The 60948-nt window shown below is 33.9% G+C and overlaps 3 protein-coding genes across 4 annotated transcripts in view; 2 read left to right on the forward strand and 1 right to left on the reverse strand.

Moving 5' to 3' along the window:
* Positions 1-6308, reverse strand: part of LOC132287197 (aminopeptidase P1) — a 29895-nt gene extending 23587 nt beyond the window's left edge. Inside the window, exons 1-2 of one of the 2 annotated variants that reach the window (XM_059789731.1) lie at positions 6035-6308; positions 5448-5511 (exon numbers count right to left, since the gene is read on the reverse strand). In XM_059789731.1, the coding sequence (XP_059645714.1) occupies positions 5448-5511; positions 6035-6127 (157 nt within the window). In that variant the 5' untranslated portion in view covers positions 6128-6308. The remainder of the gene's footprint in view (positions 1-5447; positions 5512-6034) is intronic. The other variant, XM_059789730.1, reaches the window with a different exon arrangement.
* Positions 6309-19693: 13385 nt separating this feature from the next.
* Positions 19694-21651, forward strand: LOC132284232 (homeobox-leucine zipper protein ATHB-40). Its single transcript, XM_059786313.1, has 3 exons — positions 19694-19921; positions 20036-20346; positions 21299-21651. The coding sequence occupies exons 1-3, from the start codon at positions 19828-19830 to the stop codon at positions 21521-21523; spliced, it is 630 nt and encodes a 209-aa protein (XP_059642296.1). The 5' UTR covers positions 19694-19827; the 3' UTR covers positions 21524-21651.
* A 12539-nt stretch (positions 21652-34190) lies between these two features.
* On the forward strand, positions 34191-56365 carry LOC132282084 (serine/threonine-protein kinase STY13). Its single transcript, XM_059783713.1, is given in 7 exon segments — positions 34191-34356; positions 34359-34407; positions 49155-49287; positions 51599-51796; positions 55066-55185; positions 55248-55403; positions 55782-56365. Coding segments are annotated over 7 exon segments (1149 nt in total). The 3' UTR covers positions 56109-56365.
* Positions 56366-60948: the final 4583 nt, after the last annotated feature.

Here is a 60948-nt window from a genome sequence, read left to right on the forward strand (position 1 = left end):
TCATGTTTCCTCATACCATAAACAACCAATCATGTCTCCTCAGACCATAAACAACCAACAATGTCTCCTCAGACCATTTCCCCCACATGGTTAAAACATGTAGATGGAAGAATCAACAATGACTCCTTAGACCATTCCCCTTCATACACATGTTTAAACAATGTAGATGAAAGAATCAACAATGTCTCCTTAGACCATAAAAAAGAAACAACTATGTCTCCTCAGACCATTTTTGAATGGGTGGTGCCGAACTCGCAATGCCCAGACCACCCTGGCTCTGATACCAAGTAAAAATATAATATAGAAGAAAATGAAGCGAATTGTGTAAAGGTTTGAATGAGATAAATCACTCATTCACAGCTTTACTATTTATAGATAAAAAGAGCACATTGTCACGCCCCACCTATGGAGGTTGTGCCACGCAGGCGACACGCAGACGCTGAGGAGGACGCTGCATGGCGACTACATGGCATGGGAGTTTCTAGAATCTTTCAGAATAGTCTAGAGTTGTGTGGAAGATTCTAGATATGTGTAGAAATGTGAAGAACATTATAGAAGTGTGTGGAAGGTTCTAGAATTCTCCAGAATTGTGTGGAGTAGTATGGAGAATTCTAGAATGTTGTAGATACTAGTAGATAAGTATGGAAGTGTGAAGAAGGTGGGAGAAGATTCTAGAAAATCGATCTCCACCGTTGGTTAGAATGCATCCTAGCCATCCATTAGGGATGGGGATGCCTATAAATAGAGGTAGGACTTCATTTTGTAGGCAACAAGTCCTAGAGTGAGTCTTGAGAGCCTTGTAGAGAGCTTGAGTGTTAGCCTTGTACAAAGCATTCTTTGAAGTAATAGAAGTGTTCTTTCCTTGCCAACTTAAGTGCCTTAGTGTGTGTGAGTGTGCAAGCCAAGTGAGGAGAGGGCGAGTGCAACTACAACACTAGTAAGCGCACGAGGGGAGTGTGTTGGCTAAGGTGCGCACGGGAATTAGGCTGACCAAGTACTTGCGGGAGTGGAAGCAACGTCTTGGTGCCGCACGGGAACAGCTAGAGTGGTGCTGAAACTCTAAGCCCGTGACAACATGCTCATATTACAAGAAAGGAAATTAAATCAAATCTAAATCAAATCACAACATATTCTATGGCATATTCTATAGCATAATCAAATATTTGCTAATATGGTAAGTCATTCCATAAATCGTGGCTATCATGCTAACACTCTCCTTCAAGTTGGTGCGTGGATATCTGAGATGCTCTACTTGGACAATGCATCTTTAAACACGGTTTTGCTAGCACCCTTCTTTAGAATCTACAAGTTGCAAAGTGCAAATCTAACTAGGGATGATTTTTTCTCAAATGAAGTGTCGATCAACAAATCAAAATTGTCTCCTCAGACCATAAACAACCAATCATGTCTACTTAAACTGTAAAGAACCAACAATGTCTCCTCAGACCGTAAACTACCAACAATGTCTCCTCAGACCGTAAACTACCAACAATGTCTCCTCAGACCATTTCCCTTCATATGTTTAAAGCATATAGATGGAAGAATCAACAATGTCTCCTCAGACCATTCCCCTTCATACATATGTTTAAATAATGTAGAAGAAAGAATCAACAATATCTCCTCAGACCATCAACAATGTCTCCTCGGACCATAAAAAAGAAATAACTATGTCTCCTCAGACTATTTCTGAATGGGTGGTGTGCCAAACTCGCAACGCCCTCATTGAGGTCGGACCACCCTGCCTACTCGAAACCTCCCGGATGGTCATTAAACCATTCCCGAATGGATGGTACCGAACTCACAATGCCCTCATTGCAGTCGGACCACCTTGGCTCTGATACCAAGTAGAAATATAATATAGAAGAAAATAAATAGAATTGTGTAAAGGCTTGAATGATATAAAAATCGCTCATTCACAGTTGTAGTATTTATAGATAAAAAGAGCACATGCTTATATTATAAGAAAGGAAATTAAATCAAATCACAACATATTCTATGCCACGATTCAGGGCTATCAAATCTCTGCTAATATGGTAAGTCATTCCATAAATCATGGCTATCATATCCGCTAACATGTTCAAATCATGTTAGCCTAGAGCAAAAATTGTTCACCCTTAATCTTACAACAACCCCGATGTGCCTAGACATCATTTCTACCCCAATTCCATTCCAATTAGCATGGTCTTCATCTTTTTGCTATTTCCATCTCTGTTGTAGTTAGGTTAGTCCTCATTTGTTCCTTCTCTCTCCTCCCCTCCATGTCACTTCAATTGATCTATTGACCTACTTTTAACAAAAAAAACGTAGTCCCTAATTCCACAAAAGTGAAAATGCTGCTCCCCACCATTACTGGTTTATCACAAATCAATGAATGAGTCAAAGAAATTAACTCTGTCCCACTAAACATTGGTGTTTGCATGATTGCCAGAGTGACTAGATGGGAGCAGAAGGAAACTAGAAACAAATTCATGTTTATCTAGCAGGAAGGTAAATGATAAATATTTTATAACCGTTACCATATTTTGATCCTCATTATTTGACTCTTATCATTCTTATGTTCTTGGATTTTATAATGAATGTCAAAGGGTAAAGGAAAAAGATTTCAGGGTATCAAGCTGCACAAGACAATTTTGTGTTTTCTGCATTTCTTAAAAGAAGAAAAGCTAATTCAACAACGAACACCAGTCACCAAGGTTCACTAAGAAACATAGATTTCAGTATAATTTCTGCAAGCAGAAGAATGTCAATTATGTATTATTGGCATATGCTCAGCAGTTGAATGTGTCCATCTTAAAACTTTTACAAATCACAGTCTAATGCTTTTGCCATATCATGTGAATTGATCTGAATTTGTTGCAATCCTTTTTAGTATTTACAGTATTGCTAATGGGTTAATAAATTATTTTAATCATTGGAATTTTACATAAAGTTGTTAGTGGTGCTTTAAGTATTTATCCATAAATGTGTTCAAGTATTAGTTTTTTCAGCGTTGGTGAGGAAGAAAGAGACACATTGATACTTGTTCTGTTTTCTCACAGAGAAATATGTGTGGCTTGTCCATCTTGTCAGTTGGTATAATTGGTTACTTAATCACATACATTTATAATATGCTAATTGAATCCTTTCTGTATGAGCACAATTATAATATATGTCGAGCCATCTAAACAAGGTTCATCAAATTAATGGCCATATTGGGTTTTCATACATTGTTGTGCATCATCTGTATCCTCTACCTCCTCTCCACTCCTAATCAAATCAATGCTAATTGAATCCTTTCTGTAGATACATTGTTGATTACAACCAAAGAGATATATGGACTGCTTTAGTCAAGTCCACTTATAAGTTGATAAATAAATATTTAAGCTTTGAAAGAAATTATTTTTTGTGAGTTTCCAAAAAGAAAGATATCTAAGATTGTACAAGCTAATTATGAAAAAAAAAAAAAAAGAAAAAAGAAAAAAAGAAAGATTGTACAAGCCATGGAGTGGATCATGTTGCGTAACTACATAAGTTAAATTCTCATAAGAAATATCTCTAACATTGTACAAGTTATAATTATACGTAATGTTGCATAACCACATAAGTTATATGGAGATGATTTTTTGTGGATACATGCAATTTAGTGATTGTTCATGTTATCATCTTTCAGAATCCAAATCAGTCCTTCATCCCATTTTCCCATCATGCTTACTAGACACGGCGTAAGAGGGTCCACCCATCTTCATATGACTCTCATCCAAACAAGATAAACTATGGAGTCTATTGAGATCATATGGTCAGGTCCTAGACTAAAACTATGCACATGGTTTGATGAGGATTGCATGCACATATTCGTACAAATTAGTCTCAACTCACAAATGAGTTGGCAATGCCACGGAGAACTAAAATTAAATAGATTAAAGATCAACCAGAAGGCATGAAAGTGTCACAAAACCATATCATGACAGAATAGTGTCACGAAGTGATTCCTAAGACGCTTGGAGGATGGAAGACACGCATGCTGGTTGGCAAAGAGTAGAGTTTGACTGGGAATGGTTCTAGGGAAGGGGCGTGCAGGAGCACAGGATGGTACCTCTTCAGAGTTCAGGCAGGTCGACTCGGTTGAGTGCGAAGAGCTTGTCGCTGGTCGTGGACTTGACTATGAAGAAGGGAGTTGGCCATCCCTGCACAAACTGGTCGGGAGCTGGAGCCGTTCCCCTGACGAGGCCAAGGCAAGCCGAAACCAGTCAGCATGTATCCTTGGGAGGGCAGGTCGTGGTGGCTGATCAGGGCGCTTGCGCGAGCTGAAGCAACGCCTTAGTGCCGCACGGGCCGTGCCGCTGCGCCAAATCTCTAGGCGTGACAAATGTTATCAAAGCAGGACTTGGGGTAAAGCACGGTGGGGTGCCCCCTTGTCAGTCCGGGAGGGGTCAGAGAATGAAGACGGTGCACTGAAGTTGCGTCGATGAGGAGGAATCAATGCAGTTGAGGGGAGAGCCTTCATCTCCCAGGAAGAGGCGTCCGTTGAAGTTGCGTGCTGGAGGGCCGGAGGGCCGCGCGCACCAAAGTTCGTGCTTAGTCCTTGGGTGATGCTAATCGTGGTGAAGGGCGAGCATCAAGTCGGCAGGAGGCCCTTACTTGCTCGGGATGTCGCGGAGGCGGCATGACAGAGAAGAGTCGCGTCCTTGAGGAGTGGACGTCCCCTTGGTCCGAGGACTATTATTGGGCGAGTGCAGTGCAGGGAGTTGCACAAGGAAGCGATGGTGGGAATGCGAGCATACCGCTTGGAGGCAGACTTTGGAAAGGAGTCGACGCAGTAGTGAAGCGCCGCACTGCGACAAGGGCGTCGCAAGATTTGGGTGGGGGAGAGTGTCACAAAGTGATTCCTAAGACGCTTGGAGGATGAAAGACACGCATGCTGGTTAGCAAAGAGCAGAGTTTGACTGGGAGTGGTTCCAGGGAAGGAGCGTGCAGGAGTACAGGATGGTACCTCTTCAGAGTTCAGGCAGGTCGACCCGGTTGAGTGCGAGGAGCTTGTCGCTGGTCGTGGACTTGACTATGAAGAAGGGAGTTGGCCATCCCTGCACAAACTGGTCGGGAGCTGGAGCCGTTCCCCTGACGAGGCCAAGGCAGACCGAAACCAGTCAGCATGTATTATTGGAAGGGCAGGTCGTGGTGGCTGATCAGGGCGCTTGAGCGAGCTGAAGCAACGCCTTGGTGCCGCACGAGCCGTGCCGCTGCGCCAAATCTCTAGGCCCGTGACACTAGGCTCTAAAGACAGCAAGGCATCACAATGTATGTTGGTATGTGTCTCATGCATGTAATGAGGACCCTTTCGGCCTTACAAAAGTTTTAATAAGGATTTTCCGGGTTTTTGGAAAGAAAAAAAAAATGATAAAAAACATGCTCTTTTTACACAAATGTCACCCGTAAATGGTACAAATAGTATCAAATGAGATTGAACTAACCCGCACTTCCGGTGAATTTACTAATGAATTCGCGCCTTTTATCCCTATCAGCTACATACTCACTCTGCAATGAAATCCAACAAAATATATATATAAGATCAGTTAAAATCCCAAGAAAGAAGCTTAAAGAAAAAAAAAAAAAAAAATAGTGATCAAATCAAAGTAATACACATATATAAAATGAAAAATCAAACTGGAAATACAATTAAAAGGGGACCAAAGCAGTGATTGATTGATTAAGTATCAGCATATCTAATGCAACAACAAAATTAATATAAGAGTGCATATTTATAGATATATATATACATATATATCCGTCGCAGATATATACTCAGTCTGCAACGAAATCCAACAATATATATATATATATATGATCAGTTAAAAATCGCAAGAAATAAACTTAAAGAATAAATAATCAAAAAAAAAATTGTGATCAAAGTAATACACGCACATACATATGTAACAGTAATTTATTAAAAGGGACCAAAGCAGTGAATCAGTGATTGATTAATTAAGTATCAGCATAACAAATGCAATAACAAAATTTATTAAGGATGCATATATATAGAGAGATGAGAAGATAGGACCTGATGAGCATCTGAGGTGGGAACGACTAAGGCATGGAGAGGTGGAGAGTGAGAAGACATTAAAGATCTCACAGCAGCGAGTGTGTCCGCCATGTCTGTGCTTGATTCAGTCGCTATCTATCTGTCAACAGTCTGGTTGTTTATGGTGAATTTGAAGGAGGTAGATAGATATATATATATAGAGAGAGAGAGAGAGAGAGAGAGAGAAGAGAGAGAGAGTCTGGTTTTATTGGAAAACAACTAAGATAGATAGAGAGAGAGAGAGTTAGCGTTGGAATTGGGCTAACATCTACTTATGTTCCGGAATTGACCTTAATCATCTCATCTGACATTAGGCTTCCCATTCGAACCGCACTTTTGACGGTTACATTTTTATCCTGAAAACCGTAAAACATCGTCAAGTTCGCATAGGAGGAAAAATTTAAATGTTTAGGTACTAAATTTAGGATCCAATGAGAAAAAATTTAGTTGACTCCAAATTTTATAATATCAATTAAATACATACTTTATTTGGGATAAATATTTTTCAATTAGCAATAACATCAGCGGAAATCAATTTATTTAAAATATAACATGTTAATATTTGAAACATAAATGCTCATAAACATTATATATATATATATTAATGGGTTAAGTGCAAAAAACCTCCTGATATATAAACTTTGTGTTGAACAAGTCCCTACTTTTTAAAAAAGTGCATGTAAGTCCATAAAATTCAAAAAAGGTACGTAACCGGTCCCTCTGACAACTTTATGCAAAAAGTAAAACTTAAAACCCCATTTTAACCTTTTGTTTCCCATTTTGCCCCTCACAATTTGTGCAGAAAAGACCCTCCGTAAGATCAAAAAGAAAGTGTCACTGTGGTGGGCAAATGGATTTCTTAGTTTCAATTTTTTACTTCATTTATCTGGTACGATTTGTTATGGCATGCATTTGTATCTTATGTTACATGCTGTACGTGTCTGGAAGTTTGATTTGTCCAACTCTCATGCCTTACTAAGTAAGAATGAGAGGAGAAGCATAACAACCTGGCAAATTGGAATGTCTGAGAATCACAAGGGAGATACAGAACCCATAATTGGACCAATGTTGTGCCATGTTGACATGGGTAAGATTGGGGTTCAAATTGAGAGTTGTGGGTTTCAGTCCAGTGAGAGTTCATAATAGTTTCAGCGATCAACTCCAATGAACTACATAAAAGACTGAGTGTTGTCCGTGGTGAAACAAATAGAGGCTACAAGTTTCACTTGTTAGTGGTAATTCAACTGAGAGTATCAACAATCTTCAGTTCCAATGTGTTCTTGTTTTGACGGGATCTAGTTTTGTGTGCCGTAATTGAGTAGGGAGCCATGAAAAACTGTTCCGGTGAGCTTTCAACAGACCCAACCGCGACGATTTGTAGTGGCGACAATCTTATGCGACGTCGACGATCATGGGCGCAATATGCGGCGACGGTGTTTGGACGGAATCTGTGCAGCGAAGGAGTATTGCAAGACTTTTCAAGCGTGCACTATCAAAGTTATTTCCCAAATAACAGGTCACCATGTAGTGCTCTCTTGGAAGGAAATTGATAAATCAATAAAAAGTGTGAAAAGCAATAAGAGGCAACTCAGGCGACCATGATGCCGGCGATTAAAAGCTGACATATTTTAAGCTTGATAAACCCAGAAACTTCAATGAGAAAAAACCGACAAGAACCAACGAGCTCCACCTTGTATCTTTCCGACAAGCTGCATGAACAAGTCTGACGAGTTTCATTCTGAATCAATAGTTCCAGCAAGCTTGATTCAAAAACTGAACAACTCCGGTGTGATTTATTTAAGGGCAACAAATGCTTCAGTACTTCTCATCACCTGCAACATATATTTGAGGGAAATTAAAAGAAGCTTAACCAGAATCTTAAAAGAAGCTTGACCAGAATAAAAAAAAACGACGAACCCAAACTGGAACAGCGGCTGAAGCTTACGAACGGCGAACCTGAACTGGAACAGCGGGCGATGGAAATCGCCATCGACCATCATCAGAGAGTCAAAATTAACGTTACTAAAGTCGTCATCGACCTTCAATATACCGAAATTGAAGGTGAACTTATCACCGCCGTTGGCAAGTGTCGTCGTCGCCGGCATTGCTTGAAGCTTCGGCATTCATGATAGACAAATTCAAAGCGCCTGATTCGTCCATCTGACCTCCTCCAGAACCGTCAACACAAACTTCTCCACCATCATGATTGAAACCCCATTGTCATCAACACCGAGATTAAGATCTAACATGACTATCGTTCACATGTGTGTATATATATATATATAGAGAGAGAGAGAGTTTCAATTTTGAGCTTCAAAGTAGTTTCTATTAAAATCGAACATCATTCATCGCATTAAACTAAGAACAAAATTCAAACAAACCGATTAGAGCAGACAATCAATCCAATTAGAAAATTCGAAAATCGAAAAAGGATTAGAAATTAGAGAATCAAGTGATCGTAGCTAATATTAGCGGTAATTATAGAGAGAGTTTTGATCAACAAGCTGATGATGGAGAGAGAATAAGATATTTTAAGAACTCTTTATAAAAACACACACATATGTATATGTGAAGTCAGCAGAAAAGGCTCCGGTGACCGGAGAAGATGAAGAGAGATGGTCGGGGAAGTTGTGGAGAGAGAAGTTTAAGGGCATGTTTGGTTTTAGATTTAATTATATTCAGGTTTAGGGTATTCCTATTTTATACAATTTGAAGTTTATATTATCCTTCTGTCAAACAAACCCCATTTTATACAATTTTGGACAAAAAGGTCATTTTACATGGCTTGTATTATAATCATTAATTTATTAAACTGAAGTGAGGGTATTATCGTCATTTTACACCACCAGGGACCCAATCGCACCAAATTGATAGTATAGGGGTTTTTTTTTACCACACAGGGACTGATATGCACTATATCGATAGTAAAAGGGAGTTTTTTGTACTTAACCCTATATTAATAGACATAAGAATATAATTTGAAATAGTAATAGTTTTCGTGCTATATATATAAGAATACAATTTAAAATAATACTTCATCCATCCAATAATAAGTGTCTTGTTGGCTCCATGTTATATATGTATCTATATGTGTGTGTGTGTATTGTTAATAACATTTTCTTAGCACCAGCTTCAATATATATATATATATATATATATATATATATATATATATATATATATATATAAATACATTTTATTTTTACTAACTTAGTCATAATACACATTCAATATACCTCTATACTTCTTTTTAAAGATATTATAAAAAAAAATTAAAAAAAATAAAAAATAAAAAACCTTAATAATTAGAATATGATATTATACTTGAAAAATATATATTTAAAATATTTAAAACTTGTTAAAAAGTACTTGAGAATTTTTTTTTAAAAAAATTACATTTTACACTATAAATACATTTCAAAATTTGACACATTCAAACGTTTTAATAAACATAGGTTTCAATTCGAGAGGGTTGCGAGGAGTTCGAGCACAACTCGATATATAAAGTGTTCAACTTTAATTGGACCTTCAACCTTAATTACTAAACACAAACACAAGCCATCCTTATATTTTTAAACACATGTGCAACTAGAGTTGAGATTTCGGATTAGAATGTTGGCTAATTCGGGTTTACCTATATGACCAATTTTCACGTTGAAAATTTAAGGCAATATTGAGTTAGTTTCAAATTTAATTATTCCTAAACATGAAGAGATGTAGAAACTTATTGCAAATTTTAATAAATTACAAATAGATTATTAGAAAATTAATTTCCTTAATTGTTAACACACAATAAATTAAAATGTAAACAGAGGAAGTTGAAAAGGAAAAAAATTATCACAACTTAAATATCCAACCCTTATTATTAATTATTATTATTATTTTTTCTAATTTTAAAAACGCTGTCTCAAAAAGCTAAGCATTCTACAAATTAGGTTATTGAATAATGCCCTTTTTATGATGGTGCATTCTCAAAATCTCAATGTATTATGCTGCACGGTCCATTTAAAGTGCGCCGGATCGTACTATACCAGCGCTTATGGTTATAGCTTACACGTTTATGGACCATATTGAGAATTGGGCCAATCTGGGCTAAGCTTGGTTCTATCGAGCATATTGAAAACTGGGCCGATCGGGGGCAAAGTGTTAGGGCTGGGCTTGGTTTCGTACAAGTGAGTGGTAATTTCAAATTATTTTAATTCATTAGTTTAACATTAGATTTTTATTCTACAAATTCAATTTAAGTACTATAATCCAATTTTGAAGTTATGCAGTGATTAATTTCAATTTTATTAGATACTCTAATACCTACGTTCTAAAAGAGTCTTTCATAGTTGTTGTAATGAAGTACGAGTATATCAATAACACCTAATCAAAGACCAAACGTAAAACAAAACTATAAGCCCTTTTTGACATGCGTTTTGTTTGTGCTGTTTTTTTTTTGAACTGTTACAGTGTCAATTTTGGCAACAAAAGTATATTTGGTGCTGTCTTATTTTATTTTACACAGTGCTAAAATACTTCGTCAACAATGACCCAAAACCAAAACATCAAAAAGATGTTTTTTCTCGTTTTGACAACTATTCATGATCCAAAACCATAACTGTGCATATTTCTGTTTCCGATATTTCCACAACAAAATATCGTTCCCAAACGTGCTTTCAATTTTTTTCCAAAACACTCTTACAACAAACAAAAACACTATTTCTATTTTAACTAAAAACAAAACGCCTAAAACAAAGCACATGCCAAAGGGCCTAATTGATCAGATAAGGAGGAATCATGAAAAAAATAAATAAATAAATAAAAAGAGGAAAAGACTTGTTGATTCTTAGGCCCATTATTTTTAGTTGGCAAGCATGTTCAGGCTTGGGCCGCTGGCCTTATTAAAATGAAACCATTGGTGAAATGTTATCCTACTAAGAAAAACTTGGTTTTCAATGTTTCATATAGAGATTCTTGGGTTAGACTATTAGATTTAAGAATTATTCAGCGACGATAATGGCGTAGTCTGTTGATAATCGACTTCTAGGAAAAGAGTTGGGGGCCTCGCCAACCGACTTCTTGAAAAAAAGTTGGGGGGCGGCCACATCCTATATAGGGGGGTGTCATGACTCATGAGTCCATTGCACTACTTTATGCAGACCATAGACACTAATATTGTTATTCAATGTTGAAAGGATAACTGGAATTACAGAAATAATGTCACCACTGTGGACTAGACCATAAAGTCTATAACTAAATTTGAAGGCTCAGTCAAAAAGGCTCATCACTACTGCGAGATGGGACATGACTGAATACTGATTGTTGTGGGATTATAAATTGGCCAGACCAAGCTGCTTCGTTCATTTGTCCATCACAATTACAGTTCAGAATGATTCCTCCAAAGTGTCACAGTTGAATGAATGACACTCAGTTTTCCAAAATAGCTTTCTAGGATTCAAAACCTAGACACATAGCAGTGCCAAACTGCTGTCAGTCCCTTCACATGGTTAGTAGTTTCTCACACTGTGTGTGTATGTGTGTGTATTCAACCTGTTTCTAAGCACAAAATAGTAAACATTGGTGTGATGACAATAATGTAGGATATTATTTAACCAAAGTCCCGAAACAGTATCTCCTTGTAAAAGTAAGATAGCGTACATCTGATTCTTTCACGTCTCGAAATGGCCAAACACTTGAACGCTAAACTAGCCTTTATGTTATCGCTAGTTTGTGAGATAATTAAAAAGAGAAAAAGAGTATATGATAAAAGTATAAGCACTATTAATTGTAGCCCTAAATTGAAGCTGGGCTTAAAGTTAGATGGTCCTAAATTGTCTCAACAATGCGATTCTGTAATTAGTATTGGCGTATCATGGACCACCATGAATTAGATGCAAATCAGTGTCCAAAAAGCTTCCACAAACCACTGTCTTCGGATCTGGGACACCTGAGAGATCAATCCAGAAACACTTTATTGATACATGGCAATGCCAAAAAACCGACACGTGTTCTAAAACAAAATCTTATTAATTAATTAAATTAATCAAAGAGAAAGAGCATCAAAACCCTAAAACAAAAGATTTGTTAAGTGATGAGCATGTGCTAAAGCTGAGTCAAGTTCAGTGAATTAAGGAAAGAAAAGCCAGCTTGCAATTTATGAAACGAAGGGAAGTTAGAATGCCACGTATATACCCACTTGTCATCCACACACAGTTTGTACGATTCCCAATAAATTAACACTAAGTTCATGTATTAATTAATAATTAATCCACTAGTTTAAGCTATTAGAATCTTTGATTTCTCGCTTTCAAGTATGGAAAGAATAATCTTACTTTTATGTGTGTGTTGTTTATGTGTGTATTTTGTAGACCTTTTTATTTAACCTTTAATGAAAGTGATGATCATAATCTATCTAGGGCTAGCTTGCCTTCCAATGGCAAACTTGAAAGCCATCTTTTTATGGATCTCATTTCGAGTAGTATTTGACTATTATCTTTTTCACCTAATTAATTAATTTAGATGTGGATCATGTTGATTACTAGCTCTTTCATCTTTCCCATATCTTTGTAAATCACACACACAATAGGTGCAATCTTTATTGTGTGTCAGAGTCTTAATCAACATAACATATGGTCTTAATCCGGATTATATATGTGTCCTGTATTGATTGGTACTTGGCGTGTCTTGGGCGTAAGCTAATACACACACACACACACACACACACACACCCTCTACATGTAAGTTTATGTAAATTACATTAAAGTCATAATCCACCTAGATTATGCCCCAAATTATGGCGTAAATTAAGGGTTATTGAAATCAGAGTTTAAAGAAATGGTTGATGTCCCACACCATGCGCGAGCTAGGGTTTGTAATCTAAGAAAATGGGCTCAAACTCAGAGGAGAGTATTGGTATTGGAGGAGGGAAACATGGAAGGCCACTGTGTGTGGCATATACAACACAAACAAAATTGACTGCAAGGTTAATTATATATATATAGTGGAGAGATTGGTGGACAAATATATGTGACATTAATCAACTAACATAATTCACAAAGCTAAAGGTTACCACATCTCTCTATCCATGCAGCTTCAAGAGCATATAAAATTAGAGAGAATAGACCCTACCATAATTATTGTAATTACTAATTGACAAATATAAGAAAGGGACATTGATATTTAAAATTTATGGGGGTCCATGATCATGCAGTACATTAGATCATGCGCGATGTCCTAGAAAGCATCAGTGATGTTAAAACCAATTGATAGCTAGTCTAGCTGTCTATTGTTTTTGAAAATTAGTACGTACCATCATCTTCATAATCAATTAATTAACCCCATTGTAACTAGTAATTACGTACCATCATCTACATAATCAATTAATTAACCCCACTGTAACTAGTAATTAATCACATTGCATGGATCTTCGTTAAAAATAAAAATATTATGCTCAAGTAAAAAGAGATAATTGATAATCGTAGACTACCTGACTACTCACAAGGACCTGTGTGCCGTTTTCATTCTATATACACGACATTTTAGAACATTAAATTTAGAGTGATTATTCACTTATATAATCAGAGGTGTGGTTAAATGTGTTGAATATTCATTTCTTGAACCGAATTAATGTACTGTTTGATGCAGTAGCAGTAATGATTCATGAGGTAAAGGGGACCACACTATATGATATTTTATATACGTGAAGAGATGGATTAAAAGGTGTTGTAGATTTTGTGCGTGAAGTGAAGGGTAAACAATATGGTTCTAAAGTGTACTTTGATTAAGTGTTTAATTATGAATTAGCTAATTAAGTGAGCATAATCAAGGGGATAATTGTGATTAGCCAGAAGTAGATGTGAAAATCCAATCAGCAAATAGCAAAGCTAGCTGTTTAGCATCTAATCAAATCAAGGAGGTAGTTGGAAGATGGGAAACAAAGGGTGTAGTTGTCGGGACAAACATGACACCCATTACTTTAACCATTCTCTAGTTGCGATTATCTTAGTGAAATTAATAAATAAAAAAAATAAAAAACTAATTAAATTAATCCCTCTAAACAACTCAAAAGCATATCAAAAGAATCCTTTCCATACCATGCGCATCTCCAACCAATCTTTCATTATAAAATAAGGGACAACACATTCAACCTAAAATATATTGCTACCTTAGAAGAGAAAGAATCTCTCTCTCTCTCTCCTCTCTTTCTCTCTCTACATTCATCCTTATCCATTCTTACCACCTTTGTCTTTACTTTAATCTTACTTGAACCTAGTAAATTTAATTTAATCCTTCTTGTTTAAGATAACCACAACTTGATATAGAAATAACCCTTCTAGACGACTCCTTGAAATAGAGAATGAAGAATTAAAGTTAGCTATATACGTCAATAGGAGTATTATAGTATTAGGTAGGAAAATTTTTATAGTGGAAACTCAGGCTGGATAATATATTATATATATGTATATGTATATCCACTAAAAAAACAATGCTAATCAATGTCCCTCTTGGAACCTATGACTTGAAGGAGGGGGGTGGTGGTGTATGTGTTTGCATGTCCACTCAAAGATCAAATCCAACAAGCGAGCATCTGACAAACTCATTACCCTTCATTCAAAGGGGTCCTTGTAGCTTACTTGCGCATCATCCACGTGTCTAGATAGACTATACCCTTTACGAGAAAGTAGTTGCCATTTCTAATTTAATTCTCTATCAATTTGCCAACATGGGAACTTTTGAAAATGCCTCAAGGACGTGAAGTGAGCCCCAACCCAACACACACACCACACGCAACCTATATGCATTTATCCAACTTCGATTCCCATCTGCATACATTCAAAAAATTTCCCCAAATTTAGAGGAAGGTAGGGTTTATTCTGTGACCTTATCTCATCTATAAGCCACCATTACCATATTAAGAACCCGTGACCAAACCATTTGGTTAACTTGTAGCATGAAACATCTCCTATGTCTCAATCCTCCAATTAATGCTGGAATCCAAATTGTTTACGGTACATAATGTAACAGTGAACGACCACAATCACTTACATTTGTGATTGCAAGTATGACATAAAATAAGTGTGTGTAGTGTGTGTATTATACGTAATATATTTGTGTACAAATATGTGTATTAGTGTGTGTATAAATATATATGAGTTTTATGTTGGCGGCTACCGTTAACTGGTGGAAGTGGAAGTGGAAGTGTAGTACCTGATTGGAGGGCAGGGCTGAAAAGCTGTGTACATCTATAGAAAAGAGACACGTGGATGGATAGAATCTGTGGTCCCGTCCATTCGTTGTTGGGGAGTTGCCGCGTGTAGAAGTAATTGGTTGCAACCCATGTGCCGTCCTTTAGCGTGGAAGCTGGTCTTCGTCACTTTCTTTTTTCTTTTTTCTTTTTATAAGCTTTTTCTTTTGCTGACTCCATCGGCTTAGTTTATTCAGCTTTGTTTTGCCTTGGGCTTCCCCCAATTCACTAGTGCCCACCACTTCTTTACCGTCTGATCCCGAGGAATCACCCGCCAATCAGAAGTGCTCTGAAGATTAACTGCCCTACCCTAGTTGATCACAACCAAGTAAAAGGGGACCAGTAATTTAGTACAAGTAATAATTAACTAAAACGTAGTTTTTTTTCAAGCTAAAACTTAGAAGAACGTATTCCAATGGAGTCCGAGTCCTGCCTCTCAATTATTATTTTCGTCTCACTTTAATTGACTTATTTTGAAATCGTGATGTGTGTCACAATTGTTAAAATAACACAATTAAAATAAAATAAAATAATTAAATAACTTACGGAGTAAGATCCTTTCACAATAATATTTTGTATTGTTTTCTTTTGTTAATTACGATAATAAAATAAAAGCACAAAACATATTTAGTAACGAATAGTATTTTATTGTTCTTAAAAAAGAGGTCAAAAAACATAAAATTAATGTTTTTAATATTTTTTTTTATCAAACACGCTTTCATAATTTTACTTCCAAAATTCTTATAACAAATTTACATTACCAAATAAGTTTCGAAAGTTGAATATATTTTAAAACAAAAAAATTGCTTAGTCAAAACAAAAGCACAAAACAAAAATAATTACCAAGCAAGTCCGGCACAAAAATGTAGAACAGTGGCATGTTAGGCGTGCTAGTTATGAGTAAGGGGTGAAAACAAAATCTGAAATATGTAAATGTTACAAGCACTAGTCAATATTGAGGATAGGTCGTTGTCATTTTTTAAATCGTTGTAACGCTAAGGACAATTGTATCGGTTTCAAATTTATTAGCATCAGTCATTTTGTTTCGACTCATAACACTCGTCGTTGTCAAACTGCAATAATTTCAAACCAAAACTCAGTAATTCCAAACAGGGATGGCCCCTTCCGGCTCATAATTTCACATAAAAATTCAAGGTCTGTGTATGCATGTACTCCCAACAATTTTTGTCTTTGCAGACCAACTGACATGCGCGCACTAAAAACCTACTGAACCATGAAGCACTCTTGTTCATGCAATGAATTCGAAAATGTCTCCACATCCATTGACTTAGTCTTCCCTTGGCGTTGGCGTTGCTGCCATCTCAATCATTCCTTGGATTATAATAACAGTCGCGAGTATGATCAAGATATAAAATTTTGTCACCGCCATGATCAAGATATAAAATGAAAATGACTTACCTGCATGGGATTGATCAAGTCCACCAATTTTGTCATCGCCATAATCAAAATTCACGTCACAATTTTGTCATCGCCGTGATCAAGATATAAAAGTTTGACTTATTGACCCACTAGCAACAAAATTTTGTTACCGCACCATTCATACCTTTTTTTTTTTTTTTTCAATCCATGATTATTTTTCTTCATATTTATGAAAATTACCGAACGCCAGAGAAAAAACATAACAATACCATCCAAGTCCCTATTCTGCAAAGCCTTTAAGGTCAAACAACTGCCCTTAATATGATTACTTTTTCCTTGTAGGGAACTCCAAACATGAAATTTCTATATAAAATCTCTTTAAAACATAAATTTAAATTTCAGTTAAAATTTTCAGCAGAATCATCTAATAACTTGAATAAAGATCCCCTCCTAAATATCGTATGGTACATTTAAATTGACAATGTAACACCCACCCAATTATATATATAAAAAAAAAAAAACAAATAACATTAAATCAACAGTGCAATAATGACATAAAAATTGTGTATTTTTTATTTAGCAGTGTTGAAATATTATAACTCGATGTAATACGTTGTATGGGTGTTGAAGACTACAAACAAAAGTGCACAAGAGAGGACACCGAGACCCTACCATGTTGGAGTCTGGAGAGAATACCGCTGAGGACTTAACCAAGTGATATTACCTCCTCGTGGTCGAAGTTTGAGATTATGTGATTTATCTAAAAATAAATAAATAAGAAGAAGAAAATATCTAGATTTAATCTTCTGTATGTAAAGAAGAAGAAACCTAGCTATTTTCTTTTGTCGGGTCCCTTGAGTTCTGGTCCTTGAATGTTTTTTTTATAGCTTTTGAGCTCTTCTAGCTTGTTACACTAGAGCAACAAAAGTTTTTCAATTAAGGACCGACAAAGTGGGCAATGCTTTCTTGTCCATAACCAAATATTCCTGAAGAAGATAACGTCGTCCAACCAAGTACTCCCACCATGGTTACATCCAAGCAGGCCACATTGTTTCATGCAATACAAAAGCAAGGAAAGAACAAAAGGCAAAAAAATGAGGACAAAGAGACTTTAAGGTGTTAAATTTTGACAAAATAAGACAAATTGATATTTCTCAAGATAAGGCATATTCCTCCAACTATCATTCACTTTCTATGCATACACATTATTCAGATTGGAAATCCAATCCACAGATAATTGTATTCTTTCATCACATATATATGTTACACAAATTGGTTTTTTTTTTTTTTTTTTATTTAGGATAGTTTTAGGAAAAACTAAAAACTAAATTTAAAATATTTTATGGTAGATAAAAATTGTATTGCATCTACCAGATCCCGATCTACACACATGTAAAACTAAAGTTAAAATATTTTATGGTACATAAATATTGTATTGCATCTACTAGATCTCAATCTACGCTAATGTAAACATGTGTGAGTCTTCAGATATGTAAAGTTAAAATTGATTGAATGCAGTACAACACTCGAGTTATATAGAAGTGAATCCCAACTCATTGCATATGACATGATGTACTGGAGCATAATCCGAAAATTGTTCTACATTAATAGGTAGGGGGGTAAAGCACTTGTCCCAAATAAGGAGTACAAGTTTTGCATCTCAGAGTGATAATCTATCTCTAATGACCTAGATTTGCTCTAAACAAATCTTGGTTTTGAGATGGGAATATCTCCTAGTGATGTAAGAGCTTAGGTCACTCCCCCAACTTCAACTGCTGTCACTTTTGTAAATTAATCAACAAAAATCTTAAAGTTGTTTAAACCCATCTCGAGCCACGCATGTGATGGTGTTGGGTTGATTTAAAAGCCAATAGTAGAGGCTAAGCTAAAGTGAGACTAGTGGCTTGGCTTGGTACTAGCCATAGAAAGAGGGAAAATACCACCAAATTGGACAACTAAAGTGACTCACTTGCCCAAATACTGAGGCCAAACGTTGTCTTTGTTTAATGACTTCGAGGTGGTCAGGTTTGGGATCCTAACCTAGCTATCTACGTTTTACTCCTACTCACTGCTACCACTCAAGTAGTAGTTGTATCCATATGTATGTGGTCACTCTTGACTAAAATGGCCCCCCTCTCTCTGTATTATTTACCCAATTAGGAAAGCCAAACCCAATCTTACTTCCCCCTGCTCTATCTCTACCACAACAAAAGTCAAAAATGGAGGAGAGAAAAAAAACACAAAAAAACCATACCAATGTGTTACATGTTATTCTTTATTTATTCATATATACATATGTGTGTGTGGAAAATGACCAAAACTTTATAATGACTATCTTAATTAATAAAACTCAACAAATTTGGCTAGATTTGAAATATTCAAAGTAACTTTTCATAACCCTAATACCCTTATGCTATACATAGAAAATTCATATTCACACTCTAAGAGAAACTTCCAACACTATCCCTCTTTGTTTATTTGCTGCATCAAAGGAGTAAAAATTTCAATGAATTAGAATATAATTATTCATAATTAAAAAATAATAATACACAAAATTTTATGGATAAATAAACACACATACACATCCATGTGTGTGCAGTTGTATGTCAAGGTCACCCAACAACCATCATGATTAATCAGATGATGATCATACTGTTCTAGATAAGTCCCAAACTCATGGAAGGCTATGATCCTTACATTGATCACATTAGTGCTTTAGATAGGGCCCACTTTTGTTAAAGAGTGGGCCTGCTATTATCTGTACGGTTCATTCCGACAAACCAGGTGCTTGAGTACTTAAGACACACAAGTAATCAATGTTGTATTGGCTCTCTCTCCCTACCATAATTACCTAGTCACGTTGCACCAAATCGGACATGTGTGTGTATACCAAGCGCTTCAATCTAACGGTTGATAATTCATAAATGGCATTCTCGGTAATTTATTAGAAAAAGTAAGGTGTATTTTGGGTGGTTAGCTTTATAAATAAAGTCTTCCATGTACACTTCAGCATTCTAAGACAACAACTCCTTAGTCTGCACTCGAACTTTATAAATAAAGTCCTTCCAGTTGCATTCTCCCAAGACAGCTACTTCTTTCCAATATCACAACAATACCAATTTAGAGAGAGAAAGGGATAGATATAGAGAGAGGAGAGGCAAAGATGACAAGCAGCATGAACGATCAAGTTGAAGATCAAATGGTACTCATCTCTCAGTACTATCCTGGGATATACACCCAACTGGTACCAGAACAAGGTTTGTACACTAAAAACATTAGATATGTCATATGTGTCATGCATGCATGCATTTGATCATGTACATAATAGTGTTTAATATGAAGTACTTGTGTGCGTATATATGTTTTTTTAGGAGAGGGGAAAAGGAAACGACGACGGAAGAAGAACAAAGGAGAGGCTAGCAGTAGTACTGGTTTGAGGAAGAGGAAGCTTTCTGCCGAACAAGTCAATCTTCTTGAGCAGAACTTTGGGAATGAACATAAACTGGAGTCTGAGAGAAAGGACCGGCTTGCTTCCGAGCTCGGCCTCGATCCGCGCCAAGTCGCCGTTTGGTTTCAGAACAGAAGGGCTCGATGGAAGAGCAAGAAGTTAGAGGAGGAGTATTCTAAATTGAAGAACCAACATGAGACCACCGTTGTTGAGAAATGCCGGCTTGAAACAGAGGTATATATCTCTCACATGTACACAAAAAGATAGTTCAATTAATATAAAGTCTATTATGTCTCTACTAAGCTTCTATAATATTATCCTCTAGTACCCCCGTTTGTATGCAGAGAAACCATGGGAAAAGAAAGCACTACTTTCCTTTTGTTGGGGATAATTTGGAAATGGGATCCAGATTGGCTGTGGTCTGGAGTACTTCTTTGTCATATTCTAAGCTTCTTTTCTTTTTATTTATATTTTTTTGAACTCACTAAAAAAAATAAAAAAAGAACAAGTTCTTTTTCACGTGAAATTTTTAAATTAAATTTCGTATTTCTTAATTTTATGGTATATACTTCATTAACTTCCCAGTTTTTCAAAAACTACAAGTTCAACTGTGAGAGATTTTTATTCACTATAAATTAACAACAATTAATTAACAATGCTATGTTTAGACATGCATGGCCTATAAGTTCAAGGAACCCTGCTATATAGTAATGTTTAATAATCTTATAAAAAATTATACTAAAAATAATTAAGTGGGTCTCCTAGTACCAAAGCAATATCATTTATTGTTAGAAAAAAATTATTTATATTTGCACATAAAAGAAACTTCCTGCACTCCACTTCTTAGACCCTACCATAATTTTTTTTTTTTTTTCAAAACAGGAATGAAATGTAGAAACTTTTTATGGAGTAATATTTGTTTAAGGTAGCTAATATTGCTATAAAAATAGACTAATCAACAAGAGAAAAGGAAAGTTGATAAGAACACAAGTGTCTCCTAAAGCACTAGAAAGCAAAACAATTCTACATGTTTCATCAATTCACAAGAGTCCGTACATAGTGGTTTAAGGTAGCTGGGTGGAGCAGCACATGGCATTTCATGGTCCCATATTATAATTCCTAGCTCCTAAGTTTTTAAACTCATTAATCTTGTAATTAATTAACACGAGACTCGATATTTAAACAGGTACTAAAGCTCAAGGAACAGCTCACTGAGGCAGAGAAGGAGATACAAAGGCTACTGGAGCGATCGGATGGGGTTTCAAGCAACAGTCCGAGTTCATCATTCTCAATGGATGCATTGGAGCCCCCTTTTCTTGGAGAATTCGGGATGGAAGGATTGGAAAATGTCTTGTATTTGCCACAGAACAATTACATTCATGGCATGGAATGGGTTAATCTGTATATGTAATGTATGTAATTAAGGGCATTCTAGCTAGTGTGTAGATAGTGACCACCTAATTATGTACATCTCTTTCCTTAGCTTTCTGTTCAATGTTGCAGTGGTACTGACTAGAAGATGGATTTTCATTCACATAATTTCGCCTTTTTAACTAAATACCTGGTTCTTTTCATGTATCACTATCAAATACGTGTGCATCTATTTACATATACATATACACACACACACATACAGTGTGACAATTTGACAAATACCTGGTTCTTTTCATGTATCACTATCAAATACTTGTGCATCTATCTACATATACATATATACACACATACTGTGTGACAAATACGTGTGTGCTTTGTCAAACTAGCTATTCTTTTACCATGTTCTCATGCTTTGGTTGAACATTAGTTCCATTTAGAGACCTTAAGGTTTATCCCATATACCTGTTAATAAATTTGTGAATTTGTGAATAGGATGACGCAAGGGTGAATTGGACAGTTCCACAGGATGATCAGTGTAGGAAAGATTCAATGTACCAAGGACATGAAATTCCATGCATATTGATGGCATCACGTGAATAACTAAAGATAGTGAGAAGAAAATACTATCCAACAAAACCTAACTCTATGACTATAGAAAATCATTGTTAAATGCAATGGTAGACGATAAGCATGAACTCATCGGAAAAATAACAAAGATCTATATATATTTTTTACACTAACCAACTTTTTTATAGGTCCATCAAATGAATCATATTCTATAGGCAATAAATTGCTCAGTCAAAAGATGAGATGTCAAATTTCAACTTCAATAGCTTGTACCACAATATTTATATACACATTTTTTTTTTTTTTTTTTTTCTAGTTGATACTCACCCACACTACCTCCACTGAGGTTCGAATCCCTAACATTCTTTTGGAAAGTAGGAGCCTTGTACCGCTAGGTCACAGACCTGTTAGTATTTATATACACATTGTCCAAACATTTATAAACACTAAAATATCCTAAGATTTATATACACATTATCCATACAAAGGTTTGGCACAAATTGACTTGAGAAGGATTGGGCTGCAGCCTCTCAGGGACACAACTGAAGGGAAGAGGCAGAACTCTCTAAATGGAATATTCAAATATCTTGCTTTATTAAATAATTTGTTTAGGAAAACAAAAATATAATACATGTTTTTACTTCCATGGACAAATTTTCATAGCAAGGGCTTAGACCAAGTGATATCACCTCTTCCTGTTCAGGATTCCATATATTATGCTATATAGATACAGAAGAGTGCGTAAATATATCATTATACATAACCAAGAGGAAAAAAAATAAAAAACTGGAATCTCATAAACATATAAAGCAGGAACACAATGACATATAGATAAGGTACTTGGTACAGCAAAAGACGACAACTTTACCCAAGGAAAGAGGAAAAAGAAGAACTTACTAACCTTTCCTCAGTTGGTAATAACCGTTCAAGAAAGTGAAAGCAACGAAAGCGGACTTCATCTGCCACACTGACACCAAAAATGAGCAAATGAAAGAACAACAAACAAGCAGAACTTTTCATTAGCTTGGATTTATACAGGGGTACGTGGCAAGCAGAGGCCTTAAGAGTTATTGAAGAACACTGAAAAACATGCCACAATAGTGTATGAACAAAGAAGAAATTAACAATACATACAGCTAACGACAGAACGATAACAGAGTATAGAAAGGAATTTTATTAAGTGGTTTCTCTAAAATGCTGCGCTTGCCATCCTTAGATGTATACTTCACACATCAAAAAAAGAAAATGAGCTTAGTAACTAGAATGTATCTTATAGGCAATTACCAGGCAACACCACCTTGGTGCCATTGTGTATTTGTGTGGCTCTTTGTACGACACAGCTACAATTGAATGATATGTGTGGTTTGCAATTGGTTGCACATATCCAGGGTTTGGCTTGTAGCCTCACCAACCAAAAGTCAATCCACATTAACCCCCTCATCCCAAAAATAATAATAATAAAAAACTAGAAAAGTTAAAAATTCTAAACTAAACTGCCTACAAAAGTTCCTGACTTTAAGCAATACATTATTGTACACACACTACTATTACCTTGAATCAAATGGAAATCATTTCAGACCACGAGACAGTCACAGAAATACAGAGGCCATCAAACATCCCAGGTTTGTAAAAAAAAAAACTTTTCGAGATTCCTTTGTTAAGAGTATCAAACGCGCTATCACACAGCTTTCACAAGATGAATTACACATTAGGAATATAAGAACTTTGTAGGCTTGTAGCATGAGTAGGAGGAACCCAAGAAGTAAAGTCCCAAGTGAAGAAGCGCAATATAGACCAATAGTATTCGAGGTTTATCTTCCATCAAATCAAATGAGGGAAATAAAGAAAATTGAAAAATTATAATTTTTCAAAAAGCCTCACAAAAAATGTTTTCACCAAGTTCTCCATCTTTTCAAAAAGGATCCTTGAACAATTCAGAGAGAAGTACTTCACCGGTATGGCCGACTAGTTCAAAAAAGTATGTTAAACCAACATCTTCCACCAATCAGCACTCCTCCACTTGATGAAATGGATTTTGATTCTCCAAGTCTAGGGATACAGTGGAAAGTGCAAGCCAGAGAAAACGTAAAAACTTCAATGTTTGGATCTGAAAGAGAAACAAAATAATTCGGTTTGATTTTAAAAGTGACTAGTTTTGAGTCAATTGTAGGAATGGTGGCAACCGTCTTTATCGGGAAGAGGCTTTTTTGGGGGAGAAAATTATAACAAATGTAACCCATATTTTGACTAAGAACATCATGAATGTACAACGGAACCGCACTAAAATTTTCTCTTTTTAATGGGTAAACACGCACACGGAGGTTGAGATACTACTCAAGCTAATGCTTAGTGGTAGCTTATGCTGCATTAACTATTCTACATGTGTGTGAATTATACCCATACTGACAGAAGACTCATGGGACTATACGATATGTGTTTGATTATCTAGTTGAACATACACCTAGCAAGCATGCCCAGTGTTCAAGTTTACTATGCAATTAAAAATAAAACTCTTATATATATATATGCTTGTTATATGATTGCTTAAAAAACTGAGTGGGTTGCGTATATTGAAAACACCATTTTACACCAAATCACTTTAAACTAAGATATGAAAGAAGATGATTAAAAAATGAAGATTTAGTCATATCCCGTCCTTATCTTTGTCATCTAAAAAAATCTGATGCTTACATACTTCCACAAACAAACGTATCTGAATCCATGTACATACCTCTTGATTTTGTTCAAATACATCAGTTGCATGCAAAAATGCACCTTGTAACAGACCCCTTTTATGCGTTTATACATTCCAGGTATAGGTCTTCATCGATTCATGTGGATCACAACCTGACCAAAGCTTGAGATCTTTATTGATTAAATTGTCAACTTCACAAAATACTTTTGCACCAATCAGAACAATCTAGAAAAATATTCCATGTTGAATCAGCAGTGTCCCCTTGTTTTTTTTTTTTTTAGGAGGGATCACAACACCACAGCTTATTATTTATCAATCAATCAGGGTACACCATAATAAACTCGTATTGAACCACCTAAAGAATGTTTTCTTTCACATTGTGACCAAATATAATAGTAGTAGATTTTATATCACAAATCATCCTCTGATGCTTATTTCATATTGTCGGGCTAACCTTGCTAGAATTTATAAACATACTCTTTTTGGCTAATTCAGAAATACAGACCAAATCTTAATTCCGCGAGATTGACCGAATTTATATATACATACATATATATATAACTTTTAATTATGTTCTATTTTTTTGCTCAATTTCACTGAGATTATGGTAAAATCAGCCCAGCCTTTCATGAATTAATCAAAATATTAGAAATTCCGTTTTCCCTTAACTTTGAATTCTTTCAAAAATTAGCCAAATAGTCTTGACACTAAAATAAAACTTACTATTGAATCCAAGGTTTTTGCAACTTCGAATTTGACGGGTTTGAATCCATTGGCATTATGTAATTTTATAAACATCTGGAAGAAAAAAAAAATTCCACACACTGAATATTCATCAAACAAGTGCAGTGCCATCAATATGGTTGAAATCTATACTGTATGACAGATTAAAACAAAAAGAATGAACCGGCAAAAAAAATGCCAAAAACATATATGGATGGTAAAGAGTCAAAGTGGCAACGTTATTCAATGAATCAATAAGAGAAACGAACCGATTTATAGTTGGTTCACATGTAATCTACATCGAATCAACAAAATGCTGAGAAAACCACAGTGACTGAATCCGCTTCGGCTCTGATACTCAACGATTCGCCACTGTAACATTGCGATTCGCTCCTCGTTTGAGCCATTTCTCTGTTTTAGTTCGGAGTTCATTTTCTTTCTACGAGCCCAAACCCCAATAACTTGCACAGAAGAAAGAAGGTGACTTCATCGCCGAACTAACTCGGACCAAATTGTTACATTTTCTTGGAGTTGAAATAAATGGAGGGAAAGTAACTGATTGGAAAGAGCGGTCCAGCAGGAAAATAATGAAATTTGAAAAGAAAGAAAATGGAACTTGTTTGGTGCGGTGGAAAATAAATGAAAAATATTTGCCTCCGTATCTTTTGACTCACTATATCCATGGGTTAAGTACACTGACTCTGGAGTTTGTTCTAATTATATGCACAAGGGAAACTTTTCAAAAAATTTGCATTACCCTCCCCTCATAAGTTATTTTTACTTTTACACCCCCAAATATTTCGAACGTTAAAAATGCTCAAATATCTGTATTGTGAAATGACCATTTTGCCTACATGTATAATAAATCAACTCTCTCTTCCCTCTTATCTTTTTATCTCTATCCCGTCGCTCTCTTCAATCGCAGAGCACCACAACCATCTCTCCCCCCCTTTTTCTTCCCTAAATCCAATCTTCCTTGTTTCCAAAAGTGGGAGTGAAGAACATGGATTATTTTTATAGACAAAAATACCTCTCTCTCCCACCATTTTTCTCTCTCCACCTACCGTATTGGCCACCCCCTTCTCTCTCCCCCTTTTTTCTCCAACCACAACCCACATTTTGAAGAAATTTAAAATAACTTTCGGCTACATGCTCTTCCCTAAATCCAATCTTCCTTGTTTCCAAAAGTGTCCTTGTCTCCAAACCAAAAGTTCAGTAAAAACAATATACCCGTCAATACAGGAAACTGCCCGTGCCCACATGAAGATTGGCCTTTTGTTGCAATAAAAGAAGCGAGATTTTATGAGTCAAAAGCAGTCAAAAAAAAAACATAGACAAAGTAATGTAACTTTATTTGATTTTAATACATGGATCGTTAAATAATTTTATGCCATGGATTTAATTAGGACATAATTAAAACATAGAATTTATAGTGAACCCTACGTAATTGAAAAATATATATTTTATGATCGTCGTCGTTGTGGTATCATCTCATGTCCTTTATGTATAGAAAACACTTTTAAAGTTTTAATTTATACAAATAAGTCCTCCTAACACATTTAAGGTAGAATTTGCTTAAATTACACGTATTTTACATAATATTTAAAAATACATATTATGTGAAATGACAAAAATGGACATAATGCGAAATTACATTGATTAGCACAGGGGAGTGTGGCACGCACTATAAACGTACTATAGGAATATTTTATGCACTTTATTATAAAAACTATTGTTATTTTGAATTCAAACACCCTTTTTTTTTTTTTTTTTTTTTTTTTTTTATGTGAAGTATATATGTGTGTGTGAAAATTTATTGTAAATTGTAAAGTTTAAAAAATTAAATGTATATATTATATATATAATTAATAAGTATCTTTAATTTAATTTTTTATATATATTTAATGAAAAATGATAACTATATTAAATTTTGTTTGGGATTAATTTTTTTATTTTTTATAATTATAAAAGAAATTGAGGTTTTCATTACATGTGATTACTCTCTATTAATCTGACAACTGTGAGGATAAATAAATTTTTTATCTCTATTTGACAAATAAAATAAAAAATAATACTTAAATCATCACTAGTAAGAATATATATCATCCACATTGTTAATGTGAACCAATAATAAATGCACATGTCGTCATTAATTACCAAATTCAATATGATGGGGTAGGTACCCATTTACCAAATCAGATATGTTGATTTGATTATTTATCTATGATTTGGTAATTAAAATAGAACGTGTCTATTTATTATTGGTCTACATCAACGGTATTAAGTCATAATAAATGTATAACTCTCAAGTCAGAGAGAGATAATACAATGTTATGGAAAAATTTCTTAAAAGTGGGTTAAATGTACATATTACACGTCAATACTATGAGATTATTAGCATACGCAAAATTATTGGAAGCAATGAAGGTTTCACGTCACTTTGCTGGCATGGCTTCAAGCCAATAGAATTGAGTATTTTTGTACAGTTGTATTCCTCACCATGTTCTTTTTCTCTCACTACAAGTCGCAGAATCAAAATTCCCCTTCTTCCCCTTCACTCACCAGCTGGCGAAGAACCGGCCGTCCAAGCCACCGACCATTCTTCTCTTCCCTCCTCCGATCTCTGTGCAACGAACAACCACCATGGCAGATCTAACCCTAACAAACCCACCACCACCGCCACTGATTTGCCCTTAAATCCCTTACCCACAGTTGCTGCCATAACCACCAAAAAAGCCACGGCCTTTCCCACCAAACCCACCGTTGCTGCCATAACCACCAAAAAAGCCATCGCCTTGAATTATCTGACCTGGTCGCAACGCCGAGGTTGTTGCTGAAGACAAAGACGAGACCCATCCCTATAATTTTTGGATCCTTTATCGATACCCATGTCGTCGCCCGCGCTGGTTCTAACTGAACTTCACCTTCGGCTGCGCTCACTCGGCCCTCGCCAAGCCCATCGGCGTCGCCGGGTTTAGCCGCGGACTCTCTCCTTATCGGCTCAACTCTCCACCTTCTCTCCTCAATTGCCGGCGCTGGAGAGCATGAAAAGGGTTGATAGAGGAGGTAAAGGTGGGATGGTGGTGGATTCTGGACGACTTTCACGATGTTGCTGGCGGCTTGGACAACCGATTCTTCCCCCACTGGTGAGTGAGGGGAAGAAGGTGAATTTTGGGTCTGCGACTTATAGTGAGAAAAAAAGAACAGGGTAAGGAATACAGCTGTGCAAAAAGATTCAATACTACTGGTTTATGATGCCATGTCAGCAAAGTGACGTGTAACCTCTATTGCTGCCAATAATTTCTCTTAGCATACACACTCTTGAGCTTTTTTGGAAGAATAAAATGGTAAAATGGACATTACACTCTTGAGCTTTTTTGGAAGAATAAAATGGTAAAATAGACATTACAACATTACTTTAGGTCATATTTCTATTTGAGTGGTGTCTTCACACAATGTTAAAAGAATAAGATGGTTATTAATATACTTTTAAAAATAAGGGTGAATGTGCTATGCAAAATATACATTAAAGGTGTTTTATGTATTTGACCTTAAATAATTTTATATCTAATTATGAGCTGTGTGGGTTACACAAAATCATTCTTGTGATAGCTTTTCTAGTAAAACAAGTGTTTTCTTCCGTGACTTAAAATAATAATAATAATAATAAAAAATAAATAAATAATAAATATAAATATAAATATAAATATAAATTAGTGGTATATTCAAGTTACCGGATATCTTAATGTTGCATGCACTTGTGGTGTAGTGAGCAGCTTAATTAGAAAACAATGACAATAAAGTGATTTTTATGATTCTGAGTGATCGAAGTAGTTGTATTAGTTTACTTGTTTTTTGTAATAGTTGATGATTTCAAAGTATTTCAGGATAATTTTCTAACATACTGTGATACCCTTCGATTCTAGAGTCACGGGTGATCAAGTCCGAGCACAGATCTGAGTGATACCAAACAATTAATATGTAAACAAGCAAGAATAAAAACTGATTTAAGAATAAAATAATAATTCGTTGAAAGAAATCTAAAATGAAAATCCTCAAACCTTAAATAATAAATTAATATAATTAAAATCCGTACAACTCGGGAATCCACCTAGTGGACCCCTAATCCCAAATCCTTAAATAAATTTACAGAATTAAAAATCCAAAACCAAAATAGAAAGGAAGTCCTATGTAAGCGGAAGAATGAGTGTCTGTATCTGCATCAACACGATCAAGCTCTAAGCCTGGTACTGACGAACACCTGAAAAATAAGAGTGGGTCAGGCCCACATGCAAGTTCCATACTACTACAATCCATACATAAACCCGATACGCAGATACATCCTAAATAGCTCGGCAATATCTACAATAGTCCATATATATATACACACACACACTATAGGATGCTCACTAGCCTATAACATAGTTCAGCCTGGGTAGAAGGTGACATATAAAACATGTTTTTCAGCGGCCAAGTACTTAGACCTACCAGGAAACATTAGCTATATCTAGCTACTCAACATTTGCAATATACGCACCCTAACTGTGATCAGGAGACTCAAGCTCGTATCACGGTACCATACTGATATGTATATAAAGTCCGTATACTCCTAATACAAAATATCATCTATCTTTTATAGTGGTCTGATATAAGTATAACAATCCATCCAGAAACCAAAGTAGGTCATTCAATTCATAATTGATATGACACAAATATGAATGGAACTGAACCTTTATGGTAAATTCACACCTCAATCCAGAATAGGTAGGTTATAGTGTTTGAACTAATCCATACCTAGTATGCCACCGTCCCATACCGGTGCATACTATCTTCCATCCAATATAGTTGACAAATTCATAATAAATATTCATCAACCATACTCCAAAATAAACATAAATACAGTCCTATTATATGTATGACCAAATTATGCATCCAGTATATGATTATAATCATAAAACTTCCATTTAAATTGTTAAAACATTGATAGACAATTTAAACCATCCATATCCATCCAATTGATAAAACAGAAATTTCAATAGTTCATCAATTAACACCCACACCATGCTATAATGACTATCAAAAATATGAGCTAAGCACATTATACTAGACATCCCTAACCATACTCTCATACTAGTTCATTTAAATTATTAAAACAAAGACTAGTAATGAAAATCCTCATTAATCCCTGACGGCATGAAAATTATCGTTTCATTACATGACGTCCTTTTTAATCCTCCATGTTAAAACATGTGCTTAACATAATATGTCAACTAAGAAGTCTCACAACACATTATATACAGCCCCAATGGTATTTTATACTTACCCAAAATAAACTGGTTAAAACAAACCGGCAAATAAAACTCCTCCACTCTTGACAACATGCAACAATGTATTTAAATTACATAACGTCCACAACCACAACCCAACCAACCCTCATGGAACTTAAATATATCACAAATATCTTTGGTACAACATCCCTAAAATATCTTTCAATTCAGTCCATTCAATTGGCTAACCAAACTAGAAATTTAAGACTTTCTCCTTCCTGGACAACATGCACATTAATTTTTTTTTTTTTATTTTTTAAATTCATGATGTCCATTTATATTAACACACTAGCATATACTAACTATTTTATGGTTTTAATAGGTTAATTTTAAACATCTAAAACCCCACGCCACTTTCTATTAATTTCATTTAAGCCCCTAAAATCAGAAAACCACAAAAACCCACGTACTGGGCATTTAGAAAATTGGAGCTGCCTCCAATTTTAAGTTGAGCCGGCTCCAATTTTAAGTTGAGCCGCCTCAACTCTTTGTGGAGCCGGCTCCACTTCAATGGAGCCGCCTCCATTGAAGTGTGGAGCCGCCTTCACTTCCCCAGCCTCCGTTTTTCACTCTCTACTTCCTCTGTTCTTCGTCTTCGCTTCTGGCGAAAATTCCAACTGTCTGTTCTAAGTTTCTTTAGAATTTTCAAGGTTCAATTTAAGCCCAAATACTCTTAGAAACTTCTCCAATTCCATTATGAATTAATTGAAAAAAATCTAAATTGAAAACAAAAACAGTTTATGTTTCTCTGTTCGTCTTCTTCGCGTCCGGCGAAGTTCAACTCTCCGTTCTAGAATTTTTCTTACATTCCTAGGATTCAATTCAAGTTCATTCCATCCTAGAAACTCCTCAAATTCTCTTGTGAAAATATTGACAAAATTTTAAATCAAAAACACAACAGTTCATAATTTCAAAAGCGAACAGGGTTTAAAATTGTACAGAGACTCTATCACGCATAAACATCCATTTTAATAATTAAATTAGATTCCTGGAGACTATAGAGAATGCACAGAACACAAGTTTACAGGAAGGAGATAGAATGAAACTTGCCTTCGAGATTTTTGAATTAAAAATCTCTATACCGTCTTCCTAGATTTTCCGGCGATCACGCACTGTTCTAACTTCTCTGTTTCCTCCTTGGTTCCTCACACGAACAACACTCCTCCTATCCTTCCTTGGTTCAACCCACAGTCCATGGTTGAAATCCCATCTGGTGGTTCTCTCAGTCTCAAACTCCCCTCTGTTTTTCCCTCAAACACCATTACATGCCTCTGTATCTCTCTATCTCACAATACGTGAATAGGGTTTGGTTTTTTCCTCACCCTAGCAAACGTAAAAGATTATATATATATAGGCACATACTAAGACCTAATTTTTAATTCCCAGCTAACTATAAGTCGGCGACCTAATTATACAAAAACAATAAAACCCTACGACACAAACAACTTACAAAAGCTACCAAATATAATCTACCAAAAACACGTCAATTAAAACCAATAAATCAAAGAAGTAAATTTAATCATAATTAAACAATTAAATAAAACCAACCAACAAATAATTACAATTAACCAATTAAATAAAATAAATACATAATAACAATTAACCAATTAAATTAAAATAAATTCCCACTAAATCAACTAAGCAAATAAACCACATAAGTCACATAATTAAATCAAAATGTTATAAAAACAAAATTAAATTCCCTTTTTATCCTTCTGAAAACTAGGGGTATTACATTCTCCCCCCCTAACAAAAGGAATTCCGTCCTCGGAATTCACGAAATTCTGAATTATTGTCGTTTTAAAATTCATTTCCGTTTTCGTGTGGTATAGCCTCTTTTAGGTAAGCTCTACCAAATTCCCAACATAACCAACAATATACTAAGTTTCCATGTAAAAGAAATATAACATAAATGTACAACTCCTAGGTTGTATCTATCAACGATCCAATCATATCCATATTTAGCGAAGGGTAACAATCCCTATTCCTTCCAGTTCCATAGAACAAACACATAAAATTCCTATGCATACAGCGCTTAATAAGCTGGTAACGCTAAACAATAGGCTACTGCCTAAACCAATAACCAAAATCCGTGAAGAGTTAGTGCGATACGTGAACCTGACCTTCCTCTAAAAGACAATGTTTTGCCATGATTCGATATCCTGTCTAGAGATGTGAAGCATAGTTGTTGCTCTAACATCTTCAAAACTCCATTAACATAGCAGTGTTTAACTCCTATACGAGATAACCACAGACACGTGTATTATACGAACAATCCGAACATGTGACTGATTTGAAGACATGTGAGGTACTTGCTTAGCACCGAATAAAAGTGTTGTAAAATTTGAATTTTCGGACATAATCGATTGAGATATGACTATGCGATGGATATAGTTTAGGACACTTTCAAACTCCACGAGTTAGTTTTGTAATAATTTTTTTTAAAAAAAAATTGATTTCAATATAATTTTAAAATATATTACAAACTGCTCCGTATAAAAAAAATAAAAACAACTCAAATCTATCTATAAATTTTAAATAAGTGATTTAATAATTTATGATAATGCGGATAAAGATTTTATAAATTTTTTTTTGTAGGGCAAGAATGTTAGGGGTTAGGGAGTGAACTTAGAGAGGGTGCAAGGTTCGGCTATCAAATACGAATAGTAATCTAACAACTCGGGCAACACAACACTTGCATGAAGTTGATAAAATAAATAAAAATACTAGTGATTTTATTTATAATAATGTGGATAAAATAAGAAAAAAATATTACTAGTATTATTTGTATACTCCATGTAACAATTATTATCAAATATATCTCTGTCCCAATCGTATTTATTTTCATTTTGTTTATCTACCAACAAAGGTCAAATTGAATACACTCTAATAAGAGAATCCATTGAAGATGAACAAATTTAATTCAAGTACTTGTGTCATCAGAGTGACAAATCACATACAAGTACATTGGGGCACAAATGTAATTAACTAACTAATTGTAACTAACAATTCATATTACTTTAACCTAAAATGACCGCTATAACCCCCAATTTGGTTTACCTCTTCATTCGTATACACACGTGTCGTTTATACAAGCTAATCCACTTTATACACAGGCCGTACCTGATGCAATGGATAAAAATTAATTAAATAACTATTCATTAACCAAATTTAATGATTTACTAAATTTTAAAAAAGCTTTCCCATTTTTCCCTCTATTTACCATCACTAGCATATCATTCAAATACCCCCACTTTCGCTATGATACAAATGCATATACACACACTAACACACACATATATACAGATGTTGTATGTATAATTGTATATACATTTACAACACATTCTCTTTTGTAAAATGTAACAGTAAAGTAAACTTTATCTAGAGTATCAATGACGGAACATTTCGTCTCAGACAACGATCCCTTCGAGCTGTCTATCTCTACTAGTCCCTTCGGAAGCATCGAGCGCAATGTTGGTGGGTTCATGCACGATGATTTGGGGGTTCCCAACGTTGTCAAAATCGATGAGAAGTTCCTGATCAATCCTCACCACCTCTCCATGGGCACATGATCAACGAAGGCCCGTACTCAATCGTCTATGAAGGATTGTGGGTACCACTTTTCTCTCTCTCAACTCATTTTTATAGCTGTATTTATTTATTTTTATTTTTTTGGTGATTTCAGCTTCATTTCATCACATTTTTGTTTATCTTCTTCAATTGTTCTTGCATTTGCATTTGTACCCTGGTTCAAATTGTCTTTGTTTTAATTTAGCTCGAATTTTTACAAACAATGGGTTTAATTTAGGTCAGTGATAAACCCTTATTTTGTAATGAAAATATTAATGGGTTATGTGTTTTGGTCTCTAAGCTGTTATTCATCACTAGGAATTTAGTCTCGCAAAGCACAGGGAGAAAGGGAGTTTATGTGCATGGTTGGGTGTTAAAAATTCTCTATTTTTGTAATATATCTACATGACAGAGTGAATCACTTCTTATCACGTAACCATGAATTAACTTTAAAATTAACATTTAATCATTTGACAATTCATCCATGCCCACACTTTAACCATGAATTAACTTTAAAATTAACAATACACTAAATCATACATAGCCATCACATGCATATTATACGCATATCATTAATTTAACAACCAGCCTATTAAGATATGCCAAATAAGAATGATAATATTAATCATCCTAAATGATTTATATATATATATACCTACACATATGTTATTTAATGTATATATGTGTTTAACACCTTCTTTAATAATCCTTAATTATTTAAAATCAATATACATATATATATATATATATATATATATATATATATATATTCATCCTTCCATACAACTCATAGACAAATTAAACTATATATACACATATATAAATAATTATATTCATCATTCCATACAACTCATACACAAATTAAACTATATATACACATATATAAATAATTTTATATATATATATATATATATATATATATATATATATATATATATATATATACACTTCCTTCCATAACAAATTATTAATTTATTATATTTACACAAATTAGTGCAACTAAATATGTCAGAAATAGTTTCCTTTAAATACTCCATATTGGTTTAAATAGTTTTCCGACACTTTCTCACTAAAACATAAATATCTCCTAGTAGGATGGGAATCTGATAATGAAATTGGTACCATTGGAAAGAAGACGAAAAATCCTTGAATTTGAGCTCAAGAATGACCCAGTTTCGATTTAAAATGACTAAATTATGACCATTTTAATTTTATGTCACAAACAGGCAAAATAATTGGCTGAGCTCAAACACTACTGTGAGCGCGCCCACACTTAATTAGCTCACTTGAGCTCACACAAACGCACCCACACCAGATTAGCTCACTTGAGCTCACATGTATGCACCCACACCAGATCAATCTTCTGTTGACCAAACTTAATCCATGGTCCAGATTCACATGTGCACTCTTTTGTGTACACCGCAATGCACCGAATCATTCCACTTATATCTAAATTATTCCATTGGCCCAGATTAGTGGTGTAACCTCTTACCATGCACCGTCCTACACCAGATTACTACCCTATTGTTGCGCCCACCTTACAAACGCCGCCTCCAGTGTTGTGTATATATATATATATATATATATATATATATATATATATTATAAATTATCTATATAATTTTGCCAAATTAAGATAGAAAATAATTCTTGAATAATTCCAAAAAATATAAAACACATTCTAAAATTAATCTAAAAATTCCAGAAAATTCTCATAAATGCTAGAAACACTAATTAACCCTCTTGGGTCTAGATCCAGCCTATCGATTGATGTAAACAAAATATACAACACATATATAAAACAATAAAAATCTAAAATTCCAAAAATAAAATATAATAATTCATATTTTTAAGATTCCGTTCTAACCATCATTTAATCAATAAATTTAATCTTAAATTTTGATACTCAAGGTGAAATCCTTATGAGTTCTAAGAGGAAAGTTAGAGAAGAACTCGCCTGAAGGTTTCGAAACGAAACCGACGCTTTAAGCTTTAATTATCTCTTCCAATTCCGACGTCCTCCTTTTCAGATCCGACCTCCTCCTTGTCAGCCCTTCTTCTTCCTCTCTCTCTGTCTGTTTTATTTTTCTAACGTGTAAAACCTTTAACCCTAAAGCCTTATGTGTATTTTTATACACCTTAAATTCCAAATCCTATTCCAACTAGTATTATGAATTAAAATAATAACCTTTAAATAATTTATATCTATAAACATATATTATATATAAATATATATTCCTTCCATAATTAACTCATTAGTTAATTAAATCATATATACTTATAAATCCTATTCCAACTAGTATTATGAATTAAAGAAATAACCTTTAAATAATTTATATCTATAAACATATATTATATATAAATATATATTCCTTCCATAATTAACTCATTAGTTAATTAAATCATATATACTTATAAATATCAATAAATATATATCTATATATATATCTTTCCATAACAATTATTAATTAATTATATTTATATATAATTATATATATATATATATATATATATATAAATATAATTGATACAAAAGTGATCATTTAAATAATTAAATAACCACGGACCTTCATTAATTAACCCAATAAGGTTTCATACAAGCCCAAGACCACATCTGTTGGTCCAACTTTCCTTAAGCCCAATCCAATTAATTTAAATAAATAAGATAATTAATTAAATACAGAAATTAAAATAACTAATTACATGAAGCACATAAACAAACAAGAATTTACAACTAAGTCATATAATACCAACAAAATCAACACACCAATAATTCAATCAATAATCAACCACACAAACAATCAATCATCATACATAATCACGAAATATAACTTAATTAAAATAAGATAATTAATCCAGCACTCAATAAAATAAAATAAATCATTGAAAAATAAAATAAAATAATTAATCCTAATTAATAAATCTTTTAAAATTATCGGGGTATTACATTCTTCCCCCCTAACAAACGGAATTCCGTCCTCGGAATTCACAAATCCATGAAATAAAAACTTTGATTATTTAATTTCAAATTTCATTATTCCTTTTATCCGTGTGGAAATTAACCCATCCACACATATTCATTATTAGCAGACACATCACGTAATTAGCTAATTCCATATTTATATAATTGATAAATATAAGTACACACTAGAGACTCTCACTGGACTAAAGCAGTTTCAACTGGATAGTGGGTATCTCATGTAAAACGCACACAAAGGTGGTTACGAGTCCTCCTTCTACCAGAGCCCACACATCCTTAAACCCAGCTACCCATCTCAATCGGCAATATACGCCTCCATCCTAACCACTGATCCTGAGACTCAAGCTTATATCATGGCCCATATATGTGTGTGTGTATGTATATATATATATATATATATATATATATATATAATCCATTATATCCACATAAAAGTAAACTATTCAACCATATTATTTCAATGGCATACCATCCAACTATTCCGTTGACCTGACACGAATAAGTAGGACTTAACGCTATGGTTAATCCGTTCTCTTATAAATATATAGGTAGGACTTAACTTCTTTGGTTAATCCGTCCCTGAAATGCCACCGTCCCATACCGGTGTATTAAACCATACCATTCATAAATAAATAGGTAGGACTTAACTATTCCGTTAATCCGTCCCTAAAATACCTCCATATTATTTTATTGGTGCATAAATCCATAAAACCCATACTTCAAAATTAGGGGAAGACTCAACGATTTACCAATACCTTCTAAATCGATGTCTTACCATTTTCCTGATAAGACTCAATGATTTACCATTAGGACACACTAACGGACCGAATATAGAATACAATGAATCCTAAACTTAAGCTCTAAGTAAGAGTACACAACGCGGAAGTCACACAACGAAAGACACCCTAGGGACACTTGAACCTGGAGTGCTCTGATACCAACTGTGATACCCCCTAATTTTGGAACACGGATTGATCAAGTCCGCGCACAAAATCAAGGGATATCAAAACAATTTAAGTATTTAACAAGCACAGAATACAAAGATGAATAATAAAGAATAAATAAACCGCTGAAGAAAACTAATAAATAAATATTACTTAATGATTCTCCAACAATTACAATTCGGAAATCCCATAACTCAAGGACCCCTTAAAACATTATCCAATAATCCAATACTATTTAAAAGTACACAAGATGAATAGATGAATGACAGTCTCCCAGCTGCGGATCCTCAACCTCGAGACTGGAACCTCTAATAACCTGAAAAATAAATCGTGGGTTAAACCCTACGAGCAAGTTCACTCTACCAGGCCTCTGAAAACCAATAAGCAGATCATCTCTGATCAAAACCAAACCTAATAAAGTTTTAACTTTAATAAAGCACGATATACATGTCTATATATAATTATATATACTATACTAATCACATCCATTAATAGGTTTATTAAATTTCCATACCTATTAAATAATTATTAAAATAATATTTATACCTAGACCAATCTACCATTTCATTTTATAAAAACTCCTTTGACCTTAATCCCATCCTAGTCAGTTGTTTAATCATTTAAACAACAAATTATAATAAAAAAAATACTCTATTTAATCCCAACCCGATAATGATTTTAATTGTTTAAATCACATATCCAAAATCCAAGTTTTGACAAATCATCCACGTCTTCCCCAATATTATTTTATTAATGTAAAATAATACACTAACCAGTAAGTACTAAACTATTCTCATTTAAGAATATCTAACCCTAATCCAATCCATACATACAACAACCATAGATGATATTTTAATCATCTAACACATAACAACGTAATTATGCTTTGGCAAATCAACCATGCCATTGTAAATATTTTTATTTATATATTGGCAATTCAACCATGCCTCCATAAGTATATTTATTTATACATTGGCAATTCAACCATGCCTCCGTGTATGTATATTTATACATTGGCAATTCAACCATGCCTCCACAGGTATATTTATTCATACATTTAATTAGCAATTCATCCATGCTTTCCATATATGTATTCTATTCATACAAATATTTAGGTAATATATTTAATCATTTGACAATTCATCCATGCCCACACTTTAACCATGAATTAACTTTAAAATTAACAATACACTAAATCATACATAGCCATCACATGCATATTATACGCATATCATTAATTTAACAACCAGCCTATTAAGATATGCCAAATAAGAATGATAATATTAATCATCCTAAATGATTTATATATATATATACCTACACATATGTTATTTAATGTATATATGTGTTTAACACCTTCTTTAATAATCCTTAATTATTTAAAATCAATATACATATATATATATATATATATATTCATCCTTCCATACAACTCATAGACAAATTAAACTATATATACACATATATAAATAATTATATTCATCATTCCATACAACTCATACACAAATTAAACTATATATACACATATATAAATAATTATATATATATATATATATATATATATATATATATATACACTTTCTTCCATAACAAATTATTAATTTATTATATTTACACAAATTAGTGCAACTAAATATGTCAGAAATAGTTTCCTTTAAATACTCCATATTGGTTTAAATAGTTTTCCGACACTTTCTCACTAAAACATAAATATCTCCTAGTAGGATGGGAATCTGATAATGAAATTGGTACCATTGGAAAGAAGACGAAAAATCCTTGAATTTGAGCTCAAGAATGACCCAGTTTCGATTTAAAATGACTAAATTATGACCATTTTAATTTTATGTCACAAACAGGCAAAATAATTGGCTGAGCTCAAACACTACTGTGAGCGCGCCCACACTTAATTAGCTCACTTGAGCTCACACAAACGCACCCACACCAGATTAGCTCACTTGAGCTCACATGTATGCACCCACACCAGATCAATCTTCTGTTGACCAAACTTAATCCATGGTCCAGATTCACATGTGCACTCTTTTGTGTACACCGCAATGCACCGAATCATTCCACTTATATCTAAATTATTCCAATGGCCCAGATTAGTGGTGTAACCTCTTACCATGCACCGTCCTACACCAGATTACTACCCTATTGTTGCGCCCACCTTACAAACGCCGCCTCCAGTGTTGTGTATATATATATATATATATATATATATATATATATATATATATATATATATTATAAATTATCTATATAATTTTGCCAAATTAAGATAGAAAATAATTCTTGAATAATTCCAAAAAATATAAAACACATTCTAAAATTAATCTAAAAATTCCAGAAAATTCTCATAAATGCTAGAAACACTAATTAACCCTCTTGGGTCTAGATCCAGCCTATCGATTGATGTAAACAAAATATACAACACATATATAAAACAATAAAAATCTAAAATTCCAAAAATAAAATATAATAATTCATATTTTTAAGATTCCGTTCTAACCATCATTTAATCAATAAATTTAATCTTAAATTTTGATACTCAAGGTGAAATCCTTATGAGTTATAAGAGGAAAGTTAGAGAAGAACTCGCCTGAAGGTTTCGAAACAAAACCGACGCTTTAAGCTTTAATTATCTCTTCCAATTCCGACGTCCTCCTTTTCAGATCCGACCTCCTCCTTGTCAGCCCTTCTTCTTCCTCTCTCTCTGTCTGTTTTATTTTTCTAACATGTAAAACCTTTAACCCTAAAGCCTTATGTGTATTTTTATACACCTTAAATTCCAAATCCTATTCCAACTAGTATTATGAATTAAAATAATAACCTTTAAATAATTTATATCTATAAACATATATTATATATAAATATATATTCCATCCATAATTAACTCATTAGTTAATTAAATCATATATACTTATAAATCCTACTCCAACTAGTATTATGAATTAAAGAAATAACCTTTAAATAATTTATATCTATAAACATATATTATATATAAATATATATTCCTTCCATAATTAACTCATTAGTTAATTAAATCATATATACTTATAAATATCAATAAATATATATCTATATATATATCTTTCCATAACAATTATTAATTAATTATATTTATATATAATTATATATATATATATATATATATAAATATAATTGATACAAAAGTGATCATTTAAATAATTAAATAACCACGGACCTTCATTAATTAACCCAATAAGGTTTCATACAAGCCCAAGACCACATCTGTTGGTCCAACTTTCCTTAAGCCCAATCCAATTAATTTAAATAAATAAGATAATTAATTAAATACAGAAATTAAAATAACTAATTACATGAAGCACATAAACAAACAAGAATTTACAACTAAGTCATATAATACCAACAAAATCAACACACCAATAATTCAATCAATAATCAACCACACAAACAATCAATCATCATACATAATCACGAAATATAACTTAATTAAAATAAGATAATTAATCCAGCACTCAATAAAATAAAATAAATCATTGAAAAATAAAATAAAATAATTAATCCTAATTAATAAATCTTTTAAAATTATCGGGGTATTACATTCTTCCCCCCTAACAAACGGAATTCCGTCCTCGGAATTCACAAATCCATGAAATAAAAACTTTGATTATTTAATTTCAAAGTTCATTATTCCTTTTATCCGTGTGGAAATTAACCCATCCACACATATTCATTATTAGCAGACACATCACGTAATTAGCTAATTCCATATTTATATAATTGATAAATATAAGTACACACTAGAGACTCTCACTGGACTAAAGCAGTTTCAACCGGATAGTGGGTATCTCATGTAAAACGCACACAAAGGTGGTTACGAGTCCTCCTTCTACCAGAGCCCACACATCCTTAAACCCAGCTACCCATCTCAATCGGCAATATACGCCTCCATCCTAACCACTGATCCTGAGACTCAAGCTTATATCATGGCCCATATATGTGTGTGTGTATGTATATATATATATATATAATCCATTATATCCACATAAAAGTAAACTATCCAACCATATTATTTCAATGGCATACCATCCAACTATTCCGTTGACCTGACACGAATAAGTAGGACTTAACGCTATGGTTAATCCGTTCCCTTATAAATATATAGGTAGGACTTAACTTCTTTGGTTAATCCGTCCCTGAAATGCCACCGTCCCATACCGGTGTATTAAACCATACCATTCATAAATAAATAGGTAGGACTTAACTATTCCGTTAATCCGTCCCTAAAATACCTCCATATTATTTTATTGGTGCATAAATCCATAAAACCCATACTTCAAAATTAGGGGAAGACTCAACGATTTACCAATACCTTCTAAATCGATGTCTTACCATTTTCCTGATAAGACTCAATGATTTACCATTAGGACACACTAACGGACCGAATATAGAATACAATGAATCCTAAACTTAAGCTCTAAGTAAGAGTACACAACGCGGAAGTCACACAACGAAAGACACCCTAGGGACACTTGAACCTGGAGTGCTCTGATACCAACTGTGATACCCCCTAATTTTGGAACACGGATTGATCAAGTCCGCGCACAAAATCAAGGGATATCAAAACAATTTAAGTATTTAACAAGCACAGAATACAAAGATGAATAATAAAGAATAAATAAACCGCTGAAGAAAACTAATAAATAAATATTACTTAATGATTCTCCAACAATTACAATTCGGAAATCCCATAACTCAAGGACCCCTTAAAACATTATCCAATAATCCAATACTATTTAAAAGTACACAAGATGAATAGATGAATGACAGTCTCCCAGCTGCGGATCCTCAACCTCGAGACTGGAACCTCTAATAACCTGAAAAATAAATCGTGGGTTAAACCCTACGAGCAAGTTCACTCTACCAGGCCTCTGAAAACCAATAAGCAGATCATCTCTGATCAAAACCAAACCTAATAAAGTTTTAACTTTAATAAAGCACGATATACATGTCTATATATAATTATATATACTATACTAATCACATCCATTAATAGGTTTATTAAATTTCCATACCTATTAAATAATTATTAAAATAATATTTATACCTAGACCAATCTACCATTTCATTTTATAAAAACTCCTTTGACCTTAATCCCATCCTAGTCAGTTGTTTAATCATTTAAACAACAAATTATAATAAAAAAAATACTCTATTTAATCCCAACCCGATAATGATTTTAATTGTTTAAATCACATATCCAAAATCCAAGTTTTGACAAATCATCCACGTCTTCCCCAATATTATTTTATTAATGTAAAATAATACACTAACCAGTAAGTACTAAACTATTCTCATTTAAGAATATCTAACCCTAATCCAATCCATACATACAACAACCATAGATGATATTTTAATCATCTAACACATAACAACGTAATTATGCTTTGGCAAATCAACCATGCCATTGTAAATATTTTTATTTATATATTGGCAATTCAACCATGCCTCCATAAGTATATTTATTTATACATTGGCAATTCAACCATGCCTCCGTGTATGTATATTTATACATTGGCAATTCAACCATGCCTCCACAGGTATATTTATTCATACATTTAATTAGCAATTCATCCATGCTTTCCATATATGTATTCTATTCATACAAATATTTAGGTAATATATTTAATCATTTGACAATTCATCCATGCCCACACTTTAACCATGAATTAACTTTAAAATTAACAATACACTAAATCATACATAGCCATCACATGCATATTATACGCATATCATTAATTTAACAACCAGCCTATTAAGATATGCCAAATAAGAATGATAATATTAATCATCCTAAATGATTTATATATATATATACCTACACATATGTTATTTAATGTATATATGTGTTTAACACCTTCTTTAATAATCCTTAATTATTTAAAATCAATATACATATATATATATATATATATATTCATCCTTCCATACAACTCATAGACAAATTAAACTATATATACACATATATAAATAATTATATTCATCCTTCCATACAACTCATAGACAAATTAAACTATATATACACATATATAAATAATTATATATATATATATATATATATATATATATATATATATATATATATATACACTTCCTTCCATAACAAATTATTAATTTATTATATTTACACAAATTAGTGCAACTAAATATGTCAGAAATAGTTTCCTTTAAATACTCCATATTGGTTTAAATAGTTTTCCGACACTTTCTCACTAAAACATAAATATCTCCTAGTAGGATGGGAATCTGATAATGAAATTGGTACCATTGGAAAGAAGACGAAAAATCCTTGAATTTGAGCTCAAGAATGACCCAGTTTCGATTTAAAATGACTAAATTATGACCATTTTAATTTTATGTCACAAACAGGCAAAATAATTGGCTGAGCTCAAACACTACTGTGAGCGCGCCCACACTTAATTAGCTCACTTGAGCTCACACAAACGCACCCACACCAGATTAGCTCACTTGAGCTCACATGTATGCACCCACACCAGATCAATCTTCTGTTGACCAAACTTAATCCATGGTCCAGATTCACATGTGCACTCTTTTGTGTACACCGCAATGCACCGAATCATTCCAATTATATCTAAATTATTCCAATGGCCCAGATTAGTGGTGTAACCTCTTACCATGCACCGTCCTACACCAGATTACTACCCTATTGTTGCGCCCACCTTACAAACGCCGCCTCCAGTGTTGTGTATATATATATATATATATATATATTATAAATTATCTATATAATTTTGCCAAATTAAGATAGAAAATAATTCTTGAATAATTCCAAAAAATATAAAACACATTCTAAAATTAATCTAAAAATTCCAGAAAATTCTCATAAATGCTAGAAACACTAATTAACCCTCTTGGGTCTAGATCCAGCCTATCGATTGATGTAAACAAAATATACAACACATATATAAAACAATAAAAATCTAAAATTCCAAAAATAAAATATAATAATTCATATTTTTAAGATTCCGTTCTAACCATCATTTAATCAATAAATTTAATCTTAAATTTTGATACTCAAGGTGAAATCCTTATGAGTTCTAAGAGGAAAGTTAGAGAAGAACTCGCCTGAAGGTTTCGAAACGAAACCGACGCTTTAAGCTTTAATTATCTCTTCCAATTCCGACGTCCTCCTTTTCAAATCCGACCTCCTCCTTGTCAGCCCTTCTTCTTCCTCTCTCTCTGTCTGTTTTATTTTTCTAACGTGTAAAACCTTTAACCCTAAAGCCTTATGTGTATTTTTATACACCTTAAATTCCAAATCCTATTCCAACTAGTATTATGAATTAAAATAATAACCTTTAAATAATTTATATCTATAAACATATATTATATATAAATATATATTCCTTCCATAATTAACTCATTAGTTAATTAAATCATATATACTTATAAATCCTATTCCAACTAGTATTATGAATTAAAGAAATAACCTTTAAATAATTTATATCTGTAAACATATATTATATATAAATATATATTCCTTCCATAATTAACTCATTAGTTAATTAAATCATATATACTTATAAATATCAATAAATATATATCTATATATATATCTTTCCATAACAATTATTAATTAATTATATTTATATATAATTATATATATATATATATATATATATATATATATATATATATAAATATAATTGATACAAAAGTGATCATTTAAATAATTAAATAACCACGGACCTTCATTAATTAACCCAATAAGGTTTCATACAAGCCCAAGACCACATCTTTTGGTCCAACTTTCCTTAAGCCCAATCCAATTAATTTAAATAAATAAGATAATTAATTAAATACAGAAATTAAAATAACTAATTACATGAAGCACATAAACAAACAAGAATTTACAACTAAGTCATATAATACCAACAAAATCAACACACCAATAATTCAATCAATAATCAACCACACAAACAATCAATCATCATACATAATCACGAAATATAACTTAATTAAAATAAGATAATTAATCTAGCACTCAATAAAATAAAATAAATCATTGAAAAATAAAATAAAATAATTAATCCTAATTAATAAATCTTTTAAAATTATCGGGGTATTACACGAAGACTCTTAGGAAGCGATTAGTTTTACGGTGATGCGGATAATTCAAGTTGCTTGCTTTAAAAGTAGTAATTGAATTAGGAATTTTATGTGTAAATCATATGACCGTGGTATTGGAGTAAGCATCTCAAATTATATAATGTCAGTTATGCTTAACGGGGAATTAATTGATGTTTACGACACTTAGGGAAGTTTATGTAACAACTTTATTACAGATAATTCAAGTTACTTGGTAACTGAATTAAGAAGTTTATGTTTAGATCATGAAACAGTGGTGTGGGATTAAGCATGTCGACTAATATAATTACACTTAATGCTTAATAAGAAACTAATTAATGTTGATCTAAAATTGTTTATGTCAACTTGGGGGATGTTGTGAAGTATTACAAGGAAGCATGCAATTGCTGTTAATATTATTGTTATGTCTTTGTGAGTTACAGGATCGTTATATTTGTTCTCTGTATTTAAAACTTGTCAGAGAATCATATACTGGAGGTATTAAACAAGCATGCTAGTTAAACATTCTTGTTATGCTTAGATTGGATACGTTGATATTTACTGTCATTTATATTATCAACTGGATGGATGGATTGTATGCACCGGTATGGGACGGTGTCATACTAGGGGGATTAGCTCAAAAATGCTAAGTCCTACCTACTATGGATTGAGGGATGGATTAACTATAAAAGTTAAGTTCTACCTGTATGTTGTGTCAGATCACTAAATAGTTGAGTGACACTTCTGGTTTGGAACGGAATTTAAATATATTTTTATGGTGCCACGATATGGGCCTGAGTCTCAGAGTCGTTGGTTAGGAAGCGTATATGCATTGGGATGCATAGCTGGCTATGATGGTTAGATGTGTACCCTGCTAGGTCTAGGTAGTCATGCCCACTTCGTGTGTGTTTTGCATGGTGCCTACTAGTCAGGTTGAGACGGGCCTGTAGTCCAGTGAGAGTCCTGTAGTGTGATTATATGTATATGTATATTTACGGACTATTTAGTTATTGTTGGATTGGTTAGGATGTACATGCGTATCGGGTCTCTGCTTGGGTTGTAGTAGTATAGAACTTGCTAGTGGGCCTGACCCACTTATCATTTTGCAGGAATCGGACGGTTCCAGTCTTAGGGCTTGTTCGGGCTGAGCAGAGACGATTTTCTATTCTACCGACGACGTAGGACTTCTTTCCAGTTATTGGATTTGGATTTCATCTTCAGTTATTTATTTCTCGTTCAGTTTGGGATTTTTACTAGGGGTCCACTAGAGATGGATTCCCGAGTTGTAAACTTATGGAGGTTTTGGATTACCGAATTTAAGTATTTATTGTTAAAGGATTTAATTTAGTTTCCGTCAGCTATTAAACTTTATTTCTTAAATTCAATTTTGTATTCTGTGTTCGTTATAACATATTAATTGTTTGATATCCCTCGGGTTTGGGCCTGGGCCTGATCAACCCGTGTCTCAAATCCGAGGGGTATCACATAGTGAACATTAGATGGCTAAAGTATCCAAAAAAAGATTGATTATCCACTGGGATGGAGAGAATTGGAGTACAAAATTTCTATAGAATATTTGTTAAAGTGAATTATTTTGGGATTTTGTGGGAGGAAATCTTGGTCATGACTTATAAAATTGAATGGTTAGCAGTTGGGTTATGACATGCTCATAAAATGAGTAGACCTAAAATTAGGATTGAGATGCTTTTTTAAATAGTGAATTCTAGTGCTAACTAGGAGAAACTAAAATGGGGTGGTTTGCATGTTAGCAACCAATAAGGAGTAATATGGTTCTTGCTCCTAGAGCTACTAGTTCAGGGGAAGGACAATAAACATCTTTATCAAGGCTATGAGAAAAAGGCATATCAGCTTTCTAGTTAATAATAATTTAGGTTTCTCGATAGAATGGAAAAAATTATGTGTAGTTGGGTTAAGTTTCTGTTGAAATGATTTGAACCGATTTTCCATCAAATTTGAGCAGCTGGACAAGTAATTAAATGATATTTACGATGTCACGGAGAGCAAAAAAAGTCCCTTTATGCACCATGGTTTGCCACATTTGACAAATGGTGAAAGATAATGAACTATGTTTGTAATAGTCTTTTGTTTCTTACACTAACTGAAGTTAAAACCTGTTAGTTGTGTTCCATTTTGTTATTGTATTCTTAGATTCTATATTGGTCAACGAAATTTTTCGCATTCTTATGCTGACACTCCTTTGTTTTTTCACACGGATTTATGGTGGCTAATGTAGCACATGCTTAAAAAGTATACACGAGACACAGTTCAATGTGGTTTTATTTGTAAAAGTTTCTAAGTTGGGGACGTGTGTTTCTTTTTTTTTTCCTCACTTGCCAACAAAAGGAATAAAAAAGGAAAGAAAAGAAAAAGAAATACATGATTTGTCATAAACATGCATGTTACTGTTGTTCTACACTTCTCTTATGTTAATACGTATCAGTCTTCATTAACTGTCCAACATACCGTTGAGAAAAAATCTATGCTGTGTGAAAAATTGTCCAAATGCATCAATAGTTGACTAAGAGACGTGCCTTATGCATTATTGCTTGTATTTAGGGGTTACTGGACATACATAAATTGTCGATGTTTACATGTTTTTGAGGTCATTTTATTTATTTATTTATGGCTTGTAGCCTCATGATTCTATTGAAGATATTTATGTTTTCTGAATATTCTAACAACAAGAGTTATTGGATTACATTTTACAGCTATAAATCCAAGCCTGTTGCGATAAAAGTGATACAGCCAGACAGAACATCAGCCGTGAGTCCAGAACGGAAAGGAAAATTTGAGAGGGAGGTTCTTATGCTATCCAGAGTCAAGCATGAAAATATTGTGAAGGTATGCCATGCAGGCACAGAGCCACCTTATGACAGTGGGGGCGTTTTAGTTTACATTTTATCCCTATAGTTTTGTTAAAATCTTAATAATGACCTCACAAAATATTTACTAAAACCCATCATATATAAATCCACCCCCATTGAAATTTTAATCTTCACAATCATGACCCTCCCTCTCTTATTTTCGCACTCTCTCGGCTTCTACGCCCCAACATCGACTTTCTCTTTTTAAGATCGTAATTGGGAGTTATTGTTCTTAAACTATTATACAATGTTTCAAAATATGAAAACTCGCTAACAACAATTTTAAATGTACACAATGAAAATATCAATTAATGTTAAAGTTCTTCTATTTATGGTAGTTGAATTTTTTTTTATCCTATCGTTGTTCAAGATCGCCCCCTCTCGAAGAAAAATTTTCTGGCTCCATCACTAATGCCGTGCACCATAAAATAAAAACAAGTTGAAGTGAGAATATCTTGAAAGTAGTTTACTTTTTTCTTTTTTGTTTTCCTCATACATTTATGTGTATTTATCACGCATATATACTTCCACATTTGTATATATGGCTTTTATTTTTTCCATTTTTCTTCTTTGCATAACTTTGGTTTATCATTCATTTTCACGTGGATAATGCAATCTTATTGTATGGATTGATTGGGTAATTATACTAATTTCTGAAATAAGTTCAATGAGTTTTTTGTAAAGCATTTTTGAGAAGGTAAACCAACCAGTAATGATTACCCAAATAGTAAACAAATGCACAATTATTCATCTAGGTTCCCTCATTGTTAGGTTGCCTCTGATGTTAACATCTGGCAATTCTTAACTACCATAAAGTATCCCAAATACTACTAGTGAGCTGCTTCACTTCTTGAGTGTAAAAGTTCTGAATTACAAAATGACAGAAAGCATTACATTTCTTTTCTTGTGCTCGTGAACCCTGCCAGTTTAAACCTTGTTCTCGTAGATTCAGATCAGGTTAGGTCATTCCAATTTACCTATTCTTAGATCTGCTGCTTCAGAGTTGTTTGTAGCTCATCTTGTTTAGCTCTCTGAAAGGCATGGCCACAGATATCAACACTTCTGTGATATATCTTGCCTATATATATCTTATCCATGCCTATGTAGATCTATTGTGATATAATAATTTTTACCGAAGCTTATTCTGACTATCAACCGAATATTAGTTGGCATCAAAATTAGGCCAGCCACATAATTGCCCTACCTTAGAAAAGATGAAGGGAGAAATAATTTCAATTATTAAAATTTATATCCTACTATTTATATCCTCTACAAGAACTGGTCATTAATTTTATGATGACTTTCATTAAAAATATTAATTATATCTCTGCAAGTATTTAGTGTGACATTAGATGCTTGAACTTCAATCATTATTGTCTGTCATTGAAGTTACCATCGCTTACAATTTAGTATGACATGCATATCTTGCTGCTGTTAATTTAGAGTTTGTACTTTGGTTCATGCCTTGGTTGTAGTAATCTTCAAAATACTCTTAACATGTCAGTTCCTATTATTATTATTTTTTTGATAAGTAACATGTCAGTTCCTATTATTGACACCTGAAAGCGCTCCATATTTCATTACTAGTATTCCTGGCCTGACCACAGGCATCATGAATAAGCTGTTAGAAAGGATGAAAGCTAAGGAGAGTACTGTTTAGTGTATGGACCTGCCCCACAACAACCACCACCACCCCCCCACCCCCCAACACACACACACGCAAAAAAAGGTGCCGGGTTTGTGATGGTGTTAGACTATCTCCTTTTTAGGTTACTACTATTCATTCATCCAATGTGAGCAAATTGTTTCCAGTGAACCTCAGTAAGTTGTTTTGGTTGTTACTTTTCTTATCCAGTTAATTGTTAAGTGTTAACTATCTCTATTAAGTCATTTTACTAAAACAAAATACGAGTACAAATTGATCTTAAATGTAGCCCCAAATTTTGAAAATTGGTGGGATATGTGTGGCAGACCTCAAAATAGCTTGATTAAGGTCTGAATTTTTATGACAATGACAACTGTATACAAAAGCTGCATTGAGAATAAGTTGATGTTGCCCATTCTGTTTTAACAGCTACTTATTTTTTTTTAAATATTTTTGCTATTATTCATTTCTAAATGCATTTAGTGGTCTAAGTCCAGAAAGTAGGCACGATTATTGTTAATATGTACACATTTCCAACTTTTATCTCCACTCTTCTCTTAACTTAATACAAGGACTATTTATTGTTTGAAAGTATCCATGTTCCTTCCTTTATTTACAAAGATGAGATGTTTTAGTGAAACAGTTCATTGGTGCCCATTTCGAACCAACAATGATGATAATAACAGAGCTTATGAGAGGTGGTATACTTTAGAAGTACTTGTGGAGCATCCGTCCTAGTTGTCCAGATCTGAAGCTCTCTATAAATTTTGCATTGGGAATTTCTAGAGCAATGGAATATTTGCATGCAAATGGAATCATTCACCGTGATTTGAAGCCCGGTATAGTTTAATTGGTCTTTGAAATTTGTTTCATTACTGGGTTTTCTGGTTAGGATTGATATGATTTAAGTATGAAAAACAATTTGGTTCTTATTTTTCCCTGTTCATGATCTTATAATCCATTTGGCTCATATATGGAGTACCACAAAACGGTAGAGAGAGGCATCCTTATCATTTCACAACACAAACTTGCGCGTGCACACACACACAAAAGTGCCCAAAGTGACCTTTATTTTTGGTTGACATGCAGCTACACATCCTCTGAGTGTGAGTTAAACTAGTTGTCACATTATGATGAACTATTTGGATTTTATGTTTTTTTGACGGGGGCACTGTTACAGTTTGTTTACTTTTATTTGAAATGAATAACTCATTTTACATAAATTTTTAAATAATTGATGGCAAGGTTGAACGTAGAATCATTCATATTTATTGTAGGCAATATATGTGATACCTCTCAGATCCGAGACACGGGTTGATCAGGCTCATGCCCAAACCCGAGGGAATATCAAACAATTAATATTTTATAATGAACACGGAATACAAAATAAAATAAGAAATGAAATTAAAGCTGGAAGGAACTAAAAATAAAATCCGCAAAATATTATAATTATTAAAATCCATCAAACCCAAACTCCATCAGTTTACAACTTGGGAATCCATCTCTAGTGGACCCCTATTAAACATCCAAACGGAAGATAGAACAAATGTAATAAACGTCCAGAAATAAAACTATAGAGAGAGCCCTACATCGTCGGAAGAGTGAATAGAGACCTCTGCTCAGCATGAACACGTCTAAGCCTGGAACTGTCGTGTACCTGAAAAATAGAAGTGGGTCAGGCCCACGCACAAGTTCTATACTACTACAATCCAAACAGAGGCCCGATACGCATGTACATCCTAAACAATTCAACAATAGCTAATAGTCCGTAAATATATATATAGTCACACTAAATGACTCTCATTGGACTACAGGCCGGTCTCAACCTGAATAGAGGTAACATGCTAAAACGCACACGAAGTGGGCATATGTACCTATACCTAAACAGGGTACACCTCCAACCATCGTAGCCAGCTACACATCCCGATGCATATACGCTCCCTAACCATCGGTCCTGAGGCTCAAGCTCATACCGAGGCACCATAACAGTACATATATAAAATCCATCCAAAATCCCTGGTATTGCCGCTCAACAAGTAGTTGCCATGACAATACAAATCCACGGGACTTAACTTTTAGTTAATCCCATTCTTATTCCAAGTAGGTGGGTAATGGTATTGATTTAAAAACCAAACCCATCCTTAGTATGCCACCGTCCCATACCGGTGCCTACTTTCCAATCCTCCAGTAGTCAATAATACCAATAAATCAAGTATATATCAACTAAATTCCAACATCCAACATTCAATGTTAGCAGTGATAAAATAAGCATTGATAAACAGGGTCACAACAACAACATATACATGCCCAATTTAAGTTGTTCCCTTTAGTCTGATATAAAGACAGAATTAATTAAAACTTCCATTTAACACCTTACAAATGACATACAGATATGTAGGGTATGTATCACAAAATCCTAACCTCCACAGCTGATACTAACTGTAATAATGTAAGCATCAAAACAATATTCACAGTATGTATGTAGACATGCTCAAATTATAGTGTTCCACAAAATCGATCTAGTGTTAAACTCAAATCCTCCTAGTATTTAATTTCCAACAGTTGCTATTACAGAAGTTAAGATAGCTATCATCTAGACCCATCATTCCAATAATTTATACTAGCAGTGGTAAGGAAAAACGTGAACCACAGAACCACAATGCATCCACAAACATACTTAGTCTAGGTTGAACAAGCATACAACACTACTGTAACAATCAGTTTCATAGCAAAACAGATATCATTTTAGTTTGGTTTAATCTTCATTAATCCTGGAATCATTTAAGAGTGTAAAGAGTATGAAGCCTAAGGGAAAGAGTAAGGATAGAATCTTGCCTCAGAAACTTTTGTTCAAAGTTTCAACGTCGTCTTCTTAAAAAAATCCTGGCGAGTTCCAAAACTCGGTTACTGTTCACGGGTACGAAACACTATTCCCGAACTCAAAATTTGATTTCCACCGTTCAGATTGTGCGACACTGAGTCATGAACCTATCCTCCAAATTTCAGCTCGATCGGACCACGGACGAAGCGGAATCGGATGTTTGATGAAATCTGGGCAGAATGGAAAAAAAAAACCTGTGCGACCCAGTTACTGTTCACGAGTACGAATCACTGTTCCCGAGGTCAAACTCTGATCTCCACCGTTCAGATTGTGCGTCACTGAGTCATGAACCTCTCCTCCAAAATTCAGCTCAATCGGACCACGGACAGAGCAGGATCGGATGTTTGATGAAATCTGGGCAGAATAGAAAAAACCTGTGCGATCGGGTTACTGTTCACGAGTACGAATCACTATTCCCGAGGTCAAACTCTGATCTCCACCATTCAGATTGTGCGTCACTGAGTCGTGAACCTCTCCTCCAAAATTTAGCTCGATCGGACCACGGACGAAGCAGGATCGAAGCTTTGATCAAACCTTGGCAGAATGTGAAAAACTGCGTTTTTCCTTCTCCACTTCCACAAAACGTGTGCTTTGTTTACGTTTTTCCTTCTCCACTTCCACAAAACGTGTGCTTTGTTTAAAAAAACCCTACACAGACGTCTACCTTATACTTATAGAGTTTTCCTAAACCCTAGGTTCATTTAAGTCCAACTCACAATCCTAACCGGCCCATCCAATTAACGTAGAAACCTACGACGGCTAAAATATAAAATCCTAATTTATACTGTAATTAAAACCCTAGTTAGATGTATTTACCTAATTACCCTATTCACCATTAAATACTTAACAAATAATCTAATTGAACAAAATAATAATTAGTAAACCCAATTAAATCAAATAAGACACACATAAAATAAGACACACATAGAATAATTAAACCAATTACACTTAAATCATTAATGCCAATTAAATAATTAAAACACTAACAAGTAATTCCAATCAAATAACTAAACCAATTACACTTAAACCATTAATGCCAATCAAATAACTAAAAATAAATATCATTTAAATAAATTAAATCACCACAAAAGAAATAATTAAGCACCTAATAAAAAAAAATAATGACACATAATCAAATAAAATGCACTTAAATAATAAATTAAATACCATTAAATACCAGGAAAATCCTTTTTAAAATTAAATATCCTTTTTAAAATTAGGGGTGTTACAGTATACTTCTCACAGATGACATCAAGAAAATCAAGCTAGCCGACTTTGGGTTAGCAAGGGATGAAATAGAAGGAGATATGACAACAGAAGCCGGTACTTACTGATGGATGGCTCCTAAGGTACTCTTTCTGGTTAGATTGCCTTAAATTTTAGTCTGAGCCTTACATTTTATTTAAATCAGTTGTTCAGCATAAACCCACTGAAACTGGGGGTGAAGAAGCACTATGATCATAAGGTGGATGTCTACAGCTTTTCAATGGTTCTGTGGGAGTTGCTGACAAACATCACTCCATACAAGGGGAGGAATAACATAATGGTGGCATATGCTACAGCTACTGTACGTCCTTTAGTTTTTATTCTTTTTACTGTCTAACCATTGTATATAAGCTCTTTGTATTGCTATGACATTGCATTTCCTAATATCCTGCAAATTAATGGAAACATATCATTGTATAAATAAATCTTAACCCTATATTAATCACCCCCCTTGCAAATAAAATTGGAAATGCCAAGTCATATATTATATTAACTTCCAATGAAACCTTTCTTTCAGAGTACTAATTTGCCCTTATTTGGAGTTATGAAGGACCTTGTTCTTTGGCCAGTTTCAGTGTGTAAAAGCGATGTTTTTGGAGCTAAAGAAAATAAGAGCAAATTTTTGGTGTTTGACTGACTGAATTGTGAGCTTTGTGTTGAATTTCATCTTTGCTTACAGGACCAAAGGACTAGCATTGATAACATCCCAAAGGATATTGCGCCCTTTCTGCAGTCTTGTTGGGCAGATGACCCAGCAGATCGACCCGAATTCATGCAAATGACAGACTTTCCGGCAAGCCTTCTCCAAATCATGTGCTCAACATAGACCACACCACCAAAGATATTTGAGATTGAACATCCAAAAGGTAAAATGACCGCAGACGCTCCAGGCACCAATTGTCTAACGAACAAGTCCAAAGATACGGATAAGGGAAGGAGTCAATCCTGTGGCTGTTTGAGTTGTTTTCATGACTGTTTCTCTTATGAGCTGAGAGACTGTTCTTAGGCCTGGAACTAGCATGATACATTGATAATGCTTTTTTTTTTTTTTTTTTCTCTCTTTCCAAATTTCTCCCTTATAAATATAGAAAATTATGTCAAAACATAGTATAGGAAGTTAGGAACTTCATAATGCATATAAAAATAGAAGAAAAGAAAAATGAAAGATTTATGCAATGCCCTTGCACAGTTTCTGCCCTCTCTTGATTCAAGTTGAGTTGTGCTAAGTGTTCATATTTCTCGTGTTATTGATGTTCATGAAACAAATTCATGGAAAGACTGTTAATAATGACAGAGAGTGACATGATATTCATGTGTATTATTGCAATCTTTAATATGCTCTTACTGAAATGAATTGAAATTACAAGTTTACAGACACAAAGGGAGAAGTTTTGACATTGCAAGAATGACAAAAATTTGACATGTTGATATGTGTGGAAGACAATTGACTTCAGGAACTAATAGTGGCATTCAGAATGATAATAGATTTTAAGGTAATGATTCTCACTGTTTATGATTTGTATATTTTGGTGCTGAATTTGTATTTTCAAAAGATGTAGGAAATGAGATGTAATCAATTGGATGCATAATAGACATACTTTAGTTGTTATTTATTTATTTTATTTTATTATTTTTCAATTTCAACATATGGAACATCTACTCATTCGGTTCCCAAAAAGTATCCACCTTTTTTATTTTTATTCATATTATTTTTTTAATATTATCAATTTAATATTCTTGCATTAAACCTATAAAAATAAACCATCACAAAAGATAAAATTAATAATTCCACTAATACAATAAAAAAAAATTCTAAGCCAGTCCAAACTCATCACACATTCACACAATGAAATTAACCAAGCATAGTATAGATGAAACTCAGCAGGGTAGCTCAGCTGGTTAGACTTTGGGTTTGTTCCCCAATGGTCACCAGTTTGAGCCTCTTCAGAGCCACTGGAGACTTGTCCGGTCGATAACGTAGGATTAGTACACCACACCTATCCAAAAACCCATAAACCGCCACCGCATTGTATCAGATATGACTACTACTATAATTTTTTATTAACTTTTTTATTATTATTATTTACATTTTTTAGGATAATGAAAAGTATTTGAGCATTTACTTTTTTAAATCAAATAATTTAAATAGATTCATATCCTAGTTGCTAAGTAAGAAACTAAAAATTACATGAATAGAAAAAATGTTTGAGAGAAGCAGCCGAAACCTTCTTTTTCTATTATCAAAATTTTATAAAATATGTAGTTAAATGTGACGACCCTGGATTTTTCAACCCAGTGTGTCCTGTGATGACCCGAAACAGATCCAAAATGCGGAAGCAAAACGAAACCAAGTCCTTAGAGATGTACATCATCCCTAAAACACAAGAATGGCCCTTCAAGGAATTTCGAGACTCAGCGGAAGCAAAATGAAGACAAGGGTATCAAAACCCTACTAAAAGAAGGACCAAGGGTAAAATGGTCCTAAAAGGAAGGAATTTAAATCCCAACAAGTCAAATGAGATCAAAAACATTCAAAAACATCCTTTGGTAACTTCACATGAAGTCTCAAGGCCAAAGGAAATGAAATCCCAGAAGAACCCTATCCCGGTTCGAACCAAATCCGGCACCCTCTCACTAAAACGAGGATCTCATGAGGTAAGAAAAGAATCTGAAACTAAAATTCATACCATTGGAAATCTTATTTTGACGCGGTCAGTTTAGACTCAAGAATGGACCAATTCGGAGTTAAAATGAAGAAGTTACAACAATTCAAAGTTGGAAGGTCAAAGTTGAACCTGCAACAGTAACTGCAAGACTTGAACCGGTTCAGCCTCCTTGAACAGGTTCAACATGGGCAGTACACCCATGCTGGACCAAAAGACACATCTTGAACTGGATCAACCTTCTTGAACCGGTTCAACTTGACCAGAGTTGAACTTAAACAGCAGAAACAGTAGAATAGCAGAAAATTGAGTTTGGAGTGCGGTTTTCGAGATCAAGATGACATTTTTTGGAAAAATGTCGCTAAGAAACTCCCCCTTAAATCACATTTTCTATGTGATAAAGTCAAGAACAGAATTTATTTCCCAAAGAAAATTCCCAAAATACCCTTAAGCTGAGTTTTTCAACAAAAAAGTGAAATGAGTCCATAGGAGGCTCAAAACACAAACGAAAGGGGTTTCCATGAAAATGATCATTCACGCAAACATAAATAGTGGTTTTGAGCGTGCGGGAATGGTCCGCGACTCCCGGAAATGGCCGAGTCAAAATCTGACCCCTCGACGACCAAAAAAGCGAAAATAAACTTAAAATGGAAACTTTGAAAAACCAAAATCAACAAATGACTTCAAATGACCATTTGGCCCTTGGTAGCACTTCATACATGATAAATGAATGCCAATGGATGAATTTTACGCATACGCTCCGGTGCAAAATAACATACTAAAACGTATGATTTTTCATATATTCTCATTAAAGGCAAGTTTGACATCCATGGCATAAATGTAATTCCGAAAGAAGTTTGACCATTGGCCTCATGTCATATACATAAAATGAGAATCAAAAAGTGTGGTTAGGCACATATTATAAGTTTAGAACTAAATATACACATTTGACATATAAGGTTACAAATGGCTTTTCAAGCCAACCTTCACAAGAATTGAACCCTTCAAGTCCTCAAATCATCCAAGCATAATGAGAACCTCAACCTTGATTCCTGTACCTGAAATATGCCCCAGTAACTTTGGGGTGAGTAACATAAAGCTACTCAGCTACTCGTAGGAAATGAACATGCATCGACCTAGCATTTTACAATTATCACCTTAAGGTGAAACATGCTAAAGGGCTCATGCCACCTAACATCTACGTCAAGGGTGAGACTCAGGGAACATCCTAAGCTACCATAGATCATTTATAGCATCAATCACGTCATCCGTACAATTCAAACCACATGAGCATGCTATACAAAGCAACATGATATAGATTCTCAAAGTTACCAACTTGAAATCTAAAGTGCGAAATACCACTTAATGTCTATGTTCCAAATGAATCTATAGGATCCTTCCTAAGCTACATTTAAACAACAAAACACAATCACAATATCTATGCAATTTAACCAACATAGAAGCATGTTATACCAAGTAACAATATATAGATTCTCAAAGTTATCAACTTGAAATCTAATATACAAAAACGACAAAGTGGGTCATGCCACCTAACGTTTATATTCCAAATGAATCTATAAGATCATTTCTAAGCTACATTTGAACAACAAACATGAATCACAACATCTATGCAATTTAACCAACATAAAAGCATGCTATACAAAGCAACTAGATATAGATTCTCAAAGTTATCAACTTGAAATCTAAAATACGAGATCACCTAAATATAACAATTTAGTATAATTAGAATTTCTAATACCACACATCAAGACATAGATTTTCAAAGTTATCAACTTGAAATCTATAAGTGTAAAATTAAATAATGGAATACTTGGACATCTAAGCTCGGAATTCTGCCGAGACCTCAATGACTATTCCGGGCATTAACCCGCAGGGAAGACCACCCTAAGTGTGCACTATCTTAATTGGAGAGAACTCATACCTCCCGCACTAGAGCCAAACTCTAGCCATAACATAGTAACCATGTCCCAAGTGACTCCAAAAATAAATAAGTTAACAACTTATATACGCATTAAATAGTACACGAAACTACCTTCATGCACAAGTAGGTTAAAGCCACATAATACATGCTCTAAATCCACAACTACTATAGTATGACAAATGTCGAATCTTCAGAGCGCGATTCGTTACGCGCTATAATAACATCACATGTCGAATCTTCAGTGTGCGATTCGTTACACGCTATAACAATATAATCCAATATTGAAACATAATTCATAAATCCATTATAAGTCTAAAATCATGCTTTAAACATATTATCAATGTCAAATACATGATTTAATCAATAATGTAATAAAAACAGAAATTAATCAAATAACTAATTAATTTCTCTAGATTTCAAGTCTCAATCAAATGGCCCGCAATTCATACATGTTAAACAACATAGCATGGTGTTGATGCCAAAAATTTACACGTTCCGGAGTCGGTGGCGATTCCTACAAAACAAGAGAAGTGATGACTGGCGTGGTGCTGACCGGGTGCACTCCGACGGTCAAGTTAGTACTTGACGATCTAATATCCAATAAGGATTACATATAAAATTTATGGCGTACCTTTTTAGGTTGACTGATCATTTCTTTTATATAAGTATTGATGGTAGTAGTTATTGAAGCGAGATTCTCCCTGATCCAAGATAATATTGTTTCCTTCTTACAGGAATGGTAACTGTTGTTACACATGGTAACCAAAGATTTTTTATAATTCCATAGAGATTTTGGGGAGGATAAATCCCTTACCCTTATCTTATTTTGACTTTGAGTTGCCTATTATTTTTATCCTCATCAGTTGCCCCCCATTCTCGTGCTTGCTTGTCAAGCATCGAGAATGTGAAAGTGTTTTTTAACCGACATCTCTTTGGCAGAAATCATTCTCTTTTTAGGTTAACCCTTGTTAGGCGACCTCTTTTTGGTTGACCTCTCTTACCCTTTAATAAGGAAACAGATTTGCCCGAACTTCATGAGCTGAGGGAGTAGGCTTTCTTAAGCTGAATGAGCTTACCTTTTAAAAAAGGAAGTATATTTACGAGCTTTACTCAGCTCGCCCCTTAAAAAGGAAAATATATTTTATGAGCTTCACTTAACTCGCCCTTTAAAAAGGAAAGTATATTTTACGAGCTTCACTCAGCTCGCCTTTTAAAAAGGGAAGTATATCTTACAAGTTGAT

The sequence above is a fragment of the Cornus florida genome, unplaced genomic scaffold (assembly GCF_030987335.1).
Source record: "Cornus florida cultivar Cherokee Brave unplaced genomic scaffold, ASM3098733v1 CherokeeBrave_3.0.0_Hap2_Chr11, whole genome shotgun sequence".
Classification (NCBI taxonomy): Eukaryota; Viridiplantae; Streptophyta; class Magnoliopsida; order Cornales; family Cornaceae; genus Cornus; species Cornus florida.

Bases quoted from the DNA above. Each gene is read 5' to 3' on its own strand.
- LOC132284232 (XM_059786313.1), top strand. From the start codon at position 19,828: ATGACAAGCAGCATGAACGATCAAGTTGAAGATCAAATGGTACTCATC. The intron at 19,922-20,035 runs GTTTGTACACTA...ATGTTTTTTTAG, and splicing joins CCAACTGGTACCAGAACAAG to GAGAGGGGAAAAGGAAACGA. The intron at 20,347-21,298 runs GTATATATCTCT...ATATTTAAACAG, and splicing joins AATGCCGGCTTGAAACAGAG to GTACTAAAGCTCAAGGAACA.